Genomic DNA, 72,089 nt, shown 5'->3' with positions numbered 1-72,089 from the left:
GAAAGGATGTAACATATGAAAGCAATGAACCAGAACAATACAAAGAATTAAACTTGCAGTAAAAACAAAGTATGAAAATTGTGATAAAATGAGATAGGAATGAAGAATAGTTAGGAATTTATTTCACAAGAATATCAATATCAATTCAATTATGCCTCTGAACATTCAAGTACTTGGTTAATTGACAATCAGTTTCACATATTAATAGCCAAAGGTTAATCCCTTAACTCATTGACCAATCAATTAAACCACCCTAATCCCTTAGGTGAAGTTCAATTTCAAGTTGCATTAAGAATTAGAACCATAGGACTGCAGAATTAAGTGTACTTATCCCTAAGAAACCCCTAATTCTAGTTGTTAATTCAGATCAGAGAATCAAATCCAATTTCCATTGGAAAATGTTCCTCTTTGATTAATCAAATGAATTCCCATTCAAAGATTACGTAAAGTGCAGAATTGACAACTCAATTAATCCAAAAACTCAAATTTTAGAAGCAAGAATCAAATCAATACATCAATTCGAGGTCCATAAACTCCTAACTACAAAGAATTACACAGACATTGTGACAGAGAAAGAGAAAGAAGAAGAAGAAGAGAAGAAACTTAGAAAAGCCATAGCCACGAGCTCCAATGCAATTCCTCTTCTTGAAGCTTCGAGGTTCAACCCCAGTCCTCTCTCTCACTCTCTCCCAACGAGAATCTAACAGAAAAAACGGAAAATGAACAAAAGACCTCAAGTTCTGAGCTTAAGACATGTATTTATAGCAATCCTAATTTTGTGCGTTGTCACTCTTGCTGATAAGAGTGGCCACGCAGATGCTCATGTGGTTTCTGGAAATTGGAACTATCACTTTCGCTGCTAAGAGTTACAACGTAGAGGTCGAGATGTTGTGGGTAATCACTTTTATGAGTAAAAGTGGTCACGCAAAACTTGTCAAGTTGAGGGCTCTCTAGAACATCCACTTTCAATGATAAAAGTGGTTACGCAGAATACTCTGAAATTTTGCCTTCCCTGGAACGCTCACTTTCATTGATAAAAGTGGTTACGCAGAGCATCCTGATAAAAGTGATAAAAGTGATCACGCCCAGCCTGCATTCCATTGTTCTTGTGTTTTGGAGTCCAAAACTGCCATTCTTCCTCTTCCTTTTCATTGATATTCCATTTCCATGAACCTTGCTCAGATTATTCCTACAAAAACAAGCATATATTTCACAAATGTTAAGCTAACTACATAATAAAAGAAAACCTTCAATCATTCTATTTTTCTAGTTTTTCTACTGTTTCTTACATATTTTCCTTATCAAATGGGTTAGAATAACACTAAAATATGAGTCAAAATATGGATTCATCACTCTCCCCTCCTTTAGGAAATTTTGTTCCTGAAATTCAAACAAACACATATACAGGTTACACAAATAGTTTAGGATACAACCCTCTCATTCTACTCTTCGTTTCCCATGTGGCATCTCCCTTATCACTTGAGCTCTATATCACCTTCACCAATGAGATCTCTTTACCCCTTAGCTGTTTAACACGGTAACCTGCTATCCTCACCGGATACATATCATAAGACAAGTCTTCTCTCACTTGTACTGGGTCAAGATCGATCAGCACATATTACCTGAGTTGAGACACATGAAACACAGAATATATGTTTGAGAGATTCAGAGGCAACGCTATTCGATACACAACAAGACTGATTCTACTCAACACTTCGAAAGGCCCAATGAACTTAGGAGATAGCTTCCGAGATTTCAGGGCTCTCCCAACTCCGGTCACAGGTGAGGCCTTCAAAAACACATGGTCACCCACCTAGAACTCCAACAGTTTTCGCCTCATATCATAGTAGCTCTTTTGTCTATCCTGTTCAGCCTTCATTTTCTCTCTGATCATCTTGATCTGTTCATTCCGTTTCTGGATCATATCCGGTGCATAAAGAGTAGCCTCTCCATTCTCATACCAACACAGAGGAGTCCTACACTTCTGCACATATAAGGCCTCGAATGGTGTCATCCATATACTAGCATGATAGCTATTATTGTAAGTGAACTCCACCAATGGCAGACATTCTTCCCAAGTTCCCTGTTGTTCGAGTACACAAGCTCTCAACAAGTCCTCTAGGGACTGAATAGTGCTCTCTGTTTGACCGTCGGTCTGTGGATGATATGCCGAACTAAGCTTCAACTTAGTGCCCAATGCCATCTACAGGCTCTCCCAAAACTTAGAGGTGAACCTCGGGTCTCTATCGGATACCACACTTGTCGGCACTAATTCCAGCCATCTCCTCTGCTGCATGTTTAACTCCCGCTGATCAAACAGATACTTCAAGCTCTTGTGGTCACTGAACACCTCAAACCTTGCTCCATACAGGTAGTGTCTCCATACCTTAAGGGCAAAGACCACCGCAGCTAACTCCAAGTGATGTGTTGGGTAATTGACTTCATGCGGGCATAACTGCCTCGAGACATAGGCAACTACTCTTCTGTCCTGCATCAAAACACACCCAAGTTCTTGCCTGGACGCATCACAATACACGTCGAACTTCTGCTCCGGGTCAGGCAAGATTAACACAGGTGCTGAAGTCAACTTTATTTTCAGCTACAAGAAACTAGCTTCGCACTCCTTAGTTCATTTAAACTCCTTTCCCTTACGGGTCAGTTCGTTAAGGGTAATGCTATTTTAGAAAATCCTTCAATGAACTTCCTGTAATAGCCTGCTAGTCCTACAAAACTGCAGACCTCATTCACATTTGTCGACCTCGGCCACTCAGCCACTGCTTCCACCTTTGCAAGGTCTACCATGATCCCTTCCTTCGACATTACATGTCCCAAAAATTGAATCTCTAACAGTTAGAACTCACACTTGGAAAATTTCGCATACAGTTGTCTCTTTTTCAGAATTTACAGGACAATTCTCAAGTGCTCGACATGCTTTTCCTGAGTCTTTGAATAAATCAGGATGTCGTTGATGAACACCACCACAAACTTATCCAAAAACTTATGAAAGATTCAGTTCATGTAGTCCATGAACACTGCAGGCGCGTTGGTCATCCAAAATGGCATTACCAAATACTCATAATGACCATACCGCATTCTCAATGCTGTCTTGGGTACATCCTTATTTTTCACCTTGATTTGATGGTACCCTAACCTTAAGTCAATCTTTGAGAATACCGCAGCTCCTCCTAACTAGTCCATTAAATCGTTGATCCTTGGAAGTGGATACTTGTTCTTGATTGTCACCTTGTTCAACTGTCGGTAGTCCACACACATTCTCATGCTGCCATCCTTCTTTTTCACCAAGAGCACTGGTGCTCCCCACAGTGACACACTTGGCCTTACGAACCACTTTTGCAACAAGTCTTCTACCTGCTTCTTGACCTCCGCCAACTCCATAGGTGCCACAAAAATCGGGCTTGCTCCTGGAATGAGGTCAACGGCAAACTCTATCTCCCTCTCAAGTGGTAACTTAGAAACATCTTCAGGAAAAACTTCCAAGAACTCCCTCACCACCGAGATATACTCCAGTTCTACCATGCTTTCGGCCTCCATTGAAAACATAATCATAAAGGACATTCACTGTGTTCTCCTATGCACCTTGACTTAATAGTCTCGAAACTTCCGATATCGATACACCAAAGATCAGTGTCTTCTCTCTGCAATCCAGCAGCACATGGTTGGCAGCAAGCCAATCCATTCCCAAGATTACATCCAGTTGAGAAAGAGGCAAACAAATCAAGTCCACTTCGAACTCCCTACCATGAACCATTATAGAGCATCCCAAACATACCCATGATGTTATAACTGGCTTACCCGTAGGGGTAGTCACCACAACATTGCATGGCAGTTCAGTCACATACAGACTCAGACTCTTCACACAGTCCACAGAAACAAAAGAGTGCGTAGCACCTGAGTCAAATAGTACACCAAGCAATCTGCCTTTAATTACACATTTACCTTGAATCATCTCCTCTGACTACGAAGCCTCTGCTCCACTTATGGCAAAAACTCTACCCAGAATGCTCGATTTTGGCCCCGTACTCGACCCTGTGCTCCCTCTTGATTCTAGTCTCTGAGCTGTACTTGAACTGCCACTCCTCTTGACGGCCCAGCACACATTAGCAGTGTGCCCTAGTTTCCCACAGTTATTGCAGCTTATCTTTGGCTGTGGGCAGTCTCTCACCATGTGTGGCCCTCCACACCTAAAGCACTTGATCAGTCCTCTAAAAGAGCCTGATCTTGAGCCACTCCCATTGCTCTTCTCTTAAGATGAACTCCCTCTAGACTGTGAATTACTCGAGCAAGAATATGGCCCTTTGGAGAATCTAGGGGGTCTTTTATATTGCCTTACTGGATTGGCTCCCCTAGTATCCACTGTCTTGCCCCTCGAGTTGGCTTCAAAGATTCTACTCTTCCTCACCAGAGTGGGCAAGTCTATTAGCTGGAACACACTGGCTGCTGCTCGGATGTCTGGCCTCAGCCTGTGCTCAAACTGAGCACACAAATCCTCCTCACCATCCTCATGTTGGTAGTGAGGCCAATACTTCATCAGCTCTTGGAACTTTGTTGCATATTCCCCCATTGTCATGCTTCCTTGCTATAACTCAAGGAATTCACGGGCCTTCTTCTTCCTCAGATCCAGGGGAAAGTAGTTCCCTAGGAAGATCGCCTTAAAGGTCTCCCATTGAATTTAGCCACCCTCTTGTGGCAATGTCTGATCGGCAAGCCTCTACCAGTCTTCCACCTCCCACACAGCAGGTAGGTGGCGTAGTTCACCTTGTGTTTCTCACAACACCCCATCACATTGAAGACTTTCTCTACATTTGCCAACCACCTCTGGACTCCCTCAGGATTGAATCCTCCCTCAAACTTTGGAGGATTGTGTCTAGTGAAGGTAGACAACCCTCGGTATTCAGTCGGCTCTCCACCTTGGTTATGCACCTCTGCCTCTACCAGCCATGTTTACTCTAAGCTATAAAAATTCAGCAAACCACAATTCAAACCATCAAGTTAATGACAACATTTATAATTTAGGTAAGCAAAACAAATCAACACTCCGCTTGGACACTTCAGCCCGTTACCCCAGTCAGATTTGGATGAATTGCTCTGATACCAAAATTGCCCCCATTATGTATATTTGCTCTGTGTATGAATGAAATTGATGTTCTGTCTTATAGAATGTTAGGAAAGCATGATTATTGTTAGTGATTAAACTTTTTAGGGTATGATTTAAAATCTAAAATTGAGTGAAAACGTGGTTTTTCGTTTGAGATTGAAAATTATGATTAATAAATCATTATTTTCAATCTCAAATTGTCCAAGTTGGATAGTTTGTGAACAAACTTTTTTATTCATTAGTTAGCATTTGCTTCTCATAATGTTGTATTTAATACTTAAAAAATTTGAGTTTGGAAAATTTCTCATTGTCTCTTGGTGCATGCTTGATTGAGGTAAATTATCTCATATTCAAGTTGTGTACTACGAAACTAATGCGAAATGCTGCCCAAATTTTGTCAAGTAAAAAAATACAACATTTAAATAACAATTGTTAATTAAGGTATGAAAAACTTTGTTCTCAAATGAGATAGGGCTCTACCATGTGAGAGTTAATAAGACATTCATTCATATTTATAATTATCGTAACTGTAACACCATAATTTAATTTTCTAAATAAATAAATTTTTGCAAAATTGGTAATAATAAAATTTTTCCTTCAGATGGTTCCAAAGCATAGTTAGATAAAATGTTTTGAAATATGGATGTATTACAAATTTGTATCAATGATTGCCACAAGACTTAGTTGATACATCAATTTTCAAAATAAATTCCTGAGCCCTATAGCAGTTTCATCCATCCTTCACTAGGCCCAGTGCTGATCGTCTTGGTCACCTAAAAAATAAATATAAGAGAGAGTACTCTACACTATCACACACACATAAATAAGCATAGAGTCTTATCTTGCCCATTCCACATATTTTCTAATATATTTAAAATCATACATCAACAAGTACAAGACATTTTATTCTCAATCACAAACAGGTGCGCCCACTGCACCATTAACTAACCCACACACACACCCATGTGCTCACTGCACGTAGCCATGCTCACTGTGACACTGTGGTCATAGTTTCTCTAATGCCCTCAACCTTCAGGACTTACTCAGTTCATACCATGAATGGTTACCAGATAGCCCCCGCTCCACAGATACAGTGTGTACGGTAGTGAGCCCCCCAATCAAAGGTGTTAGTCAAAAGCTGAGTCAGTAGAAGAGTGTATGGTCTGTGGTGCACCCACGCTTATTGTTGGTGTCACCACCACCATCTTTTCTCCAAGATATTTCTATCGCCTCCATCTTGCACATCCTAGTGTATCGCTGAACCATTCATAGTTTTCTAACACATTCACACACATCCACATTCACATTCAACATGCTATTTCACACACGTTCAACCATTTTATATCATTCAACTTCAACCCGTGGTATGCTTGATGAATCCACACTTTATAGATATTTTGTTTGGTTTTTATAAAGTTTTAATAGAAAAAAATAGACTCAGAGATTGTAAATAACATTAAAATCTTATTTAGGTAAAAAATAATAGCTTTCTTAACTTTTGTCTTATTTCCATTAATTTTTGTGAATATATTCTACAATTTTGATCATTTGAATAATTGTGTAGGAAATTCTAGACAAATTTCATGAATTTTCGGCTCTTTGGAAAAATATGAACTGAGAGTAACTACTCTCAGATACCAGAGTAATCACTCTAGGGAGCTGGTTTCAAGGGATAGGCCAGAGTAACCACTTTCAGATGTCAAAGTGATCACTCTAGAAGCCCCAGACCCCAAGTCCCTGCGCGTAGACAGTCTCAGAAATGAGAGTAATCACTCCAGAGACGCTCAAAAGGAAGTGCCCTACGCATGTTTACTCTCAGAAATGAGGGTAATCACTCCAGAGATGCCTAGACTCAAAGTGTCTGCGCGTGTTTACTCTCAAAAGTGAGAGTAATCACTCCAGAAAGGGAAAAACCTAAAGTTGCTGTGCATAAACACTCTTGTTTACAGAGTGATCACTAAGGGGCCATGTCAGATTTAGTATATATAGATTTTTAGAAATTAGGGTACGGATCTTTTTCATAATTTTAGATTCTTTGCCACTTTTTGGAGCATTTTGCAGAGCTTGGGATCCTTGCGTGACAGCCAAGGGCAATCTTAGGGTTTGATTTACAATTTTCTTCTCAATTTCCTTTAATTTCTGCATTGATGTCATTGAATTCCTTTATCTTTTATCTTAATATTGTAAGACCCATCCTCATGGAGGGCTAAACTTTCTTGTAATCCTTAGTGAGTTCATGTATTCTTGAATTCCTGGGTATGAATGTCAATATAATTTCCTTTCCCTCATGAATTTACATTTCCCAAACTCTGATTGAATTAATGTTTTATTGAGGGGGACATTGCTTAATTAACCCTAATTCATTTTAATGAAATTCGTAACTTAGTTTGCTTAATTCTAAGTTAATTTCTAAGATAGCTTTATCTTGGGGATGAGAGTTTGGAGCCCATATAAATTGCTTAAGTCGTATGGAAATCTAAGGTTAATTCATGCTTTTTGAGTTACCCTAATTCAGAGGAAGATGAAAAGTATTGAATCTTGAGAGGGATAAGGATAGAATTGCATGAACAAACTAAGGATTGCATATTTCATTGATTGGATTAAAACTTGCCTTTACATTAAAATTGGAATCAGACAAAACCCCCTTGTTTTAATTGCTTTCATAGTAAATGTTCACAACATGTTCAATGTATGTTACAAACTAAAGTTCTTGGAGACAACCTAGGTTTGCACCCCAGATTACATAAATTTTTCTGTAGATTTTGATGAAGGTTAACAACAAATCTTTTTGCAAATGAGAAAATACATCGTCCATCAATGCTAAGCATTTTTAACCAAACATTTCACCACATATCATAATTAATATCAATCACACTACATTTCACACATAAGGTTCTCATTACACTTAAATCATAGTCAAGTCACTCCATCACACACATGAACAATATTCGTTTTGTCATGCTTAATCAAGTATTCTCTATCAAACAAGCCTATCCTACATTCTATCTCAACTACATTACATTATTTATTAACACAAACAGATTAAGGACACAAAGAGATAGGGTAGAGTCCTCCTTATCTTAAATCAAAGACCTAAACCAAAATCAATCAATGAAAGTGTTCCCCACACAAATTTCATCCTAAATACATGGAGAAATTCCATGAGAACTCAAGGGAATCAAGAAAACAGAGAAGAGGGACAAAAACTGAAACCCTAGCCATTGAAACTCACCTCCACAAGCCCCAAATGTGATTATCACCTTCAATCTAGTTTCCCAACAACTTTAGAGGCTGTTTAATCAGTAAGAATAGGCTGAGAATTGACAGAACTGAGAGAGGACTCAAAGGGAAAAGTGGAAAAATGACTTTCCCAAACCCTAGACCCCTCAAATACCCCTTTGGTCGTGATACTTTCGCTATAGCGAGGACCTCGCTGCAGCAATGCTCTCTCTCGCTATAGCAAAAATCTCAGAGGAAATTACACTCTATTTTTTTGCAGAATCTCGCTACAGTGAAACTGCACCCAGAAATACACCCCTCACTGTCATTCTCTCGCTACAAGACAAAACCAAACAAAGCAAAATTTTTCAATGGATCCTAAAGTGAAAGTGATGTGAGCAAGAGGGAAAATGGATTCATCAATCGAAGTATGAAAGAATAAAAAATAATCAAGAATATGTTCCAAACATAAAAGTAAAGAAGAACTTCAATCTAACTAAATCATGGATGACAATTGGCAAAAATTCTCTCAAAGGTATGTGTATCACTCATTCTCTCAAGTGTATAGGTTAACATTTTCACTCAAAGCACATTATGAAAGTATGTACAACCATAGACTTGAAGAGTCTCTAATTTAACTATTTGAAACACATGCATCAAAAGATCAATAGGACTTTTATTAGGCTTGTAATGAGGCTAGGGAAAAGGTGGGGTAAAAGAAAGTATACAAAGCTAAAAAAAACCAAGAGAAAGAAGAGCAATGGGGAATGGGTTAAAAACAAGTAGAAAAGTACCAAAAACTCAACACTAAAATTTAGTTAGTTTGTTTTTTTTTTTTTGAATGCTATTGCTCCAGTGACTAATAATGCATCAAAATTTTCAAACAAAGCACAATATAACATAATATCCCTATACTTATTTTTAACCAACTCCCAAAACAATTCCAAAGCTCATCTAATCTCCAAGGTTAGGTGAATCATGGTTTTTCAGGTCACATGGCTTGTAATGAGCTACAAAATCATCAAGAAAGGGTTAATAAGGCTCAGAGGGGTAAAGAAGTGAAATAAATGCAAGGTGAGTCAATTTGGCTAAGTAGCTAAAATGTTAAAGAAGGCCTAAATCATATCAATAGTGCATGCGAATAAATAATCTCAAAAAGAGTCAAGTCAAGTTCTGGAGTACTTACAAACATGAGTGAATCACACAAGAAAGACAATAAGCTCAAATCTTACTAAGGTAATTATTCTACCAATCATTGATCCAAAATCTAATTATCATTAAAAACCAACTAAACTCAAATGCATGAAACAATTCTATCATGTTATGGAACTCTCAACTAAGAATGACAAATAAAAAGTTGCTCATACAATTGAAATCTAAAATCAAAGGAATACAACAAAAAATATGCTAAGGCACACTCCCCCCATACTTGAATCAAACATTGTCTGCAATGTGGGAAAAAGAAATAGAAAATGTAAAACATATGCAAGAAGTCCAAGAAAAATAGAAAATGCAAAACATATGCAAGAAAAGGTAAAGAAAAGTATGAGGAAAAGAAACAAAAGTCAAAGAAAACAATGCCCCAAGTGCCTATGTAGACACATTCTCCATCAAAGTAGGCTCCACTAAGGATAAATCAACTATATTCTGAGCTGACTCCGCTGGTTTGCTCTCCTGGAATAATTTCAGCTGATGAACATTGACTTTAAAAGTCCTGCTGGTAGCTTCATCCTGAATCTCAACTGCACCATTAGGCATGTCTCCATCCCACCTAGATCGAAGCTTACCTGCAATCAATTTCAACCGAGAGTTGAACAATAACACTTTCTGGCCTACAGAGAACACTTTCCTTAGAATATGTGTGTCATGAAATCTCCTAACTTTCTCTTTATACAATCTAGAATTCTCATAGGCTTGCAAGCGTATCTCATCAAGCTCCTAAAGTTAGGGCTTCCTATCAATTCCAGCCTGCTCAACTGTCAAGTTACAACTCTTTACAACCCAATATGATCTATGCTCAATTTCCATCGGAAGGTGGCATGCTTTACCAAACACCACTCGAAATGGAGACATGTCTAATGGTGTCCGGTAAGCTGTCCTCTGTGCCCAGAGAGCATCATCCAGAAACTTACTCCAGTATTTCCTGTTAGGGTGCACCAACTTCTGCAACAGGTGTTTGACTTCCCTGTTGAATACCTCAGCTTGCCCATAGTTTGAGGATGATATGGTGTACCAACTCTGTGTGTAACCTCATACTTCTGGAACAATGCTGCTATGGTCCTGTTACAGAAGTGACTTCCCTGATCACTGATGACAGCCTTAGGCACACCGAACCTGCAAAATATTTGAGTACGGAGAAAATCTGAAACAACTTTAGAATTGTTAATTCTGGTGGCCTTTGCTTCCACCCATCTGGACACATAATTAATAGCAAGTAAGATGTAAGAATATCCAGCAGAAACAGGAAAAGGACCTATAAAATCAATGCCCCAAACATAAAAAATCTCACAGAAAATAATGGGTTGCTAAGGCATCTCATGCCTCCTAGTGATAGTCCCTCCTGCCTTTTGACATACCTCACAGCTCTCAAAAAACCTAGCTGCATCCCTGAATATGGTGGACCAATAAAATCTTTTGTCGAATACTCTCCTGGCTGTCTGTTCGGAGGGCAAGTGTACCATCGAGAAGTAATAAAGGTCTTAAATTAAGTTCTCGAAATATCATCCCACAAGGATTATTTTCCAATTACTAAGAATTTCCTAATTCAATTGTTTAAGCTTCAAAGATACAAGATTAATTAAAAACAAGAATTTATGAAATCAATTATAAAACTACGAGCAAGGAACACAATGCACGTCTTGGTTAAACTTATCGGAGAGGAACCTAGGGCATATGGGTTTTTTCATTCAATCCTTTATGTTATTCTTCTGTTTAACTCTAAATCTGATTTCCTTGTGATTACCAATAATTCATACGAATACTATTAATACCCAATGGTCATTGATAGCATGCATTATTTGTGCACATTTTCAATCCTTTAGAGTGTGTAAATTACCTTTCATGTTCCCTTATTTCACAAATTATGGCATTTCCTAGTTAATTGGATGATAGGAACTCAATTTCAATTAATGTCTAAATTCTATTTTTAGACCTGCACTCACTGTTTTGATCGTAACGTTTTCCACATATGTCCGTTCAGTCTGATTCCAGTTGTATTGGATTCCTCATTTTCTGGGCTATAAAATTCATATGCAGATCGTCCAAATTGGAGCTGTTTTCTATTTTCTATGAATTTTTGAAGTTAGGAAAATTGTGCAGGAATTTTTGTATTCGAATTTTGTTCTTGTTATTTCATTTCATTTGTATTAGCATTTCATTAGCTTGTAATTTGGGCTGTTTAATCACACTTGTGGGCCCTTCCTTTTAGTGTTGGATCTGATCATAAGTGGTGCCTATTAATATGTTAGAGGCTCCACTTTGCAAACGTTTTTGTTTTTTTTTACACATTTTTTTAAATTCGGTTTTGGCTCCTAAAATTCTCTCTCGAATTCTCTCTCTTCTCTTAGTGTGACTTTTCGTTTTCTTCTTTCTTCTTCTCTCTTCTTGACTTGGCTGAGCATTGGATTCAATGGAAGGCTAGGCTTCTTGGATTGATACACAAGGAATAGGGAATTGCAAGGAAGATTCAGAGTGGCTCCAAGTTTGAATTCTCTTTTTTCCTTTTCTCTTTCATTTTTCAAGATATTGATAATGTTTGGGGATAAAAATTGAATTGAATTGTGATTGTAGTTTGATTCATGAAATTGAATTAGATTGATAGATCTATTAGTCAAATTCGTAATCTAGTTTGTTAGCAAATTCGATTGAATTAGTTAATGCAATATTAATATTCTTTTCTCTAAATCAACATCCCCAATGGTCATGCAAGACATTAATTTAAGAAAGCTTTAGGAACCTACGAACTTGTTAATTTAATAACGATTAGAAGAGAAAGATTGGTTTGGTCCACCTAATCCTTTGTCTCGTTTTACCCTATAGATCTATTAATTAACCGAGGTACGACCGCTTAACGATATAATTAATTAGGATTAAGAAAGAAATGCAATAGGATAAAAGCTAATCACAAAATAGAAATCAAATTCAGATTCAAACATCAAAATTCCATAAATTCATTAACAATAGTTCCCATAGCCCTAGCTATGGACTTAGTTACTCATGCTAAAGAAAAGAACTAAAAGAATCATAAACAAAGCCATAATCAAAAGAAATAGCAAACTAGAGTATGAGATGTGTTCCCCGGTTTTCAAGTACGATCGCTTGAAGCTCCAAGTCTCGCCAAGCATGTGCCAAGGATCCCGTGGAAGAGAGACGAGATCAGATGTATTCTAGAGCCAAGGCCAAGATGTCAAAAATGGTTCCTTTACAATGCTTGAGATCTTCCCTTTTATAGGATTTGATAAGCCTAAAAACTCTTCATAATTGGACTTCCCGCAGATGAGCACAGCCGTGCAAGGCCTTAAGCACGACCGTGCATGGGCTCGAAGCACTCCTGTGCTTGTTGAAAGGGTCTGGGTGTGTTGACTGCTGCGAAACTTTAATCTTCCTTCAATTTGGGCCCAAAATGCTCCCAACATCCACTTGCGACTTCATTATACCAAATTGCACAATTAATATATAAATTAGTGTAAAACCCAAATAAAATAAAGGTCAAATATGAATATATGGGCTATAAAATAGGGCCTAATTACAGACTTATCAACTCCTCCATACGTATTTGTTTGCTTGTCCTCAAGCAAAGTGCTAGTTAAGAGAATACTGATGATGGTTTTTTTTGTTTTGTCTTGAGATGTTTAAAAGATTTTGTCGCAAATCCTCATCAAAATTTAAACAAATTAATGTAGTACTAGGGTTACCCTAGATTGTCTCCCGTGAACATTGGCTATTAATCTTCATTAAACATGTTGAAGGCATTAATTGAACAAACAATTAAAATGGGGGTTTTGTGGTTTCAAATCAATATAAAGAACAATGAGCAAACAAGTTTAATTAATTCAAACAATAGAAAACAACAATCCTTAGTTCATCCACAAAGATTCTATCCTCATTCCACTCAAGATTTAACATTCATCCTTTCTCCCATGAATTAGGTTAATTTAACAAGCGAAAGTCAACCTTATTATCCTAACGAAATTATGCAATTTGCTAGGCTCTAATCTCTCATCCCAAAGTTACACAACCTTAGAATTAAACCTAGGATTAAGCAATCCCTAGTTTAGAATCTCCTTAAAAAGAAATTAGGGTTAATTGAGCAATACCCCCCTCATTCACCATTAATTCAATTCAAGAGACAAGGAAGAAGTAATTCATGAAAAGAAAGAAATTATATTATCATTAAAATCAAGAAATTCAAGAATCCATGCGAATTTACTAAGGATTACACAAAATTTAGCCCTCCATGGAAATGGGGGTCAAAAACGCAGTTGGAAAATACAGAAAACTCATTAACATTAATGTAAAAGCAAGAGAAATAAGAAACCAAACCCTAGGTTGGACCTTTTGCTGTCACCCAAGGTTGCCTAAGCTCTGGAAAATGTCCTAAATTTAGTAAAGAAGAGAAAAGGTTCAAAAAGTGTAAGAACTCCCTACCCTAATTTGGTAAAAATCTATTTATACTAAAGCTAGCACTGCCCAAAGTAAATTACTTTCATTCTTTCATAGTAAACACGCGCAGCATCAGTTGGATTTTTCTTCTCTGAAGTGATTACTATGAATATTCATAGTAACCACGCGCAACACTGGGACATTTTGGACTCTCTAGAGTTGTCAGTATGAATTTTGATAGTAACTACGCGTAGCACCTTCAATTCTGCATGTTCTGGAGTAACTACTATGAATATTCATAGTAGCCACGCGTAGGTTTAGTGGATTCTGGGCTGCTGTAGTTGTTACTTTAAGCTTTGAAAGTGATCACTTTGGTCCCTTTGCTGGAAATAGCTTGCTGTAGTTGTCACTATCAATTTTGAAAGTAGTTACTTTCACTTCAAATTCCTCAAAATCCAATAATTCTTCAAAATAAGCTTGGGGATTCCTGCCATATTATTCAAATGATCAAAACATGTAAAATAAACTATCTAAATCAATGTAAATTAACCAAAAACTAAGAAACCTATATTATTTAGCCTAATTGGAATATTCATCTTATTTTCACTATCTAAGTCTATTCTTTTCTATAAAAAGTAATAAATGATGTATAAATATTTAGTAAAAAGTGGATTCATCAAATACATAATAACTTCAAACATAATACCACACAAGGAACCTGAGATAAAGGAGATAAAGAGAACAAGAGTAATATCACCGAGCTTAAGTAATCAAAAGGATTCCCAATTAGAATCTTATATTTCCATACTTTTCACTCAATCATCAAACTAAGGTACTCTGCTTTCCTCTCCCACTAAGGGACAAAATGAGATATCACTCATATCTCCTAAAAAGTGTACTACTATAGGCTTGACTATAAACTGACTCTCCACTAGATAAATTAAATACAAGTAAAAATCATGAGGTCTTTTACAGGTTATAATATGGCCAAGGGGTTATAATAATTGAGGTGAGATAAATAAAAGAAAGGGATATACAAAGGGGTAATAAATTATAACAATTGCAACATTCCCTAAGTTTACAAATGAAGCTCTTAGAGTAATTTTTATATTTTTATACGTAAACAATATATTTACTCCTTTCTCCTTTCAATCATACATAACCCTTTTTCTTTTCTTTTATTTTCTATTTTTTTTTTCATATTCTTTCTTTCTTTTTGCACAGGAGAGATATAGAGAAGAATTTAACAAACAATTCAATAACTCAATTACTCCATTCATAAACTCAAGGTCATCAAAACATTTTATAAATTTAATGCAAGGGACTAAGAAAATCAATAGAGCTCAAAGTGGGCAACTAGTTGTATCTCAAACATGCTGAAGGATAAGAATAAAAATTCTACTATGCCTCAATCATATTAAAAACATGCAATTAATAGAAAAGTCTTAAGTCGGTTCCAAGTCAAGTTCTAGAGCACAAATCCTAAGGAGATAATCACATAAAATAATAAGGAAAGGAGTACAATTAATTAAATTAAGATAGAAATCCCCTTTAAGGCTTAAAACTCACATTTGTGGGTTAAAATTTAATGTAGAGCATAAAAGTAAGGAAGTTAGATAATTATTAGTTTCCAAATGAAAGTATAATGACAATAATAATCACTCAACATGCTCTTTTATCTGAAAAAATTAGGTTCCATGAGGGAAAAAGTTTTAAATTATCATAAAAAAATAGCATAGGCACTTTAGTCAATAACATGCAACAACAATCATATAATTAGGAACTACTCCCCCATACTTAAAGCAAAACATTGTCCTCAATGTTTGAAAACAATCAAATTAAAAGCATGCAAAGAGGGCAATTGAATATAAAGGAAAGAGGTTCCCTGATAATTCTTGGCACGACAACTTCGGGTGAGGGAGCACGGCCATGCTGAAATCTTGTGCAAGCCCATGCTTATGATGTAAAGCTTTCTCTCATAACTGCGACTGAATGCAGGACCGTGTATGGGATGAGCACGGGCGTGCTTCCAAATCAGAGCTCAAAATTGTGGGAACAATCAACTCTGTTCTTCCAATCTTTCAATATGTTTATTCTTTATTCTAAAAATAAAATAACAATAGCAAAATTAAAATAAACAATAAAAATAAAATTTAAATAAAATAAAATAAAAGACATAGGTTGCCTCCTGAGAGCGCTTGTTTAACATTGTGAGCCTGACGTTCCTGTTAAATCATGGTGGGAAGAAGTTATGAGTCTCAGAGGTGACTCCCTTGATATGAAATTGTCTCCCCAGTAGCTTTGCCTCCCCAACACCTATTACATCAGAAAAATTATTCATAAGATGGGGATTAGAATAAAGAGTGGAAAATTTAAGCTCTAAATTAGGAGGCTTATTAATGGATGGTTTAAGCTTTTGTCTTTTCTTCTTCTTATGTTGCTTCCTCCTTGGCCTTCTTCTTGTGGTTCCATGTTTCACATAAATTGGAGGAGGAGAAGCAACATCCACATTGCTCACAAAGTGATAGGACCCTTGGCTAGAAGGGTACTTGAAAGAATTGAAAACTTGAAATACAACTTCCTTATCATCTATCCTCAATGTGAGCTTTCCTTCTTGTACGTCTATGATGGCCCTAGCAGTGGCCAAGAACGGTCCCTCTAGTATGATGGGGACATCATCATCTTCCTCCATGTAAAGTACCACAAAGTCAGTAGGAAATATAAACTCCCCAACTTTTACCAGTACGTTCTCCATTATGCCTTTGAGGTATGTGATCGACCTATCTGCCAGCTGAAGTGACATGGAGGTCGGCTTAGGTTTTTGCATTCCAAGTTTCCTGAAAACAGAATAAGGCATAAGTGATTGTGTAAAAATCGATTACTAGGCAAGTGTACCCGTTGTCAGAGTAATATTATGAAAATTAAAGTACCAAGTGTTGTATTCACAAGGACTGTTATTAAGAAATTCTTCCTTAATTGCGTAATTGTTAATAAATATGAAAAATAAATTTTGTTGATGAAATTGCTAAAAGTAAAAGAATAATAAATTAAAAGGAACAGATATTTATGAAAATAAATTATAGAAAATTATGGCTAAAGGTATTCAAGGGAAATAGGTAAGTATCTAGACTGTAAATCCTCCTAAGTGTCCAAATAACTGAAATTCTTCTTCAACTACTTAGTTCCAAACCCTTATTGCTGCAGGAAATTCTAAATTAAATCAATACCTTTCTCAAGGATAATGATTCCTAACCCTCGGTTGATTAATCAGAATCTCTTCCTTAATTAATACCCCTAGGTTGCATTAAGTTCATTATGAATTCCATAATTAGGGTTAATCCTAATGCAAAAAACTTACATCTTTCTATCTCTAGAAATACATTCAAGTCTTTTTAATTGAGCAATGTTAATTTCATGTAGGAATTTTACTCAAATTCAAACAAGAAAACAAGATGGAAGAAAATTTATACTACTCAATTAAACCCAAGAGAAAAGAACATGAAATAGCATTAGAAGAATTCCAGAAAATTTGGTTAATTAGGATTCATTACGTCTAGATACTCAAAGGAAAATTAGAACCTAAACATCTTCAAACTAAAATTACAAAAGAGATGAAATAAAATGCTTGATCTCATTCTCCAGCCGTCTCTGAGTCTTTCTTCCTTTCAAAATTGTCTCCTAGGTTTCTGTGCCAAGTTCCCTTTTATATGAGTGGCCCAAGGGCTCATCTTCTCGCAGAAATTTAAATTCTGACGCATGTTAAAAGTACACGGCCATGTACTTTGGCCGTGTACATCTCTGGTTTTTAAAAGATGCTCTTCAAAGCTTTCCATAAAAGTACACGCTCATGTACACGGTTATGTACTTTGGCCGTGTACATCTCTGGTCTCTAATAATTGCACTTCACAACTTTCTTAAAAAGTACACGCCCATGTACACGGCCATGTACTTTGGCCATGTACATCTCTGGTTTGGATGATACACTTCAATTGATGCGACCAGCGAGATACACGCTCATATACACGGGCATGTACTTGCCCGTGCATATCTCTGGCTTCATTGTGTTCTTGATTCATGCAACCAGTGAGATACACACTCATATATACGGGCGTGTACTTTCCCGTGTATATCTCTAGTTCTTTGTGTGTTTCAATTGCCAATATTTTTTAAAGCTTTCACTTCTTGATCCTTTTTCCTGAAATATAAATAAAATGAAATTAATAATAGTAAATTTTCTCAATGAATAGCTTAAAACTCTCAATTATCATTCATGAATTACAATGTAGGATCAACTATAGAAAGCATTTATCAAATTCCCCCGAACTTGAAGAATTGCTTGTCCCAAGCAAAGAAATGGATCAATTTTACCCTTGACAACAAAGAATCAAATTCCTGAATTTTTTTATTATTGTTATTTTTATTTTATTTTTCAAATTTTTTAGAGGGACAATAATTCTTAAACATCAAATTTTGCCTTCTTTTGCTCTCAACCTTTGTAACTTCAGACAGAACTAAATAAGTACCTCTCTACCATTAGCTCTTAAAATTCAATTCAAAACTTTGAATCCTTCCGCAAGGTGTTGTTTAATTCTCTTCACTTTGAGCCATGATCAACTAACAGGGTGCATTTTATGCTCCATCCCAATTAGCACAAGGTATTAATGGAAATTCCACCCCTTGCTTTCCACATCGGTACCTCAAACAATTTTGGGGTTCTAGGATGTGGTATCCGGACATTGCCTGCAATCCACATTCAACTAGTTATGCTTCTATGGCATGCTCCTTTTTTTATTTTTGAGCAGAGCCCTAATTTTTTCAGATTTTCCTGGTTTTATTAATTTCAAACATTTTTAAACAATTTGGCATAGATTCAAGGTCCTCAATTCAGAAAAGTCTAATGATACTTCAATTGAGAAACAATTAAAAACACAATTAGAATAACCAGAATAACTGCGTGTGATGTTTATTTATTTATTATATTTTTAGGAATATCATCTCTAATGCAACAGTAAAATTGACTCAATATTGCTCAAGAATAAAACACCAATTCAGTTCAAACATCTATAATTATCCACCCCACATTGTAAAATTTGCATTGTCCTCAATCAAATATAAGAATTAAAGTGCAACTGAAACTTCCTTGAAAAGTAAATAAATAAGCAAAGAGTCGTGGGAAGCAAAGCTAATCTGGGATTCAATTAGAGAGGAAACCTAATTAAAATTGATTTATAAGGAGATTTAACTCAGTTCATAATGACAAGAGGAGTAGCACGATCAAAATAATGCGATAAAGAAACAGAAGCAATAAACAGACAAAAGCAATTTAAATCCTAAAAATAACACAAGTAAAAAAATTCAACAACTAAGACTCCTAATTGCAGACTAAACTGCGCATCATCTGAGTCTTCATCATCTATACTAAGAAAGTGGTTAGAATGAGATAGGATTCATGTTGGGGCGAGGACGCTTATTCAAAATATAAATAAATGAGCAAATAAATAACTAAATTAAAATAAACTGAACCTATCTAACCTAAACTATTCAATGTAATTCAACATTCAACATGGAGGAGTTTAAACTCCTCATTTGCAAAAGTTTGCAGTTGACCTCCCTGGTACAGTTTCAGCCTATGTTCATTCACGTTAAAATTTCCTTTTTCTGGATGAGTTAATTCAATTATACCACAAGGAAATACCTTATGCACAGTAAACGGTCCAGACCAACGGGATTTAAGTAGTTGAAGAAGAATTTCAGTTATTTGGACACTTAGGAGGATTTACAGTCTAGATACTTGCCTATTTCCCTTGAATACCTTTAGCCATAATTTTCTATAATTTATTTTCATAAATATCTGTTCCTTTTAATTTATTATTCTTTTACTTTTAGCAATTTCATCAACAAAATTTATTTTTCATATTTATTAACAATTACGCAATTAAGGAAGAATTTCTTAATAACAGTCCCTGTGGATACGACACTTGGTACTTTAATTTTCATAATATTACTCTGACAACGGGTACACTTCAATTGACGCGACTAGGGAGATACACGCTTATATACACGGGCATGTACTTGCCCGTGTATATCTCTGGCTTCATTGTGTTCTTGATTCATGCAACCAGTGAGATACACACTCATATACATGGGTGTGTACTTTCCCATGTATATCTCTGGTTCTTTGTGTGTTTCAATTGCCAATATCTTTTAAAACTTTCACTTCTTGATCCTTTTTCCTGAAATATAAATAAAATGAAATTAATAATAGTAAATTTTCTCAATGAATAGCTTAAAACTCTCAATTATCATTCATGAATTACAATGTAGGATCAAGTATAGAAAGTATTTATCAATAAGATTAATACTTGCTCTTAAATCACATAAAGCCTTATCAATATGAGTTTTTCCAATTGTGCAAGGAATAGTAAAACTCCCTGGGTTCTTAAGCTTAGGTGGAAGCTTTTTAAGGACTATAGCTAAGCACTCTTGAGTGAGCTTCACAATTTCATGTGCTTTCAACTTCCTTTTATTTGTCAAAATCTCCTTTAAAAATTTAGCATATTTGGGCATTTTGGAGATAGCATCAATGAAAGGCATATTGATGTGCCCTTTGCCTAATAAGTCTAAGAACTTGTGAAATTCTTCATCATAAGGAAGGTGACCTTGCAGCCGCTGTGGGAAAGGTATCTTAGGCTCATAGGGCCTTGGTTGAACAAGACGCTCTTCCTTCTTTTCTTTTTAAGGCTCCTCGCTTGAAGCACGGTCTTACTCATAGTGATGCACAACCGTGCTTTGATCACTGTCATGGACGTGCTTGTATAAGCACGGTCGTGCTTCAATTTCAGCAGGGCCGTGCTCATCAGTGAGCACAAGCGTGCATGTAGAATCAGCATGGGCGTGCTTCTCAACAAGTATGGGCGTGCATGTACCTCTGTTCTATGATTCTTGTAATTTCTTCCCACTTCTAAGAGTAATGGTATTGCATTGCTCCCTTGGATTACGCTCAGGCTGAGATGGCAGTGTTCCCATCACTCTTTGACTCAGAAGATTCGTAATTTGCTCCAATTGTGCACTCATCTTAGATGAGCTGGCTTGTATTTCATATTTGACCTCTGCGAACCTCTTATTAGTTCTTTCAATATGTTGGTCCAACTTGGATTCAAGCTCTATCATCCTCTTATCAAAGTAATGCACATATTGCATCATCTGTTCTTGAATGTTGGACTGAGATCTAGGAGCTTCTTTTCCTTCAGGTCTTGCTCCTTGACTTTGCACATGAGGAGGGCGATAAACACTTGAATTTTGATTTCCAAAGCCATTACCCAAAGAGTTCGGAGGATTACTCCTCCATCCTGAACTGTGATTGCCCTTGAAGTTTGCCTCTACTTGCTTAAATTCTGGGCTTATAGGAGCTCTTATAGGTTGGTCTTGAGCCTTCATTAAAGATTCTAGGTGCTTTGCAAGGGCTGCCATTTGGTTCATTAGTGGGCTGTTGCTCTCTGCTTGATAGAGTGGAGCGGTCTCTTTCCTCTTGATGTCATAAGAGTCAGCGGTGTGCCACTGAAAGCTAGAAGATGCCATCTCATCTATTAGTTTGTATACATCATTTGGATCTTTTCTTATGAGGGACCCTCCTGCTACGGCATCAATTGTAGCACTGGTATTGATTGATAGGCCACTGTAAAAAAATTGTACCTATCTCTACGTCAGAAAATCATGATGAGGACATCTCCTTAAAAGCTCTCCAAATCGCTCCCATGCTTCAAATAAGGATTCTACTTCATATTGTTGGAACCAACATATCTTCGTCATAAGCTTATAGGACCTTGATGGGAGAAAGTACTTTCCCGAGAATTGCTGAGTGAGATCCTCCCAAGTTCTGATGGAGTTGGCTAGGAGTGAGGAAAACCATGCATTCACCCTTTTAGATACTGAGAAGGGGAAAAGGCAGAGTTAATAGCATCGTTGGAGACTTCATTATATTTGATGGTGTCTGTCTTTATCAGATGGAGATTGGGGTCTTCATTAAGCATGCCTCCAAACTGTATCGAGTTCTGGACCATGGTTATAAGTGCTGGTTTGTTGGCCTCCACATTTGGTGCCGCAATGCTTCCAGGAGTGCCTCTAGCAGTGGGTGTCATGTAATCTTGAATTGATCTCCTTTCCTCAGCCATTCTTTGCTCTCTCACTTCTTTTCTTTGTCTATGCGCTGTTCTCTCAATCTCCAGATCAAATAAACAAGCTGTAGAGCACTTAGAACGAGTGAGCATACATTAAAAGAAATTGTGAAATAAAAAAAATTAAAATAAAAAAAAAACGAAAATTATAAAATATAAAAGAAAAATTTAATAATAACCAAAACAAAATAAAATAAAACACAAATTGCTTAAATCAATTAAATTTGAGATTTTCTTAATATCGAAAAAGCAATCCCCGGCAACGGCACCAAAAACTTGTTCAAAGGGCAAGTGTACCCATTGAGAAGTAATAAAGGGTTCTTAAATCAAGTTCTCGAAATATCGTCTCACAAAGATTGTTTTCCAATTACTAAGAATTTTCTAATTCAATTGTTTAAGCTTCAAAGATATGAGATTAATTAAAAACAAGAATTTATGAAATCAATTATAAAACTACGAGCAAGGAACACAATGCACATCTTGGTTAAACTTATCAGAGAGGAACCTAGGGCATATGGGTTTTCTCATTCAATCCTTTATGTTATTCTTCTGTTTAACTCTAAATCTGATTTCCTTGTGATTACCAATAATTCATACGAATACTATTAATACCCAATGGTCATGCAATATTAGTATTCTTTTCTCTAAATCAACATCCCCAATGGTCATGCAAGACATTAATTTAAGAAAGCTTTAGGAGCATATGAACTTGTTAATTTAATAACGATTAGAGGAGAAAGATTGGTTTGGTCCACCTAATCCTTTGTCTCGTTTTACCCTATAGATCTATTAATTAACTAAGGTACGGTCGCCTGACGATATAATTAATTAGGATTAAGAAAGAAGCGCAATAGGATAAAATCTAATCACAAAACAGAAATCAAATTCGGATTCAAACATCAAAACTCCATAAATTCATGAACAATAGTTTCCATAGCCCTAGCTATGTACTTAGTTACTTATGCTAAAGAAAAGAACTAAAACAATCATAAACAAAGCCATAATCAAAAGAAATAGCAAACTAGAGTATGAGATGTGTTCTCGGTCTTCAATCTAACTCTCGCCAAGCATGTGCCAAGGATCCCGTGCAAGAGAGACGAGATCAGATGTATTCTAGAGCCAAAGCCAAGATGTCAAAAACGGTTCCTTTACGATGCCTGAGATCTTCCCTTTTATAGGATTTGAAAACCTTAAAAACTCTTCATAATTGAACTTCCCGCAAATGAGCACGGCCGTGCAAGGCCTTAAGCACAACCGTGCATGGGCTCGAAGCACTCTCGTGCTTGTTGAAAGGGTCTAGGCGTGCTGACTGCTACGAAGCTCTATTCTTCCATCAATTTGGGCCCAAAATGCACCCAACATCCACTTGCGGCCTCTTTATACCAAATTGCACAATTAATATATAAATTAGTGTAAAACCCAAATAAAATAAAGGTCAAATATGAATATATGCGCTGTAAAATAAGGCCTAATTACAGACTTATCACTATCCTTTGCGGTCCAAAATGGCCTCCTACAGATGTGCTATGACAAAAATGCAGAATATTCTAAAACTCATAGTCAGGAACACACCAACGGATAACCTGGTCATTATAAAATTTTCACAGATATGGATCATCCCAAACATACTATTTAGCATTACTCTTAAGCTTATCAACTTGGGATCTAGATGCATCAGGAGGTACAACAGAAGTAACCAAATAATTTACAATATCAACAAACCATGGTACAGATTCTATAGAATACAAAGCAAATAAATAATCATCAAGAAAATTGTCACGAATAGGTAAAGGATCAATGGTCCCTTCAATACGACTTAGGTGATCAGTAACCTGATTCAACACACCACTCTTGTCTTTTATATCAATATCAAACTCCTGCAGAAGAAGCATTTATCTGATCAATTTGGGTTTAACATTCGGCTTCTTTAATAGGAATTTCAGTGCAACATGATCTGTAAAGACAGTTATTTTGGAGCCAATCAGATAAGAATGAAATTTATCTAATGCAAATATAATAGCCAGCAGCTCCTTCTCAGTGGTGGTATAATTTATCTGAGCTGCATCAAGAGTTTTAGAGGCATAAGCAATAACAAGTGGAAATTTACCAACTCTCTGAGATAATACAGCTCCAAGTGCAAAGTCAGAGGTGTTACACATCAACTCAAATGGAAACTTCCAATCTGGTGGCTACATGATAGGTGCTATAGTGAGTCTCCTTCTTAACTCCTCAAACACCTCCTTACATGAATCAGTGAATAAAAACGATACGTCTTCTTATGTCATTAAATTAAACATATAACATATGAAAACCTAAATATACACTCACATTAATATATCCAAATACTATTACAAAATTTGATGTCAACCTCATTGACAACCATGTCGTAATGGTTTAAAACAAAACTAGATTCCTCAAACAAGTATGCAATATAGGGAGTAAACCTAGGTCATCTCACAAGGACACAAATCCATTCTATTTCCAATTTTAAACATGCAATGGTGATTAATTTGGAGGTTTGTGATTTAGCGATGAATTAAAAAAAATGAAAGTAATTCAAATGAAAATAAATCTGAAAACGAATTTGAATTTAAAATTTGAAAACAAATCTAAAAAAAGAATTGAAAACAAAAATTGAAAAGAATAATTAAAACTAATACGAATTAAATCCACGAACCACAGACGCATACTAGGATTACTATATCAAATTTATCCAAAACTCAAATGCAGTAAAAAATAATCGATGGATATTACATTCAAGAACAAAAACCAAATTCAATCAAATTATGCATGCACAAATCTTAATCAAGAATTGCGAGAAGGTAAAAAGACAAATGATAAATCCACATTTTGCTATATTTTTAGCCTAGTTTTTGTTAATAAATAAAGAGTTAAATAGTAAATAAACTTGAAAATATCATAAAAATTGCATTAATATTCATAATTGTATAAATAGTTTAGAATCTTAGATTTTTTGTCCAATTCAGAACAATTTGACTTAAAATGACTTAATTCTTGTGCAGAAGTAAGCTGAGAATTTGAGTTGAAGATTAAAGTGAAGAAAGTAGAGGAATTGAGCTTAAAAAATGAAGAATTAAGTGTTATGTGTTGGGCGTAGCCACTTTGAATGAATAGAGTTAACACTTTAAAGAAGAAAATCCATGAAGACCAAGAGCATAGCCACTTTAAGCGTTCAGAGTAGCTATGCCCAAGGCCAATTCAGAATTGCACAGTGCGTGTAGCTACTTCAAGTGCTTAGAGTAGCTATGTAATTGAGCGCGTAGCCACTTCAAGTGCTCAAAGTAGCTATGCAATTGAGCGCATAGCCACTTCAAGTGCTCAGAGTAGCTACGTAGGAAGCGCGTAGACACTCTAAGTGCTAAGAGTAGCTATGCAAAGCTGCGCGTAGACACTCTAAGCGCTGAGAGTGTCTACACAAAATAGCAGAATTTTGAAAAAAAACACTTCTAATTGTCAACTTTGGACGATTTGAGTTCCTATTTCAGTTGTAGAAGCTTTTAGAAGACCTTTCATGCTATAATCCTCAGAGATTAAAGTGTGGAAGTGGAAAAGGCAGGAAAACAATATAAATAGAAGTTAAGAGTTCAGAATTGAAAGTCTTTGGCCATTTTTTGTTTTCTTTTCATTTCTACACCTTAGGAGAGTTAGAGAGGGAGATTAGGGGCAACTTCCAAGCTCTGAACCTTGAGGAATCAGGCTGGGGATTGGATTTATGAAGAAATTCTGCAGCTCCTCTTCTTCTACTCTTTCTCTTTCTTTTTCTTTTAGGAACATGTTTTGATTTCTTTTTGTTAGGGATCCATGGATCCAGATTTGATATTGTGATGTAATTTTGGATCTGGACCTTGAGGTTTTGATTGAATTGAGTATGTGATTCTCAAGTGGATAAAAATTTGAGAGAAATGTCTCTATCATGTTCATAATTGCATATGAAAATTGTAGCCTCAAAGAAGAATTAAAACAAGTTCTAGAATGAAAAAATCTAAGAGGGAAAGCATACAAGAACGAAAAGAATGGCATGAATTCCAACCATCCAAAAATAAGGCTCAAAAGCTCACAAAGGTAAAGTCTAACATACTCAATCATACAAATCAAAATCAATCACTCAATTCATATATATCAAGAGGAAGAAGCAAAAATGAAATCATGTAGGAGCTCTATCCTCCTTAATGACTAATGCCTTAACTTAACAACTTCCAATTCAACAAAGGAGAACAAAACAAAAATAATGCTAAATAATAAAATAAAATTTTTTTTTTTTTTATTATCAACAACCTATTACTCTCTCCCCTACACTTCAATTTTACATTGTCCTCAATGTAATGTATAATGGAAATGTAAGTAAAATGTAGTAAGGAAAGGAAAAGGGGAACTCCCTAATCAAGCATAAGTGGCCACTAGCAAGCGGACCTCCCTAATGGTCTCCAAGGGTATGTCCTCATGAAATGGCTTCAATCGGTGGCCATTCACTGTGAGTACTTTATCCATTTCAGGCTCCACAATTTGCATGGCACCATAAGGAAAAATCTGAGTCACGATATAAGGACCAAGCCATCTAGAACGAAGCTTACCAGAAAAAAACTTGAGGTGAGAATTGTAGAGGAGCACTTTCTGTCCAATGGAGAACTCCTTTTTCTCATAAATTTGCAACACTTCATTTTAATTAAGAATGTGGAAGAAATAACCTCGGAGGGATTTCCAGCTGCTTCATGAACTTAATAAGCTTCTATTCTTGTTTTGGTAGCAAATCCTTGGCTATGATGACTAGTAACTTCTTATTTGGTGCCAGAAACGCATACTTCAAATTTTCTAGAAGGGGCTTTAGCTCCAAGGCGAGTGGCTATAGGATAGAATGTGCTAATATTAGAGTTGCTTTCGATGGAATGATTTCAACACCTATAATCTGTGAAAAATTCTGCACAACAACATCCTCATATCCTATGGGAGCTAAATCAGTATCAAAAACATAATCTAGAATTTCAGAATTAAAAACGAAAAAAGCAGAAATTGAATTTTTAGAAACAGCAAAAGTAGGAATTGAAAATTCAGAAGCAGAAACAATATTTTCAGCAACATAACATTCTCTAGAATTTGAATCATGTAAGTACGCATCAATCTTATCACAAAAAACATAATTTTCATGAATTCCATCACAATCAGAACATTGAAACTCATCTTTAAAACCTATTATTTCTGGAAAATCATCTAACAGATGTTCATGCACATTATCAACCAATGAATCAATGATGTCTATATGAAAAATAGAATGCTCTTCCGGTGGGTATCTCATGGCCTCAAACAGATTAAAATGCACTTTACTATCTCTAAATTCCATGGATAATGTACCAGAATGCACATCAATCTTAGTCTTAGCAGTTTTCAAAAATGGCCTACCTAAGATCAATGTTAGTTGATTAGCATGCAAATCATCCTCCATATCTAGCACATAGAAATCAGCAGGAAAAATAACTCATTTCCCCTTACCAACACATCTTCTAAAACTCCCTTTGGATGTGTTGTGCTTCGGTTGGCAAGTTGGATGACCACTCCCGTTGGTTTGAGCTCACCAGTGCATAATGGCAATGGATTTTGGCATGACATTTATGGAAGCTCCTAGATCCAACATAGCTTGACTAATCTCCTTGTTTCCTATGACGCATGGAATGGTGAAAGTCCCTGAATCCTTGCATTTAGGAGGAATGCTTGGCTGGATGATGGCAGAAACATTTCTGCCCATGCTTACCTTCTCATTTCCCTTCAGCCTCCTTTTGTGAGTACATAAATCCTTGAGAAACTCGGCATACTTTGAAATCTATTTGATGGCTTCTAGAAGTGGAATGTTGACTTCCACTTTTTTGAATGTGTCCATAATCTCCTTGTCCAATTCAGCTTCTGCCCGCTTCTTGTGTTATGTCACTCTGTTGGGAAAATGCAGTGGAATAACTCTGTTGATATAATTTCTAAACACTAGCAAGTGAACTAGGAATTGCAGCAAGTAATGAGTAAAATTAAGATCCAAGTGTCGTCTCTGTAACGCCTTATATTTCTTTTCTCAATATATAATAAATTTTCATAAAAAGTTAAATAGTAGAGTAAATTTTTTTTTCTTTCAAAAACTCTCTAAATAGAAACAGACATGGAAATGATATAAAGTTCATAGATTAAAATTTTATTAATTTATAAGTACTTTAGAAAAACAAAGATTCTAGAATTTTTATCAGCAATAAAAAGAAGAGTAGTTTTACAACTGTTTCAAAAAAATGCTATAGAACCGAAAATATTCATTACATAACTCAAAATAACTAAGTCCTATAGCAGTTCTCATCCATCCATGCACTGTGAGCCTGGTACTATTCGTCCTGGTTTCCTGAAAAATGTTGTGTAAGGGTGAGTCTCTACCCTACCACTCATACATAACACATACATTCTTCACAAAACACATCTTATCACGATTAAAGAAAACATCATGGCATTACATATCACAGGGTCATATAAAGCATATTCTCATCTCAATGTGTATTACAGATTCACAATTTCTTTTACTTTTATCTGCGCTTACCGCGCCCTGTGGCCACAGTTATCCGATGCCTCTATCCCGAGGTCTTACACATCCATGTAAATAGTCGCCGGATGGCCCAATGCAATACGGATACAACGCATGCAATAGACGGCCCCTTAGCAAAGGTAATGGTCAGGAGTCAAGTCGAGAAATGAGTGTGTGGCCATGTGGTGCATTCGAACACAATATTTCGTGCATAATCTCGAATGTCACTCACCACCCTGCATTTCCCCAAGATATCCCATATCGTCTCCATCTTCCACTCCCCAGTGTATCTCTGTAACTATTTACATCATATCTTTTTCCATGTCATACTCTTTCGAGTATATTCACATGTTCACATATGCCATTTATTATGTTTACACATATTTTTCATTATATTTCCACATACTTTTCATCATATACATCAAACCATGGCATATTCACAATACACATCATTTTTACATAAAACACAATATATTCAAACATGAAACATCCATCTCTTCGTATATTTCATATCACAAAATCATAAAATCCTATCAACCATCTTCAATATACCTTATCATGCCCATAATATCACAATTTCACCATGTACTCATCATAAAATCACATAAACAATCAATTATTCTCACTTTTCACCGATTATTTTTCATAAAACAAGGATTATTCCACATATAATCACATACATGACAAGATCTATGGGAATACGATTAATAAGCATAACAAAATGATAAAGTAGAGCCTCCCCTTACCTCAAAATAGAGCTTTTACAAGGATTTAACCGAAGATTTAACTCTAGAACGGAGGTTTTCCTAAGAACATCATGAACATCTATAAGAAAAAGAAGAAGAAGAGAAACAAACGGTAAATGTAACTTCAAACTTAGAGAAACTTACTTGAAATCCTTTAGAACGGACGTAGAATCACAGATCTGAAGAGAAATCTAAGTTTAGGAGGTTTAGTATAGGACAGAATGGCGAGATATGACCTTAGAACCTTCGAGAACCTTGGGTGGGAATGAAAATTTCATGTGAAGCCCCCCCTATTTATAGAAAATTTTTTGGAAGATGTCAGCGTCAATGTGATGTAAGCGATGATGTCAACATGATGCAAGCGATGATGTCAGCGTCAATCGTGATGTAAGCAATGATGTCAGCATGATGTAAGCGATGATGTCAGCGTCAACGTGATGTAAGCGATGATGTCAGCATGATGCAAGCGATGACATCAGCATGATGTCACTGATGATGTAAGCGATGATGTCAGCGTGAGATCACCAATGACATAAGCGATGATGTCAGCGATGATGTAAGCGATGATGTCACCGATGACATCAGCGTTATGTCACTATTGACATTAGGGGTTACTGTACATACACAGTTTCTTTCTGCTCACAAAGTACTACAAATTTTTCTCATTAATATACTACAGGCATGACATAAAGCATAGGATGTTACAATTCTCCCCTCCTTTAAGGAATTTCGTCCCCGAAATTCGCTAAGTTACAAAAAGATCAGGATATAATTCTCTCATCTTATTCTCAGTTTCCCACGTGGCATCTCCCTCATCACTAGTATTCCATATTACTTTAACTAGTGAAATGTCCTTACCCCTTAATTTCTTAACACGGTGATCAACAATTTTCACTGGTTGTACATCATATGACAAATTCTCTCTCACTTGAACAGGATCAAGTTCTATCACATGAGTAGGGTCAGGAATATACTTTCTAAGCTGAGATACATGAAATACAGGATGCAAGTTTGAGAGATTTGGAGGCAAAGCAATCTCATGAGCAACAGGACTAACTTTACTTAGCACTTCAAATGGCCCAATAAACTTAGGAGATAACTTCTTGGATTTTAGAGCACTTCCAACTCCAGTTACAGGTGAAAATTTTAAAAACACATGATCATTTACCTGAAACTCCAAAGGTTTTCTCCTCTTATCATAGTAACTCCTTTGCCTATCTTGTGCTATTTTCATCTTTTCTCTGATCAATTTGATTTGCTCATGTTGCTTCTGAACCATATCTGGTGCATATAGGATTGCCTCTCCAGTTTCATACCAACACAAAGGTGTTCTACACTTCCTTCCATACAGAGCCTCAAATGGAGCCATTCCAATGCTTGCATGATAACTGTTATTATACGTGAATTCCACCAAAGGTAGACATTCCTCCCAAGTTCCTTGTTGTTCCATCACACAAGCTCTCAACAAATCCTCCAAGGACTGTATTGTTCTTTCAGTCTGACCATCAGTTTGTGGATGATAAGCTGAACTAAGTTTTAACTTAGTACCCAAGGCCTTCTGTAGACTCTCCCAAAATCTCAATGTAAACCTTGGATCTCTATCTGACACAACACTGGTTGGCACTCCATGCAATCTAACTATCTCTCTCACATACATATTTGCTAGCTTTTCCAACTTATACTTCATATTAATGGAAAGAAAATGAGCTGCTTTAGTCAATCTATCTACTATCACCTAAATTGCATCATGATTACTCTTGGTTCTTGGCAAACCAGACACAAAATCTATAGAAATACTATCCCACTTCCACTCAGGAATTTCTAATGGCTGCAACATCCCAGGTGAACGTTGATGTTCTACCTTCGCCTTTTGACAAGTTAAACACTTTTCTACATACTCAGCCACATCCTTCTTCATTCTATTCCACCAAAAATTCTTACGAAGGTCTTGATACATTTTTGTTGCACCAGGATGAAAACTCATTATGCTTTTATGAGCCTCCTCAAGTATCATTTGCTTAAGCTCATTATTGGAAGGAATACATACACGATTCTTGAATTCAATCAATCCATTTGCATCACAATGGAACTCCAAATCCTTTCCTTCACCTTTCTGCCTCATCATTTCTTGCAAGAACATATCTTCTTGTTGGGCATCACGAACCCTCACCAAGAAATCATTGTTGATTATTAAAGTCCCAAGATACAAACTCTGAGGTCGCACCTCAACTGCCAAATTCATATCTCGAAACTTTTCAATCAACTTTAATTCTTTTACCATCATACTTGCCATATGCAAGGACTTCCTACTTAAAGCATCAGCACCCACATTTGCCTTCATAGAATGATAAGATAATGTAAAATCATAATCCTTCAGAAATTCCATCCACCTTCTCTGCCTCATATTTAACTCTTTTTGATCAAACAAGTACTTCAAACTCTTGTGATCACTAAATACCTCAAATCTCGCCCCAAATAGATAATGTCTCCATATCTTAAGAGCAAAAACCACCGCGGCTAATTCTAGGTCATGAGTAGGATAATTAACTTCATGAGGATGCAACTGCCTCGAAGCATAAGCAACTACCCTTCCATCCTGCATCAAGACACAACCAAGCCCTTGCCCAGATGCATCACAATACACATCAAATTTCTGTTCTGGATTAGGCAAGACTAAGACAGGGGCAGATGTTAACTTTTCTTTCAGCTTTTGGAAACTAGCTTCACACTCTTCATTCCACACAAACTCCTTTCCTTTTCTTGTTAACTTCGTCAAAGGAAAAGCTATTTTAGAAAATCCTTCAATGAATTTCCTATAATAGCCAGCTAGTCCCAGAAAACTGTGAATTTCTGTGGGATTAGTAGGCCTTGGCCATTGAGCCACTGCCTCCACCTTTACTGGATCCACCATAATGCCATCTTTTGATAGCACATGTCCCAAAAATTGGATTTGTGGTAACCAAAATTCACACTTAGAGAATTTTGCATACAACTGTCTTTCTCTTAGTATCTGCAAAACAATTCTCAAGTGTTCTGCATGTTCTTCATGAGTCTTGGAATAAATTAGAATATCATCTATAAATACTACAACAAATTTATCCAAAAACTCATGAAAAATCCTATTCATGTAGTCCATGAATACTGCAGGAGCATTAGTGACACCAAATGGCATAACTAGATACTCATAGTGGCCATATCGGGTTCTAAACGCTGTCTTGGGGATATCCTCACTCTTAACTCTGATCTGATGATAACCAGATCGCAAATCAATCTTTGAAAATATGGAAGCTCCTCGTAACTGATCCATCAAGTCATCCATTCGAGGAATAGGATACTTGTTCTTTATTGTTACCTTATTCAATTGTCTATAATCAACACACATCCTCATGCTCCCATCTTTCTTTTTCACCAAAAGAACAGGTGCTCCCCAAGGTGACACACTTGGCCTTATAAACCTTTTCTGCAATAATTCTTCTACCTGTTTCTTTACTGATGAATCCATATTTTTACTGATATTTTAGCATAATTCTAGCTCATTTAATAAGAAAAATATATGAAGAAAGCAGAAAAACTCAGAAAAAGAGAATGATTGAAAGTTTTAATTCAATTTGTAGTTATTTTCGCATTTGTAGAATTTATACTTAGTTCTTAAGGAATTTATCTTGTTTTGAAGGAATAAGCTGAGCAAAAGTCATGGAAATGGAGAATCAATGGGAAGGAAGAGGAAGAATGGCAATGCTGGACTCCAAAATACAAGAATTATGGGTTACAGCCTGGGCGTGATCACTATTGTTAGTGAAAGTGAGCGTTGCCAGTGTGCGTTATCACTTTCGCCAACGAAAGTGAACGTTCCAGAGAGACTTCATTCCTGATGAGCTGCGCGTTGTCACTTTCGCCAACGAAAGTGAGCGTTCCAGAGGCACTTGTATCAGGACAGCTTGCGCGTGGTTACTATTACTCACGAAAGTGGTCACGCGCAGCCCTTGACCTCCTGCGTTGCCACTATTATGAACAAAAGTGAATGTTCCAGAGAAGCCTTCAACTCTGCAAGTTGCGCGTGGTTACTCTTGCTCTTGAAAGTGAACACGCACACTACATAAAGCTTCTGCGTGGTTACTCTTGTGAAGAAAAGTGACAACGCGCAGAACTGGGTTTCTATAAATACCTGATTGAAGCGCGAAACTGGGATCTTTTTGCTCATTTTCTGTTTTGTTAGTTAGAGTCTCGTTGAGAGAGAGTGGAGAGAAGATTGGGGTCGAAGCTTGAAGCTCCAAGAAGAGGGATCGGATTGGAGCTCGTGGCCATGGCTGTTCTGCATTCTTCTTCATCTTCTTCTTCTTCTTTCTCTGTTTTTGTTGCAATGTGTGCTTAATTTCCCATAGTTAGGGGTTTATGGAACTCGAATTGATGTATTGATTCGACTTTATCTTCTGAACTTTAAGTTCTTGGATTAATTGAGTTGTTAATTCTGCTTTTCATGCAATCTCTGAATGGAAATTCATTTGATTAATCAAGAGGAATCTTTACCAATGGGAATTGGATTGTTTGCTCCGATCTGAATTGGCAACCAGAGTTTAGGGATTTCTTAGGGATAAGGAGACCTAATTCTGCAATCTTATAGTTCTAATTCTTAATGCAACCTGAAATTGAATCTCACCTAAGGGATTAGGGAGGTTTAGTGGATTGTTAGGGTCAATGAGTTAAGGAATTAACCTTTGGCTAGATATATGTGAAACTGATTGTCAATTATTCAATTGCTTGAATGTTCAGAGGATTTAATTGGATTGATATTGATATTCTTGTGAAGTAAATTCCTAACTATCCTTCATTGCTATTTCATTTCATCACAAATCTTATACTCTATTTCTCTGCAAGTTCTTTGCTTTAATTGCTTTGGTTTATTGCTGTTATATGTTACAAATCTCCTTCAAAAATTCGTATGGCTCAAATGGTTATAATTCTGTGAAGTGGTACTTGAAACCTAAATTCCCTGTGGAGACGATATTCTGATCTTAAATTTACTCATCACTTGTTGCAATCCTAGTGCACTTGCTAGTGTTAGATTGCAAACAACAAGTTTTTGGCGCCGTTGCCGGGGAAATTAGAGTTTCAATATCATTAGTAACATAAGAATAGCTAGATTGAGTATTTTGTTCTCTAAATTTCTGTAGTAGTAATCCGTAGTTAGACATTTTGTCCATTCTGCATAATTCTGCAACTTTTTAACTTGTGTTTCAATTACTTTTACTGATAATTACTGCATAATTTTCGTGGTGCAGTTCTGAATACTAACTTGTAGTTTACTTTTGCTTTATTTTGAATTGTATATGCGTGGCAAAAACAAAAACAAATCAACTCTAGTCTTTGATCCTGACATAGACATAACCTTAAGAAGATTGAGAAAAGAGTCTAGAGCAGAAAAAGCCATAGGGAGTGATAGTGAGTTAGAAGCTGTCCATTCTCCAGAATCTCAGAGTAATCCTAGAGTGAAAAGAACACCTACATCTTTGAGACAACTAAATTCAGAAATAGAAATGGCAGAACAGAACAGATTTAGAACATTAGGGGACTATGCTATTCCTAACATGCAAGGTTTTAACTCTTCTATAATCAGGCCAACTATTCAAGCCAACCATTTTGAGATTAAACCTGCTTTATTACACTTAGTCCAACAAGATCAGTTTTCTGGTGGAAATTCTGATGATCCTAACTTACATATTTCAAATTTTCTACAGCTATGTGACACCATAAGAATAAATGGGGTTAGTGAAGAAGCCATCAGACTGAGACTATTTCCTTTTTCCTTGAGAGATAGAGCAAAATGCTGGTTACAAGCTCAACCACAAGGAAGCATCACAACCTAGACAGAACTTGTGAATAAGTTTTTAACCAAGTACTTCCCTCCATCCAAAGCTGCTAAGTTGAGAGGAGAAATTACATCCTTTGTGCAGCAAGAAGGAGAATCATTATATGAAGCTTGGGAAAGATACAAAGAACTGCTTAGAAGGTGTCCACATCATTGTATTCCAGATTGGATGCAATTGGAAACTTTTTATAATGGGATGAATGCAGTAACAAGAACAATGGTTGATGCTGCTGCTGGAGGTTCATTAAATACAAAGTCCTTAGAAGAAGCTCAAAGGATTATTGACATGATGGCATCTTCAATGTATCAGAATTCAAACTCAAGGAATCAAGGAAGAAACTCTGGTCATGAAGCTAAAGTTCTGGAAACTTTTCTTGCACAAAATCAGCTACAAAATCAAATGTTTTCAGAACAATTAGCTGCCTTAATACAACAAATCAACAATCTGCAAACAGGGAGTATGCCTACCAGTCAGCTAAGTTGTGATTTTTGTGGAGGAAACCATGCAAATGGTGCATGTGAGGCATCCACAAGTGAACCACAAGAGCAAGTGAATTATATGAATAATTTTCAGAGACAACAACCATCATATCCCCCTGGATTTCAATTTTCGAATAATAGAACTCAGCAGTATTCTAATTGGAATAATCAATATTCTGCTGCAAAGAATTCTAATTCAAATTTGCCTTTTTCTAATGCAGGTCCAACAACACAACAGCCTTATTTTCAGAGGAATTCATCCACTCAACCTCAAGGAAATCAGAAATTTTCCAGACCTATGAATGAGAGGTTGACTGAGATAGAAGAAACTATGCTGCAATTCATGAAGGTAACTCAAACAAGCTTCAAAAACCAAGAAGCTTCCATGAAGAAACTAGAGACACAGATTGGACAATTAGCTGAACAATTATCCAGCAGGGATGAAGGAAGATTTCCAAGCAATACAGTAATCAATCCTAAAGAGCAATGTCAAGCCATAACTACAAGGAGTGGAGCTGTAGTTGCAAGCCCTAAACCAGCAGAAAAGAAAGTGAATGATGCAGTAGAAAGAAATATTGAACAAGATCTGCAACAAGGAAATTTTAAGCTATTGAAGAAAGACCATTCAGAAGAAAAAGAAAAAGTTCCCATGAATTCTGAAAGGAAAACCAAAAAGCAACTCTTTGAAGAAGCTTGTAAGCCAATAGACCCAAAAAAATACAAGAGGCTGCCTTATCCTCAAAGAGTCCAAAATCCTAAACAAGAGGAACAATTTGAAAGGTTTATGAATGTCTTTAAGAAATTACAAATTAACATTCCTTTTGCAGAAGCTTTGGAGCAAATGCCTTCATATGCAAAGTTCATGAAAGAACTACTTTCCAGAAAAAGGAAGCTAGAGCATGACAAAACAGTACCTTTGACAGAGGAGTGCAGTGCCATTCTCAAGAGAAAGCTTCCTCAAAAGTTGAAAGATCCTGGATCATTTAGCATTCCTTGTGAAATAGGAAACTGCACTGTGGGAAGAGCATTGTGTGAATTGGGAGCAAGCATAAATCTGATGTCATTAGCTGTTCTGCAGAAACTTGGAATAGAGGAAGTGAAGCCTACCAACATTACACTGCAGCTAGCTGATAGATCATACACTTATCCATATGGAGTTGTTGAAGATTTATTAGTTAAAGTTGATAAGTTCATTTTTCCTGCAGATTTTGTAATTCTGGACATGGAGGTGGATTCCAACATTCCTTTGATCCTAGGGAGGCCATTTCTTGCAACTGGAAGAGCTTTAATAGACGTGCAAAAAGGTGAACTTATGCTTCGAGTTCAAGATGAGAAGGTAATATTTAATGTGTTTGAAGCTTTAAAATATCCAGTTGAAGATAATACATGTATGAAGATAGATATACTGGATACTTTCATTACACAACATTATATGAAAGAATTTGATGAAATTGCTGTGTTAGAAGAGATAATATCTGCAGGGAATGACAAATCTGAAACTCTGAATGAAGAAGATATCATGGAAGTGCAGCAACAACTAGAAGCTCTGCCAATTCAAAAACCTGCAGAAAATATAGTGAAAGAAGAGCTGGAAAAGGATGCTAAAGAAGAAGAAAAGCAAAGGCTAGAACTGAAACAACTCCCTTCACATTTGCGGTATGCATTTCTGGATGAGAACCATGAAAATCCAGTCATCATCAATAATGAACTTAAGGAAGAACAAGAGGAAAAATTGATCAGAATTTTGAGAGAACACAAATCTGCAATTGGCTGGAGTATTGCAGACCTGAAAGGTATAAATCCTTCATTTTGTAAGCACAGAATTTTATTTGAAGAGAATTTCAAACCTGTTGTGCAGCCACAAAGGAGGTTAAACCCAGCCATGAAAGAGGTAGTTAAAAAAGAGGTCATAAAGCTGTTAGATGCAGGAATAATATACCCAATTTCTGACAGCAATTGGGTAAGTCCAGTCCAAGTTGTTCCAAAGAAAGGTGGTATGACAGTGGTACCTAATGAAAAGAATGAACTTATCCCTACTAGGACTGTGACTGGATGGAGAATGTGCATAAACTATAGAAAATTAAATGATGCAACCAGAAAAGACCATTTTCCACTACCATTTGCAGATCAAATGTTAGAAAGACTTGCTGGACATTCATTTTATTGTTTTCTTGATGGGTATTCAGGATATAATCAAATAGCTGTAGACCCTTTAGATCAAGAGAAAACTGCATTTACATGTCCATTTGGAGTCTTTGCATATAGGAGAATGCCATTTGGTTTGTGTAATGCCCCTGCCACTTTCCAAAGATGCATGCTTTCTATTTTTTCTGATATGGTAGAAAACATCATAGAAGTGTTCATGGACGATTTCTCTGTTTTTGGTGATTCTTTTGATGATTGTTTAGCTAATCTATCCACTGTTTTGCAGAGATGTCAAGATACTAACCTTGTGTTAAATTGGGAGAAGTGCCATTTCATGGTACAAGAAGGCATTGTCCTTGGTCATAAAATTTCAGAGAAAGGAATGGAGGTGGACCAAGCTAAAATAGAAGTCATTAGTAAATTGCCTCCACCTGTCAATGTTAAGGGAGTTAGAAGTTTTTTAGGACATGCTGGTTTTTATAGAAGATTCATAAAAGATTTTTCCAAGATTGCTAAACCCTTGAGTAATTTACTTGTAAAAGATGCAGATTTCATATTTGATGATAACTGTTTGCATGCATTTTCTATTTTAAAAGAGAAACTGATTTCTGCACCTATTCTTGCAAAACCAGATTGGAAATTACCTTCTGAACTCATGTGTGATGCAAGTGATAATGCAGTGGGTGCTGTTTTAGGACAGAGGAAAGATAGGAAATTACATGCTATCTATTATTCAAGCAAAGTGTTAAATCCTGCACAAGTGAATTACACAACAACAGAAAAAGAACTTTTAGCTGTTGTACATGCTTTTGATAAGTTCAGATCATATTTAATGGGTTCAAAAGTGATTGTATACACTGATCATGCTGCTCTTAAATATCTTTTGACAAAACAGGATGCAAAGCCCAGATTATTAAGATGGATTCTACTCCTCCAAGAATTTGAGCTAGAGATCAAAGACAAAAAAGGGAAAGAAAACAGTGTTGCTGACCACTTGTCAAGATTACCACTTGAAGTCATACCATTTGGAGTGGAACAAATTAAAGAAGAATTTCCAGATGAAAGCCTATTCAAGATTGAATCACAGCCCTGGTTTGCTGATATAGCCAACTTTAAAGCTACACACCATGTTCCAAATTGGATGAATTGGCAGCAGAGAAAAAAATTCTTCCATGATAGCAAATATTATGTTTGGGAAGATCCACTACTGTTCAAAATTGGAATAGATGGATTGCTGAGAAGGTGTATACCAGAGGAAGAGCAGCAAGATGTTTTGTGGCATTGCCACAGTTCAGAATATGGAGGACATCATGGAAGTTCAAGAACAGCAGCAAAAGTTTTGCAATCTGGTCTTTTCTGGCCAACTTTGTTCAAAGATGCTAAGAACTATGTGGAAAGGTGTGATAGATGCCAAAGAATGGGGAATATATCTAGAAAACATGAGATGCCATTACAAAATATACTTGAAGTAGAATTGTTTGACATGTGAGGAATAGACTTCATGGGTCCTTTCCCTACCTCATTCTCGAATGAGTACATGCTTGTAGCAGTGGACTATGTGTCCAAATGGGTGGAAGCAATTCCTACCAGAACCAATGATGCTAAGACTGTTATTGCATTTATCAAAAAGAACATTTTTTCAAGATTTGGAGTGCCCAGAATTCTGATAAGTGATGGAGGAAGCCATTTCTGCAACAGATATCTAGAATCAGTCCTAGAGAAGTATGGAGTAAAGCATAGAATAGCTACACCCTATCACCCTCAAACAAGTGGTCAAGTGGAGGTTTCCAACAGAGAAATAAAACAGATTTTGGAGAAAATAGTTAGTAGTTCAAGGAAGGACTGGTCTAAGAAAGTGGATGATGCTTTGTGGGCATACAGGACAGCTTTCAAGACACCAATTGGCATGTCTCCTTATCAATTAGTATATGGAAAAGCCTGCCATTTACCAGTGGAACTAGAACATAAAGCTTTTTGGGCTGTGAAATGGTTGAATTTTGATCAAGTGAGTGCAGGAAATAAAAGATTGTTACAGCTGCATGAATTAGACGAGTTTAGACTCAATGCATATGAAAATGCCAAAATATATAAGGAAAGGACCAAAAAGCTGCATGACAAGTTTATTCTAAAAAGAGATATAAAACCTGGGCAGTCTGTTTTGCTTTTTAATTCAAGATTGAGATTGTTTTCAGGGAAATTAAAATCTAAGTGGTCTGGACCTTTTGTGGTGAAAAAAGTATTTCCATATGGTGCTGTACTAATAGCAGATCCAAAGGATAGGAGAGAGTTCAAGGTGAATGGACAAAGATTAAAAATCTATCATGGAGGTCAGATTGAGAAAGTCCAAGTATGCTTGAAATTGGTTCCTCTTGAGTGAGGAACAACTAATGTCAAGCTAGTGACATTAAAGAAGCGCTTTGTGAGAGGCAACTCACATTTCTAACCCAAATTAACTTTTCTGCATTAATTTTGAATTAACAGGGTTCATAAGAAATCAAAGTCTGCACTTTTCATCTTGGTTACCTTGCTGAATTTGATGTTTGGAATAAATCTGGTGGCTGAAACAAGAATGCAGATTGGAATTAATTAGAATGCTTAAAGTTCTTGTACAGTCTGAATAATAGTTATCAAATTCTGCAAATTCTTTGAAAAAATACAAAGTTCTGCATCATACTCATATTCTGTAAATTTGATACAAAAGGTAATTTTTGAAGCATGTTAAATCGGTCATTTGTAGTGAATCTGATAAATATAATTGGACTTCATGCTATAATGTGTTATGGAAAAGTCAGAATTGCATTGTGAATATGTTAAGCAGAAATTCTAGAGAATTCAGCCTTGGATGAATGTTGCATATGTAATTAAAGGTGAACATGATGAGAGAAATAGGTATTTTATATGGTGAGTGTGTATTGGAATGATTATGATTTGTTAAGTGAGCCAATTAAAGTTTAGAGAACTTGGATTGATGAAAGGAATCACTCTTTTGCAGGAAAGCAATCAAGCAGAGATGGAATTCTGAGATGTCCCCTCTGGAACAATCACTCTCGTTGATGAGAGTGATAACGCAGAAACTGACTGGGAAACACAGCTCTCTGGAACAATCACTCTCGCTGATGAGAGTGATAACGCAGAGGCAGATGAGAAAAACACACTCTCTGGATCACTTCCTTTCCTTGTCAAGAGTGATCACGCGCAGGTAAGTATAGAATATTTCATAGCGCGTTACTCCTTTTACTGATAAAAGTACCTACGCTCAAGCAATAAGCTTGCGCGTTATCACTTTGCCCAGCAATAGTGATAACGCGCATTGCATTCAAAATTTTCAAGTTCTCTGGAACATTCACTCTGTTCGACAAGAGTGACAACGCAGAATTTTTTTTAAAAGGGAACGTTCACTTCTCACTTAAAAAGTGGGCACGTGCACACGTGTGACCCCAAATTCCATATAAAGGAACCACGCTCACATCCATTTAAACCTAAATCCCATTTCCCTCTGAATTTCTCTGACTTTCAATCTTTCGTGAAGCAACCAGCAAGCAATTTCTCCCTCTTTTTCATTGTCATTCACATTTTTGAAGCTCCAGGTACGCTCTTTGCATTCTCTGAAATTGTATTTAGGGTTTTTCTTTGCTGCAACTCTGGAAAAATGTCAAAAATGGCAAATGGGGAAATATCTTGAGCGTAATTGATATAAGTAACTTTAAATACTGTGAATAGGGTTTCAAAGTCATTCAATCTCCTCTGTTAACATATGCACATCTGCATTATGCGGAAAAAATCTGAAAATGACTTTGAAAGAAATAGAAATACTCCAGTTGCCATCAACGAAAATACTCCTTGCATGCAATATTTGAATGTTGATGTCTGAACTGAGTTGTATGGAATGAGTTACTGCTGTCTATTGCACTGCATGATTGTACAGATACCATATTGATAAGTCCTGCATTAAGCTGATCTTTAGTCTTTGATGATAATGAATGAGTGCACTGTCCTAATTGTATGTGATTCAAAGAAATAATAGGCAATATTCTGGATGAATTTCACTGTCAGAAGAAAATTTCTTTTAGGAATCATTAGTAGTTGAAATTTGGTTGAAAATTGTGATTCTTTTTCTGCATTCTTGGTGAAATTGTGAACGTTGAGTTTACAAATTATGAAGGCCAGTTTAAAATCCCCTGAATATGGTTTGATTAATTTTGTACCTAAGTTCTGGTGTATCTGAAAAGTTAAGAGAGCATGTAAAAAAAAAAAAATATATGCTGATGACCTATAATAGCATCTCTGTGTTAACCTGATGTGCTTTGAGAGTGTGCACTCTAAACTACAAATTTAAAGGTTTAACCAATTTTGACTGTGATTGCTTAGTAATTTGCAATAGTGCTTGTGTATTGATATGATTACATTCTCATGACAGCAACTGATTGTAAATAGATACATACTGCAAGTTGGAATTATACACATGGATTGATTGAATTTATCTAGTAAAGAGATGTATACTGTCACAATTCTGTGTCATGAATTTTAAACTGTCAAATTACTTGCTTGTTTTTGTAGTCACTTCAAAATGGTCAGAACTTCTTTGAATACACCAGTTGGACCTTCTAAGAAGACCAAAGCTGGATATGCCAGCAACACTCCAAGAAGGAGATCTATCAGGAATCTGCAAGCTAGAACAGCCAGGAATTATTCAACCACTAAAAGAGCAAGAACTGATGGTGTCTCACCTTCCTCACCCATTGAAATTGCTGACCCTCCTCAGCCAAGTGTAACCACACCTGCAACCTCTTCACCACCTCAGCCGACCAGAAGAAATGCTCCTTCTACCTCTACCTATACTGATCATGATCCAAGGTTCAGGAGTATAGCTCACGAAAATTATTTCAAGGCAAATATTCTGAGGAGGAAGATTGTCCCAGATAGAGCCTTTGAAATTGCTGAAGGTAACTACCCTGAGTACTCAGAAGAAATTCAGAAAAGGGGATGGGACAACTTCTGCTCTTTGGCTGACAAAGGTTGGAGAGAAATTACACAGGAGTTTTATGCAAATGCAATGCGGTTCAAGGGAGACCAAATTCCCAAATTTCACACAATGGTCAAGGGTATGAGGGTGGATTTCACTGCTGCCAACATCAATCGAGTGCTGGAAATTTACACTGAAAGACAACCTGGGCAGATGGACTTCACTGACTTTAAGAATAGTCAAGACAAGGATTATATTGAAATCCTGCACAGAATTGGAAGGCCAGGCACAACTTGGCAGCTGAACCTCGCCCAGAAACCCAAGTGCATCACCACCAAGAACCTACTACCATTTGCTAAAGTCTGGAGTACCTTTCTATTGAATTCTTTCATGCCAGTCAAGCATAGTTCAACCCTGGCAGTAAAGAGGGCTGAATTATTGTTTGCTATTGTTAATGATATGTACATTGATGCAGGGGAAGTAATTAGTGAATGTATCTTAAATATTCTGAAAACAAAAAGAGATTCACTAGCCTTTCCCTCATTAATCACTTTACTTTGTGAGGATGCAGGGGTTGAAGTTGGAGACTACCAAGAGAAAATCAGATCTGCTCCCCCTATCTCTGTCTCAATGGTAAAGGAAATCTATGCCACCACCTCCTGCACTTCAGCTGCACCTATCCCTACTCAGTTCAGAAAGGAGAAACCAATGAAGATGAAGGACATCCTACATCTCTTGGTTGAAAGGAAAAATCAATTGGCTGAACGACAAACAGAGCTCCACAACAGTTTGAAGGCAGGAACCATGCTAGTGGAATGTGTGTTGATGAATCTTGGTCAGAAGATGGGAATGACCAAAGATGAACTTTATCACACACCAGACTTGGCTGAGAATGCTCAATGTCTACGCTCATCAGTTTTTAAAGACTTGCCAATATACAAGACTCATTTTCCACAGCCAACTGAAGAAGTGGTGGAGGAAGAAGAAGATGAGGAGGATGAGGAAGAAGATGAAGATGAAATTTCTGATGAGGAGGATGCTCAAGATGACTAGTTTAGGATTTTTTGTTTTCTTTTCTATTAATTCGAATTTTCTCTTGATGGTTTTGTAATTAAGTTTCAAACTTTTTGGTTTCATTTTAGAATTTGGGTTTGTAATTTGCACACTTGGTATATTTTGGTTTCATGCTAATACTGAACAATTATGTTTTGAACACACATTAATTATGCAGAATTCAATCCCTTTTTCACTTGCTAATTAACGAAATTTTTGGTGTTTTGTGCAGAAAATGTCACACTCACACAACACTCACACACATTGGCTGATGACACCTGCACAAGCTGCCATGAAAGGGGGGTTATTCCTTACCTCTTGATTCATGTGTTAGCTACACAATACACTGAAGATTTACTGATAATAGTCTAGGTTATGAGCTGTTTTCTGCAAATTAACTGCAAGATGAGTGACAATTTTGTGAATTCTGTGTGAATTTTTTTTTTAGTTGTTTTTCCTATTCTCAAAATGAGATCACACTTGTATTTTCAAAAATGAGGCAGTTGCCACTAGGTGCATAAATTTCTGAAAAGTGTATTGTGTTTTCATTAATCCACATGATCACTTATAAATACCTAGTGAGATTTGAGCTGTCTAATTCTTTTCTTGTGTGATTAATCATATTTGGCTGTATTCTCTAGAACTTGCCCTTGTTCTTAATTGAATATGCATGCTACAGTTTTCACCCACATGATAGAGGCCATGTTTGATTATACCTAGTCAGCCTAAAAGCCTCCCTTTATGATTGAATGTCTTAGTTCACCCTTTTGAGCTTAATATCCCTTTTCTTGAAATTACCTCATTATAAAGCCTTGCCTGAAAAACCAATTTTTACCATTCAAAAGATCAAAGGCATAATGAGTTTAATCAAGAATGAGTTTTAAAACTAAGTTTGGGGTGGCATCCAGATTTTAATTGCTTGAGGACAAGCAATGTTCTAAGTTTGGGGTGTGAAATAGGGAAATAGCATGCTATCTAAGTTGGAGTTCAACAAACCAGAAAGAAAGAAGAAAAGTGCTGCAGTAAAATGAAAAATATATGAAGCAAAGCTGTGAAAAGAACAAAAATGTGAGTTCAAAAGAAAAGAAGTGCAGCAAAGTGCTGCAGAAAAGAAGATAGTGACTGAAAGTAAGAAAAGAAGAAAAGAGATGAAAATTCTGCTGCAAGAAAAATTCTGTTTGCTACATAAGTGAGAGAATTAAGGAGGAATAATGTAGATCCAGGCTAGTTTTAAAACAAATCACTCAAAATGCCTCTGATCTTTTGAAACTGCATGTATTGTTTTCCATTTTCTTTGATACCTACCTTAAACCTTAGCCTTGTTATAACCTGAAAAAGTCCTCTAGATATGTGATTAATTGTACTAAGCAGAGGAGATGGAGAAATTGGGCAAGCATATGGTAGAGTGCAGTGAAATTGATGATTTAGAGTGAAAACAGCACCTAAACACTGTTGAGTGATGAGAGAAACACTTCCAAGTAAGCTGTGATCATGTTGATTAATTGTACTCACATGAATTTTGATGAAATATATGAACTTAGGTAGCAATTTTTACTCAATGATGATTATGCAGTAGAAATATCATGATGAGCATTTGGATAAACAACCTGATTGAAAATTTTGCAGAAAACATAGAATTAGAAATTAGAAAAATTTGAAATAAGCAGTTTATGAACTGAATTTGAAAATAGAGGAACTTACCCTTGGTTTAGTTTGATTTGCTTGAGGACAAGCAAAAATTCAAGTTTGGGGTGGTGATGAATCCATATTTTTACTGATATTTTAGCATAATTCTAGCTCATTTAATAAGAAAAATATATGAAGAAAGCAGAAAAACTCAGAAAAAGAGAATGATTGAAAGTTTTAATTCAATTTGTAGTTATTTTCGCATTTGTAGAATTTATACTTAGTTCTTAAGGAATTTATCTTGTTTTGAAGGAATAAGCTGAGCAAAAGTCATGGAAATGGAGAATCAATGGGAAGGAAGAGGAAGAATGGCAATGCTGGACTCCAAAATACAAGAATTATGGGTTGCAGCCTGGGCGTGATCACTATTGTTAGTGAAAGTGAGCGTTGCCAGTGTGCGTTATCACTTTCGCCAACGAAAGTGAACGTTCCAGAGAGACTTCATTCCTGATGAGCTGCGCGTTGTCACTTTCGCCAACGAAAGTGAGCGTTCCAGAGGCACTTGTATCAGGACAGCTTGCGCGTGGTTACTATTACTCACGAAAGTGGTCACGCGCTGCCCTTGACCTCCTGCGTTGCCACTATTATGAACAAAAGTGAATGTTCCAGAGAAGCCTTCAACTCTGCAAGTTGCGCGTGGTTACTCTTGCTCTTGAAAGTGAACACGCACACTACATAAAGCTTCTGCGTGGTTACTCTTGTGAAGAAAAGTGACAACGCGCAGAACTGGGTTTTTATAAATACCTGATTGAAGCGCGAAACTGGGATCTTTTTGCTCATTTTCTGTTTTGTTAGTTAGAGTCTCGTTGAGAGAGAGTGGAGAGAAGATTGGGGTCGAAGCTTGAAGCTCCAAGAAGAGGGATCGGATTGGAGCTCGTGGCCATGGCTGTTCTGCATTCTTCTTCATCTTCTTCTTCTTCTTTCTCTGTTTTTGTTGCAATGTGTGCTTAATTTCCCATAGTTAGGGGTTTATGGAACTCGAATTGATGTATTGATTCGACTTTATCTTCTGAACTTTAAGTTCTTGGATTAATTGAGTTGTTAATTCTGCTTTTCATGCAATCTCTGAATGGAAATTCATTTGATTAATCAAGAGGAATCTTTACCAATGGGAATTGGATTGTTTGCTCCGATCTGAATTGGCAACCAGAGTTTAGGGATTTCTTAGGGATAAGGAGACCTAATTCTGCAATCTTATAGTTCTAATTCTTAATGCAACCTGAAATTGAATCTCACCTAAGGGATTAGGGAGGTTTAGTGGATTGTTAGGGTCAATGAGTTAAGGAATTAACCTTTGGCTAGATATATGTGAAACTGATTGTCAATTATTCAATTGCTTGAATGTTCAGAGGATTTAATTGGATTGATATTGATATTCTTGTGAAGTAAATTCCTAACTATCCTTCATTGCTATTTCATTTCATCACAAATCTTATACTCTATTTCTCTGCAAGTTCTTTGCTTTAATTGCTTTGGTTTATTGCTGTTATATGTTACAAATCTCCTTCAAAAATTCGTATGGCTCAAATGGTTATAATTCTGTGAAGTGGTACTTGAAACCTAAATTCCCTGTGGAGACGATATTCTGATCTTAAATTTACTCATCACTTGCTGCAATCCTAGTGCACTTGCTAGTGTTAGATTGCAAACAAAATTTACCTCAGCCAACTCCACTGGTGACATCCTATATGGTGCAACAGAAATAGGATTTACTCCCGGAATGAGATCAATAGTAAACTCAATCTCTCTTTCCGGTGGCAATTTAGTTACATCATCAGGGAAAACTTCTAAAAAATCTCTAACCACTGGGATATACTCAGGCTTCATTTCCTTTTCAGTCTCAATTGAAAATAGAACCATGAAAGCCTTAGCACTCATTACATTTTCCAATGGATCTGGACCTAAGAGTTTAGCACTTTCTGATACTTTAGTGCCAAAAATCAAGACTTTCTCTTTACAATCCAATAGAACATGGTTAGATGACAACCAATCCATTCCCAAAATTACATCAAGTTGGGAAAGAGGTAAACAAATCAAATCTATACTAAAACTCCTACCATGTACCATCACAGGACAACCTAGACATACAGAAGAAGTTGCTACGGGTTTACCCGTAGGAGTAGATACAATAACATCACAAGACAATTCAGATACAGGTAATTCTAGACATCTCATACAATCCACAGAAATAAAGGAATGAGTAGCACCAGAATCAAACAACACATCTATAAGTCGGTCTTTTATGATACATTTACCTCTAATAAGCTCCTCTGATTTTGAAGCCTCGGCTCCACTCATAGCAAAAACTTTGCCTTTCACATTTGGCTTTGTTCCAGTGCTTGCTCTAGATTTAGGTCTTTGTTCCACACTCATGCTCCCGCTCTTTTGTGGAGCAGACCAACAGACACTAGCAGAGTGTCCCATTTTCCCACAAATGTCACATGTTGGTGGAAGTTGAGGACAATTCTTTTTAATATGAGGTCCACCACACTTGAAACATTTTAGTGGCCTTCTGAAAGAACCTGAACCACCACTACTATCTTCTTGAGATACAGTCCCCTTCACTTGAGACTAATTTGGACTAGAGTAAGGTCCTCTAGAAAATCTTGGAGGCCTTCAGTCTTGCCTCACAGGACCACCGATTCTGGTATCTACTGTCTTACCCTTAGTATTGGCTTCAAATATTCTGCATTTACTCACTAAAGTGGGTAATTCTGTCAGCTGGAATACACTAACGGTAGCTCGAATATCTGGCCTAAGCCCATGTTCAAATTGAGCACATAGATCTTCCTCTCCATCATTATGTTGATAGTGAGGCCAGTATTTCATCAATTCATGAAATTTAGCAGCATATCCACCTACAGACATGTTTCCTTGTTTCAACTCAAGGAACTCTCTAGCCTTCTGTTTCTTTAAATCTCTAGGAAAATAATTTCCCAAGAAGGTTGCCTTGAATGTCTCCCAAGGAATATAACCATCTTCTTGCAGTAGAGTTTGACTAGCAAATCTCCACCAATTCTCAGCTTCTCCACTCAGCATATAAGTAGCATAAGTTACTTTATGCTCATCTCTACATCCCATGGCATGGAAAATTTTCTCCATGTCTGTTATCCACCTCTGAGCTCCCTCAGGATCAAACTTTCCCTCAAATTTTGGAGGGTTATGCCTAGTAAAAGAAGAAAGTCCTCTATACTCGGCTGGTTCAGCCTCCTGGTTATGTGCCAAAGTCTCTAAGACTTGGGTCATGCGCTCCAGGAGTTTATTTGTAGCACCAGCAGGTCTACCTCTACCAGCCATAGCTCCAATCATGCAATAAACTCAAATCACTTATTAATCTATCATAGATAGATCTAGTTCACGTAATTCACATCTAACAAGTCATATTAGCAAATAATCATTTCATATTCTAGTATATCTATTACACAACACAGACATGTTAGTCCCATACCCCAGTCTGGTCTGGATGAACTGCTCTGATACCAAAATTGTAACGCCTTATATTTCTTTTCTCAATATATAATAAATTTTCATAAAAAGTTAATTAGTAGAGTAAATTTTTTTTTTCTTTCAAAAACTCTCTAAATAGAACAGACATGGAAATGATATAAAGTTCATAGATTAAAATTTTATTAATTTATAAGTACTTTAGAAAAACAAAGATTCTAGAATTTTCATCAGCAATAAAAAGAAGAGTAGTTTTACAACTGTTTCAAAAGAATACTATAGAACTGAAAATATTCATTACATAACTCAAAATAACTAAGTCCTATAGCAGTTCTCATCCATCCATGCACTGTGAGCCTGGTACTATTCGTCCTGGTTTCCTGAAAAATGTTGTGTAAGGGTGAGTCTCTACCCTACCACTCATACATAACACATACATTCTTCACAAAACACATCTTATCACGATTAAAGAAAACATCATGGCATTACATATCACAGGGTCATATAAAGCATATTCTCATCTCAATGTGTATTACAGATTCACAATTTCTTTTACTTTTATCTGCGCTTACCGCGCCCTGTGGCCACAGTTATCCGATGCCTCTATCCCGAGGTCTTACACATCCATGTAAATAGTCGCCGGATGGCCCAATGCAATACAGATACAACGCATGCAATAGACGGCCCCTTAGCAAAGGTAATGGTCAGGAGTCAAGTCGAGAAATGAGTGTGTGGCCATGTGGTGCATTCGAACACAATATTTCGTGCATAATCTCGAATGTCACTCACCACCCTGCATTTCCCCAAGATATCCCATATCGTCTCCATCTTCCACTCCCCAGTGTATCTCTGTAACTATTTACATCATATCTTTTTCCATGTCATACTCTTTCGAGTATATTCACATGTTCACATATGCCATTTATTATGTTTACACATATTTTTCATTATATTTCCACATACTTTTCATCATATACATCAAACCATGGCATATTCACAATACACATCATTTTTACATAAAACACAATATATTCAAACATGAAACATCCATCTCTTCGTATATTTCATATCACAAAATCATAAAATCCTATCAACCATCCTCAATATACCTTATCATGCCCATAATATCACAATTTCACCATGTACTCAGCATAAAATCACATAAACAATCAATTATTCTCACTTTTCACCGATTATTTTTCATAAAATAAGGATTATTCCACATATAATCACATACATGACAAGATCTATGGGAATACGATTAATAAGCATAACAAAATGATAAAGTAGAGCCTTCCCTTACCTCAAAATAGAGCTTTTACAAGGATTTAACCGAAGATTTAACTCTAGAACAGAGGTTTTCCTAAGAACATCATGAACATCTATAAGAAAAAGAAGAAGAAGAGAAACAAACGGTAAATGTAACTTCAAACTTAGAGAAACTTACTTGAAATCCTTTAGAACGGACGTAGAATCACAGATCTGAAGAGAAATCTAAGTTTAGGAGGTTTAGTATAGGACAGAATGGCGAGCTATGACCTTAGAACCTTCGAGAACCTTGGGTGGGAATGAAAATTTCATGTGAAGCCCCCTATTTATAGAAATTTTTTTTGAAGATGTCAGCGTCACTGTGATGTAAGCGATGATGTCAGCATGATGCAAGCGATGATGTCAGCGTCAATCGTGATGTAAGCAATGATGTCAGCATGATGTAAGCGATGATGTCAGCGTCAACGTGATGTAAGCGATGATGTCAGCATGATGCAAGCGATGACATCAGCATGATGTCACTGATGATGTAAGCGATGATGTCAGCGTGAGATCACCAATGACATAAGCGATGATGTCAGCGTGAGGTCAGCGATGATGTAAGCGATGATGTCACCGATGACATCAGCGTTATGTCACTATTGACATTAGGGGTTACTGTACATACACAGTTTCTTTCTGCTCACAAAGTACTACAGATTTTTCTCATTAATATACTACAGGCATGACACAAAGCATAGGATGTTACAGTCTCCACAGGGAATTAGGAAATCAATTACCACTTCTTAGGTCAAAAACTAGTTTAGTCATACAAATTTGGAAAGGTTGTAACATATAAAAGTAATAAACTAGAACAATACAAAGAATTATACTTGCAGTAAAATAGAGTATAAAAGTTGTGTTGAGATGAGATACAATTGAAGGATACTTAGGAATTTATTTCACAAGAATATCAATATTAATTCAATTAAACCTCTGAACATTCAAGCAATTGGTTAATTGACAATCAGTTTCACATACAACTAGTCAAAGGTTAATCCCTTAACTCATTGACCCTAACAATAAACTAAACATTCCTAATCCCTTAGGTGAAATTCAATTTCAAGTTGCATTAACAATTAGAATCGTAGGATTGCAGGATTAGGTTCCCTTATCCCTAAGAATTCCCTAATTCTGGTTGCTAATTCAGATCAGAGAAGCAAATCCAACTTCCATTGGCAAATGTTCCTCTTTGATTAATCATACGAATTCTCATTCAAAGATTGCAATGACAGCAGAATTAACAACTCAATTAATCTAAGAACTCAAATTTCAGAAACAAGAAACGAATCAATACATCAATTCAAGGTCCATAAACTCCTAACTATGAAGAATTAAGCAGACATTGTAACAGAGAAAGAGAAAGAAGGAGAAGAAGAAAAGAAACTTAAAGAAGCCATCTTCACAAGCTCCAATCCAATTGCTCTTCTTGGAGCTTCGAGGTTCAACCCCAATCCTCTCTCTCACTTTCTCTCAATGAGAATCTAACAGAAAAAAATGGAAAATGAACAAAAGACCACGAGATCTGAGCTTGCTCTAGTATTTATAAGAATTCCCGACTCTGGGCATTGTCACTTTACTTCACAAGAGTGGCCACGCAGAAGCTTATGTGATTCTAGAAGACTAGAACTATCACTTCTAATGATAAGAGTTGCAATGCAGAAGGTTGAGTGGTTACGCGCATTCACTTTCATGAGTAGAAGTGGCCACGCGCAACTTCCCAAGTTAAGGTCTCTCTGGAACATCCACTTTCACTGGTAAAAGTGGTTACGCAGAGCTTGCTAAAATTTAGTCTCTCTGGAACACTCACTTTCGCTAGCGAGAGTGGTCACACAGAGGTTTGCTGAGATTGAGGTTCTCTGGAACACTCACTCTCGCCAGCAAGAGTGTTAACGCACAAATGTTCTTCTAAGAAACTCTTTGGAACTCTCACTTTTGCTGGTAAGAGTAACCACGCCCAAACTTCCTTCTTTTTTTAAGCTCTAGAACGATCACTTTCACAATAGTGATCACGCCCAGCTTGTATTCCAGAATTCTTGTGTTTTGAGCCCAGAATTACTACTCTTCTTCCTTTCCATTGATCTTCCATTTCCATGAACCTTGCTCAGATTATTCTTACCAAAACAAGATTAAATTCTTAATTTCTAAGCAGAAATCTCACCAATGCTAAAATAACTACAAATTGAAATAAAACTTTCAATCATTCTATTTTTCTGAGTTTTTCTTTTCTCATATATTTTCCTTATCAAATAGGTTAGAACTATGCTAAAATATTAGTAAAAATATGGATTCATCACTACCCCAAACTTGAATTTTTGCTTGTCCTCCATTCTTTAAAAATCAATTTGTAAACTGCTTATCTCAGAAATTTCAAATTCCAATTTCTGTGTTTTCTACAAAATTTTTAATCAATTGTTCATCCCAATACTCATTATGATAATCATACATCAGGCTTCAGTTCCAAGGTGGGTGGCTCTAGGATAGAAGGTGCTAATCTTAGAGTTGCTTCCGATGGTTTGATTTTAGCACCTATAATCTGTGAAAAATTCTGCACAACAGCATCATCATATCCTATGGGAGCTAAATCAGTATCAAAAACAGAATCTAGAATTTCAGAATTAAAAATGGAAAAGCAAAAATTGAATTTTCAAAAACAGACACAACAAAAATAGAAACAGCAGAATTTTTAGGAATAGCAACAGTAGGAACAGAAAATTCAGAAGCAGAAACAGTATGTTCAGTAACATAACATTCTCTAGAATTTGAATCATGTAAGCACGCATCAATCTCAGCACAAACAACACAATTCTCATGAATTCCATCACAATCAGAACATTGAAACTCATCTTTAAAACCTATTATTTCTGGAAAATCGTCTAACAGATGTTCATGCACATTATCAACCAATGAATCAATGATGTCTATATGAAAAATAGAATGCTCTTCCGGTGGGTATCTCATGGCCTCAAACAGATTAAAATGCACTTTACTATCTCTAAATTCCATGGATAATGTACCAGAATACACATCAATCTTAGTCTTAGCAGTTTTCAAAAATGGCCTACCTAAGATCAATGTTGGTTGATTAGCATGCAAATCATCCTCTATATCTAGCACATAGAAATCTCTTACCAACACATCGTCTAAAACTCCCTCTGGATGTGTTGTGCTTTGGTTGGCAAGTTGGATGACCACTCCCGTTGGTTTGAGCTCACCAGTGCATAATGCCTGGTAAATGGATTTTGGCATGACATTTATGGAAGCTCCTAGATCCAACATAGCTTGACTGATCTTCTTATTTCCTATGACGCATGGAATGGTGAAAGTCCCTGAATCCTTGCATTTAGGAGGAATGCTTGGCTGGATGATGGCAGAAACATTTCTGCCCATGCTCACCTTTTTATTTCCCTTCAGCCTCCTTTTGTGAGTACACAAATCCTTGAGAAACTTGGCATACTTTGGAATCTGTTTGATGGCTTCTAGAAGTGGAATGTTGACTTCCACTTTTTTAAATGTGTCCATAATCTCCTTGTCCAATTCAGCTTCGGCCCACTTCTTGTGTTATGTCACTCTGTTGGGAAAAGGCAGTGGAATAACTTGTTTAGGTTGCTTGCCGCTACTGCAGTTGGTTGGTTCTGCAGTATCTTTTTTCATTTCTGTAGAATTGAATTTTTTTGGTTGGTCTGTAGAATCTGGTTTGTTATTTCTCTCTGCAGCATCAGGAACTTCCAGTTGCTTGCCACTTCTTAAAGTGATGGAACTCACATGCTTGGGATTGCTCACGGATTGGGAGGGAAGACTGTCAGAACCTTGAGACTTCAGCTCGTTTACTGTTGTTGCTAACTGACCAATCTGTGTTTACAGATCCTGGATGTTGGCTTCTGTTCTTTGTGGTTGATCTGGTTTAGCTTGTGGGTACTGTTGTCTCATGTTTGGTCCTGCAGCATTATACTTAAACTGGTTAGAATTATTGCCATACCTCAAATTCGGGTGGTCTCTCCAGCCAGGATTATATATATTGAGAGTGGATCATATGTCCTCTGCTGGTTCTGTTGTTGTTGGTAAGGCCTCCTAGGAAAAATTCCTACAACAATTGCAGTATTTTCTTGCAGTTGTGGACATTGTTCTGTTTGATGTACTGGTATACAGCAAATTCCACAAACGTTTGCTGCTAGTTACTGAGGCCGCTGGCTGAGTGCTAATTGCCTCACCAAAGTTGTCAACTCATCTATTCTATTCTCCATCCTCTGCTGGTTTGTATCAGAGGTTTGCACTTCATTCACTCCTCTTGTTGACACTATGGATCGGGTACTAAACTGTTGAGCATTTGTAGCCATATTTGCAATTAATGGATCGGGTACTAAACTATTGAGCACTTGTAGCCATGTTTGCAATTAATTCACGAGCTACAGTAGGGGTTTTATCCACCAAAGCTCCTCTAGAGGCAGCATTAACCATGCTTCTATCCATTGACATAAGTCCTTCGTAAAAATGTTGAATGAGAAGCTGGTCATTAATTTGATGGTGTGGACAACTTGCACACAATTTCTTGAACCTCTCCCCATACTCATGCAAGCTGGTCACTAATCTCCCAATACACACTTTGCATGCGTCCTTATGTGAGTACACAATTTAATTCCTATTGCTATACTATTTATTCTACCCAAAAAGGCAGTTTGAGTTTAATCAAAGATGAATTTTTAAAACTAAGTTTGGGGTGGCATCTTGTTTTGTATTGCTTGAGGACAAGAAAAGTTCTAAGTTTGGGGTGGGTAGCAGCAAAGCTATGAGTTATTTGAAAAGAAAAATGAAAAGCAAAGTGTTGAAAAGAAGAAATAATAAGTGTGAAAAACAGAAAAGAATTGAAAAAGAAATTCTCTGCATAATTGATGCAATGATAGTTCTTCAAATGCTGCATAAAGTTCTGAAAATCCTGTGCAAATTTGGATGAATGAGAAAGAGAATGTAATCTCAATCTAAGTTTTGATTTTCATCTACTTGAATTGCATCTTTTCTCTTTGGAAGTAACCACATTGTTTCCCTAATTGATTGAACACCTACTTGTCCTTTAACCTCAATTTCACCTGAAAAAGTCCTCTTGGAAACTACTTTTAAGTGTCAACTTTGGACGTTTGCAGTTCCTACTTCAGCCTTAAAAGATTCTAGAAGGCCTTCCACGTTACAACTCTTACTGATTAAAGTGTTAACATGGAAAGAGGTGGAAAAAATTATAAATAGCTGTTAATTGTTTTGATTTGGGATCTTTTCTTAATTTTTCTCATTTTTTTTTATTTCTATACTTTAAGAGTTAAAGAGGGAGATTGGGAGTTACTTCCGAGCTTTGGACCTTGAGGAATCAAGCTAGGGATTAGAGTCATGAAGAAATTCTACAACTCCTCTTCTTCTACTCTTTCTTTCTCTTATTCTTTTAAGAACATGTTCTAATTTCTTTTTGTTAAGGATTAATAGATCCGATTTTGACATTGTAAATTGATTGTGGATTTGGATTTTAAGACTTTTACTGTATTGAACGTTTAATTATATCCTTAATGCAATTGTAAACTAATCATTCATTCAATTAAACTTAGAGGAATCTTTATCAATGATTGATTCAAATTTGTAATCCATCCTATTTTGAAATACTTTAATGAACTATGTATTGGAAACCGTTTGAATGAAAATCCTATTATTTCCCTTATTGCAAAATTTATTTAATTGAGAAATTAAATTTAAGATGTTACACATGCAGGGGCATCATGGACTCTTCACACTATTTAAAATTTGAAAGAAAAACCTTGCTAGACCAAAATTCAGCTCTGAATAAGACTTGAACCTAGGTCCTCTGTAATGCCCCAAATTTTGGTAATATTAATTATTATTGTTCTTATATATATATATTTATATGTGTGCTGATTTATTTGAAAATGATGTTTTATGTGTATTAATTACATGGATATGTGTATGTATGACTGGTTGGACTGAAATGGGATAAGTGCCTAAGTACAGGGCGATATACTAGGCTGTTCATGCTGCAGCGAGAGGATTCTCACTGTAGCGAGAGGGCCCTGGGAGGAAGGACCAGAATTGTCACCTTCTCGCTGTAGCGAGAGACATCTCGTTGTAGCGACAAAGAGACAATTTGGGGTGCATTTCTGGGTGCAGTATCGCTGTAGCGAGATTCTACAGAAACTAGAGTGCAATTTCCTCTAGTTTTTTCGCTGTAGGGAGAGGGCGTGACCAGAAAAGGATTTAAAGGGGGCGGGTTTGGGAGAGTAATTTCTCCCTCTCCCTTCAAAATTTCTTTGATCTTCTCATTCCTAAAGCCCTATTCCACCGATTAATTGCCTCCAAAGCCGTTTGGGAGCGAGATTGGAGCTCGGATTTGTGTGGGGAACACTTGGAGGCCGAAAGCCGTGTAGGGAGCATTTCTGTGGTTGAGTTCGGGCGTGGGTCTTCAATCCAAGGTAAGGGGGGACTCTACCTACTCCTTTATGTGTGATTTGTTGATATTATGTGTGATATTGTGATGTGGCTGAGTAGAGGGTAGGAAATTGCTGAGATATGTGATGTGGGCCTAGTGTCGTAAAGTTGAACAAATATGGGCCTAGTACAGTGTACTGTTAAATGTGAGCTATGTGTCATATACTGAAATGTGTGTGATTGGGGCGTGTAACGCCGTTGTAATATGCTGTGAATGGTTCAACGATATACTGCAGTGTGGGAGATGAAGACGATAGAAATACCTTGGAGAAGAGGGAGTATTGGTGACACCGACTGTGGAACGAGTGCACCACGGGCCACACACTCTTTTCCTGACTAGAACTCTGACCATTACCTTTGCTGAGCAACCCGTGACTGCCCACGTGGTATCCGTGAGGCAGGGGTAACCGGCGACCATTCATGGTGTAAATCTATGATCACAGTGTCAATGTGAGTGTGGCTGGTGTGAGTATGCATGGGTTCATGAATTGTGCTTATGAATGTGATAATGCTGCATGTGCTTATATGTGTTTAATGTATTGGAAATGTGTTGGAGGTGAGACTCTATGCTTAATTGTATGTTTTGGTAGTGTAGAGTACTCACCTTACATTCATTTTTCAGGTAATCAAGACGATCAACACCAGACTCAGTGAAAGGGGCAGATGAAACTGCTATAGGACTAGGATTTTAATTTGAAACTAATGTATTTGAATGCGTCCTGTAGTAGTGACTTGATAGAAATTGTAAGCCCTTTCCTTATTTTAAAATATTTGATGAAACCAAAGGTTGAGAACCTTATTTGAAATGAAATTTATTTTATTCCGAATTTGCAAAATTATGATTTATTGAAATTAAACATAAGGTGTTACATCCTCCAAGTCTAGGGTAACACTAGCCTATCCACCACTACACCACCTTTATTAGTGTGTGAGAAATTTGGAAATCAAATATAGTTAAGGGATATGTAAATAGTTCAAAGTATTAGAAAATTTCATCTTTCAAAAGTAAATCAAACATGTATTTAAAATGAATTATTTTAACGAAATAAAAATAAATACTTTTATCTTAAAACTTCTTTAACCAAAATCTTGAAATTTTGTAAAATACATTAATTACTTTTAAACAAATAAAATTGTTCATAGATGGAGTAAAAATCATAATGTTACAATTCTTCCCCTCTAAAAAGAAATTTCGTCCTCAAAATTTTACCTCAGTCAAGTAAACAATTGGGGATATGCTTCCTGCATAGTCTTCTTGAGTTCCCACGTGACATCTTCATTCGCATTTGAATTCCAACTTATTTTCACTAAGGGTATCTCTTTTCCTCTTAGCTTCTTAACTTTCCTATCTACCAATCTCATAGGTGGTGATTCATAAGTAAGGTTCTCATTCAATTGTATCGTATCAGGTTCAATGATGTGTGAAGGATCATGAACATAGTTTCTAAGTTATGAAACATGAAAGACATTGTGAAGTCTTGAAAGAAAAGGTGGTAAAGCTATTTGGTAAGCAATTGCGCCAAGTCTTTTCAAAATTTGGTATGGGCTAATAAATTAGGGAGTAAGCTTTAGTGATCGAATGGCTCTACCAATTCTAGTTAATAGGGTAACTTTCAAGAAAACATAATCTCTAACTTGAAATTCAAGTGATTTACTCCTTCTGTTAGTATAGTTTCTCTGTCGATCTTGAGAAACTTTCAACTTTTTTGGATTGTTTTGATCTGATCCATCATTTGTTGTGTCATATCTAGTCCCACAAGTAGATTGTTGCCAGTCTCAAACCAACACAACAGTGTCTGACATCTTCTTCCATACAATGCTTCAAAAGGTGTCATCTCGATGCTTGAATGACAACTGTTGTTGTAAGTAAATTCAGCCAATGGCAAAAACTTATCCCATGCTCCTTTATCTTCCTAAACACAAGCTCTAAGCATATCTTCTAAAGTTCTTATCGTTCTCTCAGATTGTCCATCTCTCTGTTAATGATAAGCTGAACTGAGTCTGAGTTGGGTTCCTAACGCTTTATGCAGACTTTCCCAAAACTTAGATGTGAACCTAGGGTCCCTATCAGAAATGATAGTGCTAGATATACCATGAAGTCTCACCACTTCTTTCACATACAACTGGGTCAACTTCTCCAAAGAACTCTTAATGCTTATAGGTAAAAAGTGAGCAGATTTCGCCAATCTATCCACTATTACTCAAATAGAATCATGCCCAATAGGCGTCTTGGGTAACCCTGTCACAAAATCCATTACAATGCTATCCCATTTCCACTCAGGAATACTCAAAGGTTTCAGTCCTCCAAAAGGTATTTGATTTTCTGCTTTAATCTTTTGATAACTCAAGCATGAAGTGACATACTTAGCTATATCCTTCTTCATTCCTCCAAAATTAGAGTTTTAAGATCTACATCCTTAGGAATGAAAATCCTATCTTTAAATCTTAATATTCCATCAATTCCTTCCTTGAAATGAATTTCATTGCTCTGAGTCATTTTCTCTCTAATCTCTTAGAGAACTTGGTCTTCTTGTTGAGCTTCTTTGATTTGATCCATAAATTCACTGGTGATCTTCAAAATTCCTAGTTTGATGCTGTTAGGCTTCACTTCCATTGCCAAGTTTAAATCTCTGAACTCCTTGATCAACTTTAACTCCTTAATCATCAATGTAGCGACATGCAAAGATTTTCTACTTAGTGCATCAACTACCACATTAGCTTTTCCTGGTTGATAGTGTAGTTCAAACTCAAAATCCTTAAGATACTCCATCCATCGTCTTTGCCTCATGTTAAGCTCCTTCTGAATGAAAAGATACTTCAAGCTCTTGTGATCGGTGACCACTTCGAATCTAGCTCCATATAGATAGTGTAACGTCCAAAATTTTAAGTGTCTATTTTATGCTATTAATTGATTTTCTCGATTAATTTACATGAATAAGGTTAATAAGAAATTAATTGAATATTTATTAGAATTCAAATCTATTTTGATTAGGTAGACTAGAATTAAAAATTTATAGTAGAATTTCCTCTTAGGAGAGAAACCAGTATAGTTTCAGTAATTTAAATTATCAGAATAAAATAATATTATTTGTCGTAGATCCAACGGTGGGGAAGCCATCTACCATACCTTGATCCAATGGCTCATAATCAACCTTGTGGCTCATTTGAGACTATAAGATTTATGAACCAATCAAAATTTTCCAAGTAACTCCATTCATCATGGCCACTTGGATATTTTGCTTTCCCTCAGCTCTTTATAAATTTATCACTTCTCTCCCTCATTCTCTTCTCCATCTTTCTCCTTTTCTTACCACCATAAACTTTTCTCTCAAGCTCACCTATACTTGTAAATTAGAAACATCTTTGGAATTAAATTGGTGCTCAAAGGTGGTAGGGTTCTATCTTTGTTGTTATACATATGTGAATATCTGTGGCTGCCTAGCTTATGTTTTAAATATCTTAATCCATGATTTATGTGGTGTTTTTATTATGTATAGCTGGATTAATAGTGGGTTGAGTGAGTTTGAAGGTAGATCAAGTAGAAAAACAAAGAAGAGAAAGAAAATAGCAAGTCTGAAAATAGAATTTTCTAGGATTTCTGTATAAATACACTATGTCAACCAATTATTTATCGTTTAAATATTATGAAAATATTTTTAACTTAAACTAGACATCCAGAGTTTTCTATACATATATATTATTAAGCAATTGGATTAGTATAGAATTAGTTATGAATTTTTGAAGTTTGCTTTAAGTTTCATATTTTGATTTTGGGCAGGTAAGCTTGCGTAAGACATAACTCGTTCCACATAACTTGGATTGAGGTCAAACAAAACTTGTTAAAAATATAAGATCTATTAGTTTATACCATAAAATTTTCAGAGTTCAATTCAATTTTAGGAGTTCCCAAAATTTTTCTGAAGTTACCCCTAGTGCTGTTGAGTCAAAAACAAAGCAACCTATAACAACTAACTTTAGAACCTTATAGCTTGAGTTCTATTCAATCAAAGAAAATGAAACTTTTTGGATATTAAAATTTGATTCCTTATCTTTAAAATGACATGAATTTAGCAGTCATACATGTAACACCTTAAATTTAATTTTGAAATAATAAATTTCACAAATAGGAATAATAAAATTCTCAGTTTAAAAAGACTTTCCCAAGCATAGTTTCAACAAGTATTTCAAAATGGAAAGGGTTTACAAATTTTGATCAAGTAACTGCTACAAGACTAATCCAAATACATCACATTTCCAAAATAAAATTTAAGCCCTATAGCAGTTTCATCCATCCTTCACTGAGTCCGGTGCTGATTGTCTTGGTCACCTAAAAAATAATTGTAAGGGTGAGTACTCTACACTATCCAACACACACAAACAAACATAGAGTCTCACCTCACACATTTCACATAATTTCTACACATTCTACACAAGCATAATCAATCACAAAAAATACTTTTCATTCATTCCATTTCAGTTCACAACCGATGCACTCATTGCATCAACAACGTTTAACACACACACACAATGCACTCACTGTACGTAGCCATGCTCATTGTTGCACTATGATCATAGATTCACACCATGGATGATTGTTGGTTACTCTTGCATCACGGATACCACGTGTGCGGTCACGAGTTGCTTGGCAAAGGTGTTGGTAAGAGGTCTAGTCAGGAGGAGAGTGTGCGGCCAGTTGGTGTCACCACCACTCTCTTTTTCCCAAGGTATTTCTACCATTCTCATCTTCCACACCTCCAGTGTATCGTTAAACCATTCATATTATAGTCACAACTGCGTTTAACATGCCTTATTCACACACATTTCAATTGCACACAATATTCATGCTCGTACACGGCACACAGGCCCATATTCATCCACAACACACAGGCCCATATTCATCCACATTATTAAATCACCAATCAATTGCATTTCACAATACATAATCACCCACAATGGCTTCAACTATCTCATTACACATCATATTGTATTCAAACACATAATAATTTCCATTAACACACATTTTCTACCCTCTATCTCAGCCACATTGCAATATTTAGCGAAATAAACGATAAATCAAACACAATGAGATACGGTAAAGTCCCCCTTACCTCGGATTGAAGATCCACACATGAATTTAGCTCTAGAAAGTGCTTCCCACACGAATTTTGTCCTAAACAGATGGAAGAATCCCATGAGAACAAAGGGAAACCAAGAGAACAGAGAATGGGGATGAGAAACTGAAACCCTAACCATTAAAACTCACTTCCAAGCATTCCCAACACTAATTCAACCTTCAATTTAGCTCACGAACGGCTTTGGAGGAATTTTAATTGGTGAAATAGAGTTTTGAGTAGAGAGAATTGAAGAGATCTAGAAGAGAGGAATGGGAAATAAATTTCCCAAACCCTAACCCCTTCAAATACCCCTTTGTTTGTGACACTCTCGCTGCAGCAGGACATCTCTTGCTACAGCGATGCCCCTTGTCACTACCGCAAAAATCTCAGATAAAACTGCATCTTGGTTTCTGCAGAATCTTGCTACAGTGAGACCTTTGCGCTATAGCGAGGCTGCACCCAGAATTGCACCCCAAACTGTCACTTTGTTGCTACAGCGACGGACCTCTTGCTCCAGCGAGAAGGCAACAGTTTCACGCCTTCCTCCTAGGGCCTTATCGCTGTAGCGAGACTCCTCTCACTACAGCGAGAATACCCTGCACCAGACTTTTAGCCAAATTTTCATCAATCAAACTAGCCATGTTCCACCATTCTCAGCACATACACACACATATATATAATATATATATATATATATATATATATATACTCTTATAATTGCATATTTATCCATACGCATTCATACACATCATTCAATATTCATCACGCACTCAAGTGCAAATTCCCACATCCATTCACATTTACATATATATATATATATATATATATATAACAATAATAAAAATTACAAAAATTCAGGATGTTAAAATACACTTAGAATTTGAATTTTGGTGGATTTTAACATTTTTGAGTGCTGTTCTAGCTAATCGACAAGTCATAGTAGAAAGCAAAAATCTTGAGCTATAGTTGCCAAAACTGAATGGGACCAATTATGTTAGAAAATAGACAAACAGGGCTTCAACATATAAAAAATTCAGGTCTATTAAAGCCATGTACCAATAGACGTAGTAGAAATAAAATAAGGAAAAATTTATCCCTTTATGGAAAGAATTATAAATTTAAAGGTTTTGTTTATTTATTTATTTATTTGCTACGATATGTGAATGTTTGTTTATTAGCTGGCATTATTCGTTGGAAAGCAAATATGATTCGTTATCACAAATTTTGTAAGAATTACGAATAAATTGTAAAATTTCAAAGAGATATGTGAGGTATAATATGAAAGTTATGAAAGTTTAAGATGATTGAAAGTTATAAGAAAGTCCTATATCACTTGGGCCAGTCCCAGATAAAAAGTTAAGGGGAATAAGTCGGTGGGAGCATTGGGAAAAGTAAACTTGACGAATCCTGTATAGGAATGAGCTCGATCCTGATAAGCAGATTATTACCCAGGAGTCTTATGGCTAAGAACTCCGAGGGGACCAAGAATATGAACATATATGAGAATTAAGCACATTATTATGTGATTAAAAGTATTTTAATTAATATTTTTATTTCTACGTTGTTTTCAATTACAACTTTAAGTATTATTATGTCATATGTATGATTCATGTTGAGTCTTTTGATTATTTATTTAATTTCTTGTATATGTGAATCATAATCATTATGATCTTGTGTATTACAAATGTTAGACATAAAATTTACTTTCCTTCGAACCATGTTTTCAATAATCACAATTGAAAGATTTCCTTATTGGTTTAGCAACCATTTATTTAAATAAAAACTGAAGATACTGAGAATGAAAGCAATGTCAACATAGAAGTACATAGCCTTACTGAGAATTTTAGAAATTCTCACCCTACTTAGTTTCTATTTCATTCTCAGATCTGTATGATGGACGCAACAATAATGATCTACAATGATTCCTAGATGTGCAGTAGGCCATGATAGTAGTTGTAGGACACTAACATTAGTTCTAAATTGTTTAGTGAGGACTTGTGAAGACTGCACTTTGATGACTTTTTGTATGTAATGGTCCTTATATGGATTCCTAACTAAATGTAAATAACATGGTGTCCTATATATATAAATAGGTCTAGTTATCTTTCTGTAAAATGTACGAGTTAAATTAATTACTATGTTTATCTAGGTTATTCCATATTTGATTTTCTTTTATTTTTGTTTTTATAACATCTCGCTCCTTTATACATCTGATAATTTACTACTAAATCAATATGAAATGAACGAGTGGAATAAAAAAATTATTATTGTAATGCAACTACTGCATTTAGTAATTATGACTTAAGCATAAACTAAATACAGTAGGGTGTTACAAATAGTGCCTCTAAATCTTTAGGGCAAAAACCATTGCTGCTAGCTCTAAGTCATGAGCAGGGTAGTTCTCTTCATACGATCGCAACTGCTTTGAAATGTAAGCCATAACTCTTCTGTCTTGGATTAGGACGCATCCTAGTCCTTGTTTTAGCATCACATAATACTTCAAAGTTCTTGGTTGGAGCAGGCAACACTAATACTAGGGCTGAGGTTAGCTTCTTCTTAAGCTCTTGAAAACTTTCTTCACACTTAGATGTCCAAACAAAAGGTTGATCCTTCCTAGTTAGTGTTACGCTTGTAATCTATTATTGATTAATCTATACTTGTTAAATGTTAATTAAAGGATTATTTGGTAGTGGAATAGATTTAGATGAAGTTTGAAATTATTTTTTTAAAAAAGTGAATAGTACTATATGAACAGTGTCAATGAACAGTAAAACCGCGTACAAACCGCTTATGTACAGTGACCGCTGACATCATCAGTGATGTCACATACGCGTACAATGCGTGTACAGTGTTTCCGACATGAACAGTAAGGTGGCAAACAATGTTTCCGGCAATGAACAGTGATTCTGACAATAACCAGTAAATTTTGAAAATTTTCTATAAAAAAGGGGCTTCACACGAAATTTTCATTTCTTCACTCTTATCCAAGGTTCTCAAAGGTTCCAAGGCCATATATCACCTTTTGCTCTCATATTAAACCCTCATAAACTTAAATTTCTCTCTAGATCTGTGATTCTACGTTCGTTCTAAGGAATTTGAAGTAAGTTTCTATAAGTTTGAAGTTAGATTTACAGTTCGTTTCTTTTCTTCTTCTCTTTCTTATAGATAGTTAATGATATCATAGGAGAAACTTTATTCTAAAGCTGAATCTTCGGTGAATCTTGCATTAAAATAAGTAATATTCGGTAGATCTGGTGTGACTCATAGTTCTGAGGTAAAGGGAGTTTACTTTAGCCTATGAACTATGTTTTGAACGGTTTGATATGCTATTACAAGAAGTTTTGATGTGATTTTATTAGATCTTTTGAATAAAAGCTATTTTCTAAGCTGTAACTGCTGTTAATTGATTTAAAATGCTGAGATTTTGGCTGATCTATTATAAAATTGTCTTAGCTGAGCTGTTAAAATAATTTTAGCGGTGTTGCATCATGCTGAGATATATATTTTGCATCATTATAGAATCGAGTTATGTAGCGTCCTAAATTACTAAACGCTGATATCATCCTTTATAAGATAGTAGTTCAGAAAACACCAAAATTTGGTAATATTTTTTTTTTCTTCATACAGTTTACAAGTATAGTTCTCTCTCTCTGAGAGAGAGTTAAGATGCATATAAGTTTCTAATCTCATCATTCTGTGACTCAATTTCAATATTATAATAAATAAGATCATCACAACTTAACATCTAAAAATATCCAAATATATTAAACTTCAAATCAGCAGAATAGTCAAGTACTTAAATAAAACAGAACGGTCAACATAATTCAAATACAACATAACATAACTTAACATAAATAAACCAAACTTCCTAAGAGCAGTTCCCCTAAAACATAAGTAAATAAACAAACATCAATCATAAGGCGAGTAATCCTCAATGGGATCAGACTCCTCAGAAGATGTCAGGTGATAGTCATATTTTAGTACATCTTTCTCTCCATGTTTTTGGTTTAATTGAGCTTCATTAGTGCATTATTTTGATGTGTTAGTTTAGATTTGTGTTAGTAAGTAATTTAGGATTTAAATATAAATCTTTCCTAATTCCCGCCATAATTTCTTATTTTGACACAGTTTCTTGCAAAGACCATATCTGGAGCTACACTACTCAGAATTGGACAAACTTGGTGTCCCTGGAAAGATAAGACAGAGATCTACAACTTCTATGTTGGGAGAAAAGCCCAGTTCGAGAATCTTTAGGTCCAAAATTGCATCAAAATGTTGCGGCCCTGCACTGAAAATTTTAGAATTTGATTGTATTGTTGATTTTATTTAGTTAGGTGTTTAGGAACCTCATTAGGGAGTTGGGCCTTAATTAAGCCTAATTATTTTGTCTTTTACTTAGTTAGGTGTTTAGAAACCTCATTAGTTGGGCCTTAATTAAGCCCAGTTATTTTGTCTTTAAATAGAGGTTAAGACTCCATGTACGAATCCTTATTTTTCTTTTCCCGCAATTTTTTTAGAATTCAGAAAGTCTCTATTTTAAATTCTTTCTTCTTCTCTCTTTTATTTTCGTCTCTTTACCTTCGATCTTTTTGTATTTTCTGGTTTTGGCCGAAGCAAGCATGATCATGAAGCAAGGCTAATCTATCAATCGGTTCAAGGTTTCAAGAACTACATTGCATTTGAGTTTCGGGTTAGGTTCTATCGAATTCTCGCTCTTCCTCCTCTTTTCTGATTAGGATAATTATGTTTTTCATGATATTGAATTTTTGTTTGCATTCTAAACAGAGAATGAGAATTTCAGATTTGAAATAAATGAATTCACCTAATTCAATAAATCAATTTTTTGGAATTTCGTTAGAGTATTGGATTTGCAATTGCAGTTCTTGTTTTGATGGAATTCATAATCTAGATTTAGATTTCGGGTTATTAATGTCGTATTGAATTAGTGTTGATTGGAAATTCGTTGGAATTGTATTCGTGTAATAATGAGAATTGCGTTGTAGTGATTGAGATCTTGATTTGGTTGAACTTCATATTTTGTTTCATTAGACTTATTCTTTGTTCTTGTCTTCTCTGTTGTTTACAATTTAATTCAAAACAATCCATCCCTAAGCTAATCTGAAATTACATGATGAAACCAGAAACATAATGTATTTTATGTCCTTGTGAGATGACCTAGGTTTACTCCTTCTATTGCAAAATTTTTAAGAAATTCTAGTTTGTTTGATACCATTACCATGTGGTTATCATCGGGGAAGTAGAGCTAGAGGAAGTAGTTGTGCCATGACCTCCACCATTCTCCTCTATCGTTCCAGCTATGCGAGGAGTTGAACGAGTAGTAGTAGGTGGGACTAAGGTAGATGGGTATGCAGGGTGCATGTAAGATGGCATGGTAGTATACCTAATGGAGGATTCCACTACATGGACATCCCTCTCCATTGGAACGGGTAGAGAAGTAGGGGTCATAAGAGGGAATGGCACAGGCGTGGGGGCTGGTCTAGCAGTAGGAGTACGGGGATCAATCGACATAAGTGTCAGGGAAGCGAACAAAGCAACATAAGGTAACTGAGTGTCACCAGGAGGGACAAAAAAGACAATCTCAATAAGGGGTGTCGGCAGCATACTAGGTGATCCACGAACCTCCACTCTCCAATCCATGAATCACTTGGACAAATCCGCGGAAGATACTCTGCTGGGTCGTGGAGTCAAACATCTACATGTCCTCCTCAAAAGGAAGGATCAACACCTTCACCTTGTTCCTGTCTATCTACATAAATAAAAGAAGAACGACACAAGGCAACATAAACAAAGGGGTGAGTTTTTCAAATACAAACATCAATCATAAGCCATACCCCAAGGAAGGCAGCGTCACAGTCACAATTCAGTCCAACAATCAACATTCAGCATCATTGAACATTCAATAATATAGTAGGGTGATAAATTTATTCATAATCATAGCCAATTTCACAAGTATTCAATCATCCCTAATAGTAATGCACATGATGCATGAATGCAGGTTTCAATCTCACCTATATAGTCACTCATGTGTCAATAACATGCAAATGATGCATGGGGATCCTATTCCTCTATGACTGGCGACTTGCCCAGCTTTTAGCATAGAGGTAGATATAAATAGATTCAAGTCATATGGTGATTGGAGTACTCCATTTCCTACTCTGCACAGTGATATCATAGATAGAAATAGAATATAGCACATTAGCCGATGTGTAGTGCCATCCGACACGTTTAGGAATAGACCTCGACGACCCTAGTGTTATGGAGTTCACGTCAGGTTTGGCTAAGGTCTTGTAAGCAGGTCACGACCTGGCTACAGGGAGCTCAACTGCCATGTGCCACTTAGGTCGGATGTTCCCCCTTTTGCCACCCCCAGAAGGTCTACTTTGGACCGAACTTCCAATATCTACAGCTATGCCTCTGTTATGCCATCAATTCGTTTCACAAGATAATATGATGCATGAAGTAGCATTTTCAGTTTTCTTGTGATAATGTTCTCAATTCATTTCATTTAGCCGCTTAGAGGCTATTGCACAGTAATAATAGAAGTCATCATGGACTTTGAATTATAGCATATAGCATAGAGCTAGAAGTCATCATAGACTTAGCAACATGGATAGATAATCTCCATGAGTGTTGTTACAATTCTAAACACTAGCAAGTGCACTAGGAATTGCAACAAGTAATGAGTAATTTTTAAGATCAGAATATCGTCTCCACAGGGAAATAGGAAATCAATTATCACTTCACAAAACAATCACCATTTGAGCCATACAAATTTGGAAGATTTGTAACATTCAGAAGTCAAGAACAAACACAATCAAAAGGTAAGAAACTTACAGTAAAAATAGAGTATGAAAGTTGTGATGAAATGCGATAGGAATGAAGAATAGTTAGGAATTTACTTCACAAGAATGTCAATATTGATTCAATTATACTTATGATCATTCAAGCAATTGGTTAATTGACAATCAGTTTCACATATAACTAATCAAAGGTTAATCCCTAACTGATTGACCCTAACAATCCACTAAACCCCCGTAATCCCTTAGGTGAAGTTTAATTTCATGTTGCATTAAGACTCAGAACCGTAGGGTTGCAGAATTAAGTGTACTTATCCCTAAGAAACCCCTAATTCTGGTTGTTAATTCATATCAAAGAATCAAATCCAATTCCCATTGGCAAACGTTCCTCTTTGATTACTCAAATGAATTCCCATTCAAAGATTACATAAAATGCAGAATTAACAACTCAATTAATCCAAAAACTCAAATTTTAGAAGCAAGAATCAAATTAATACACCAATTCGAGGTCCATAAACTCCTAACTACAAAGAATTACACAGACATTGTGCCAGAGAAAGAGAAAGAAGGAGAAGAAGAGAAGAAACTCAGAAAAGCCCCGAGCTCCAATCCAATGCCTCTTCTTGAAGCTTCAAGGTTCAACCCCAGTCCTCTCTCTCACTCTCTCCCAACGGAAATCTAACAGAAAAAACAGAAAATGAACAAAAGACCCCGAGTTCATTTTCCTCGAGGTCTGAGCTTAAAACATGTATTTATAAAAATTCCAATTCTGTGCGTTGTCACTCTTGCTGATAAGAGTGGCCACGCAGAAGCTTATGTGGTTTCTGGAAACTGGAGCTATCACATTCGCTGCTAAGAGTTGCAACGCAGAAGGTCGAGATGTTATGTGTAATCACTTTTATGAGTAAAAGTGGTCACGCACAACTTGTCAAGTTGAGGACTCTCTGGAAAATCTACTTTCAATGATAAAAGTGGTTACGCAGAATACTCTGAAATTTTGCCTTCTCTGGAACACTTACTTGTACTAGTAAAAGTGGTTACGCCCAGACTTTACATCTTCTTTGAGCTCTGGAATGATCACTTTCATTGACAATAGTGATCATGCCCAGCCTGCATTCCATTGTTCTTGTGTTTTGGAGTCCAGAACTGTTATTCTTCCTCTTCCTTTCCATTGATATTCCATTTCCATGAACCTTGCTCAGATTATTCCTACAAAAACAAGCATAAATTTCACAAATGTTAAGCTAGCTACATAATAAAAGAAAACCTTCAATCATTCTATTTTTCTAGTTTTTTTGCTGTTTCTTACATGTTTTCCTTATCAAATAGGATAGAATTACACTAAAATATCCTGAGAATTATTGTGAAACTCATGGAATCTATCTATCTATGGTACGACTCATAGCATGGTCTTTCATCATAATTTCATAATCTCATGGTTTTATAAATTCATACTCATGGATAATTTTAGTGCAGCACATAATATATATTGGACCATAGCTTAGGCAATTCATTCAAGCCCTCCTGATTCATTTCCTCTTTCTCAATTTACTCTTTTTCTTTCATATTTCAAATCTAATCTCTCTTGTAATTTTAGTACAATCCCATTTCTCAATCCTTGCAATCTCGCCATTCAAGTTCATCCTAACCATTTCATTTATTTCCATCAATCTCTAACACCTTCTAAACCACAATCATTCAACTCAAACTCTTGCCCTCTTGATTCTTTCCTCTCGGTTTTTTTTTCTCTCCATGAAAGAACAAATCATCAAACTTAGTTCCTCTCTAAACCATCAATTAATCAAGTTAATTCACAAGGACTCAAGGTTAACACCTCTCGATTTTTCACTCTCCATTAGGGAAGTTTAATCAAACTTAGGTTCTTTCTATACCACCAACTTAATCTATTTAATTCACAAATATTCAAAGTCCTATCCTCTCAGTTTATCACACTTTTTCTCATAGGTCACATGCTGATTTTTTATTCCTTATACTCAATAACTCACAACACAACTAGATTATAACATTTCCAATAAGTCCAATCATATTCATGGTCCATTTTCATCAAACTGCCCTCAAGGGCACTAGATCATCAAGATCATAATATTATATAATCATTTTCGCTGCACATTATTATAATTCATCAATTCTCTTATAGTGATATGCAAATGATGCATCTGATGCTCTCAAAATAGTAATTCAATGGCGTAATTCATTAAAAATAGCAATCAACTCAAATTTTCAGCCATGCATCACTTCAAGCTCCTTCACTGTTTTTCAAGAACAATTACCAAGGTAATGTCAAGACCAATTTTTGCAAACTTGCAAGCAACATTCACCCATAAACACAAGCAAGGTCTAGCATGGTTCAATCAATCAAGTTATATCAAGGCATTTTCAAGTTCATTTCAGCTTTCTTACACAAAACAAGGCATGCAAGATATTTTCCAATTTTGGCAACATTTAAAATGCCAAAACCAAGACCTTCCAAGCAATTTTGGCCTTTTCTTTTTATGAAATTAATTCCCATGATTCATACCAATCTTTTCCAAATGCTCCAAGGTTTCAAAATATGTAAGTTTTAGCCTTTTTCCTCATAACAATCAAAACTGTCTAGCCTTACAACTCATTTTTCGTCAAGTCCAAAATAAGCAAAATAGAGAAGATTAACATGCAAATACATGGTTACATCATCCAAGTGCAGGAGTATTATTTCCAAAGGGTGTGCATGCTTCCAAGAGCAAAACTGAGGCAATATTATGTTGTTTTAGCATCCAAACACTTAAAATTTCTCCAAGGGCTTGAAAGTAACTCACTTCAATGGAGATCAAGCTTAAGGAAAAGGAATCTGAGACATGCAAAGGTGGGAAGTTAACATGTAGCACCTTGTCATGTCATCCAAGTACAAATCTTTTGGTTAGAAGGAAAAATCAAGCCAAGTGAAGGGAACCGAAACACATAAGGGCTGAAATCAACATGCAATGGATGAAACTTAACATTTAACTCACGGTTTCATGGCTCCAAAGGGTTAATCATTATTTGAACGAGGAATCCAGCAAACTAAGTGCAAAATCGAGACATACACAAGGAGGAATTAACATGCAATTGTAAAAAATACAAGCTTTCAAAGGGATTAGCTCATTCAAACATAAAATTGAAAACTTAGAGGTAATAAAAGTGAAAAACCAAGTGGAAACTCAACATGCAAGTGGTAGAATCGTCTTATCCAAAAACATTGAAGGTAAAAATGAAATCTTTCCAAGGATTTTTCACAAGTTCAACCAAAGGAAAGTAAGGTAAGGATGAAAAAA

The 72,089-nt window shown here is 36.1% G+C and overlaps 2 protein-coding genes and 2 non-coding genes across 4 annotated transcripts; 1 reads left to right on the top strand and 3 right to left on the bottom strand.

Annotated features, from left to right (window-relative positions):
• Positions 1-21,644: 21,644 nt before the first annotated feature.
• LOC113873965 lies at positions 21,645-21,751 on the top strand. Its single transcript, XR_003506030.1, has one exon. It is a non-coding gene; the product is annotated as a small nucleolar RNA R71 (small nucleolar RNA).
• Positions 21,752-35,339: 13,588 nt separating this feature from the next.
• On the bottom strand, positions 35,340-35,446 carry LOC113873927. Its single transcript, XR_003505993.1, has one exon. It is a non-coding gene; the product is annotated as a small nucleolar RNA R71 (small nucleolar RNA).
• A 10,047-nt stretch (positions 35,447-45,493) lies between these two features.
• On the bottom strand, positions 45,494-48,038 carry LOC113871618. Its single transcript, XM_027508714.1, has 3 exons — positions 47,672-48,038; positions 47,274-47,566; positions 45,494-45,535 (listed from the first exon to the last, which is right to left on the bottom strand). Exons 1-3 carry the CDS (start codon positions 48,036-48,038, stop codon positions 45,494-45,496), a joined length of 702 nt encoding a protein of 233 aa, XP_027364515.1.
• Positions 48,039-48,230: 192 nt separating this feature from the next.
• LOC113871617 lies at positions 48,231-48,911 on the bottom strand. Its single transcript, XM_027508713.1, has one exon. It carries the CDS (start codon positions 48,909-48,911, stop codon positions 48,231-48,233), a length of 681 nt encoding a protein of 226 aa, XP_027364514.1.
• Between the last annotated feature and the right edge of the window lie 23,178 nt (positions 48,912-72,089).

Source organism: Abrus precatorius, unplaced genomic scaffold (genome assembly GCF_003935025.1).
Source record: "Abrus precatorius isolate BTA unplaced genomic scaffold, Abrus_2018 Scaffold7, whole genome shotgun sequence".
NCBI classification, from domain to species: domain Eukaryota; kingdom Viridiplantae; phylum Streptophyta; class Magnoliopsida; order Fabales; family Fabaceae; genus Abrus; species Abrus precatorius.
The sequence above is the reverse complement of the archived record's forward strand: the minus strand, read 5'-3'. Positions and strand labels throughout refer to the sequence as shown.

Bases quoted from the DNA above. Each gene is read 5' to 3' on its own strand.
- LOC113871617 (XM_027508713.1), bottom strand. From the start codon at position 48,911: ATGGCTGGTAGAGGTAGACCTGCTGGTGCTACAAATAAACTCCTGGAG.
- LOC113871618 (XM_027508714.1), bottom strand. From the start codon at position 48,038: ATGGGACACTCTGCTAGTGTCTGTTGGTCTGCTCCACAAAAGAGCGGG. The intron at 47,567-47,671 runs GTAGGAGTTTTA...TGGATTGTAAAG, and splicing joins TTGTCCTGTGATGGTACATG to AGAAAGTCTTGATTTTTGGC. The intron at 45,536-47,273 runs GTAAATTTTGTT...ATTTTCAATCAG, and splicing joins CACCAGTGGAGTTGGCTGAG to GTTGTTTATCCAAATGCTCA.